We start from the raw sequence: 72,089 nt of genomic DNA, 5'->3' as shown, positions 1-72,089 counted from the left end.
TAAATAAATGTGTTTTGATACAACTTAAAGTACTCTGTGGAGGCTTTGTGAATATGATGAGATAATGTGAAATGTGATTGAGATATGAGATATGAAATGTGATAATGTCAAATGACCATGGGAAATGATAATGTGATATGAGAATGCATAGAGTCTTGATTGACATGCATCATTTGCATAAGTGTTTTAAGGGTACGATATGGAATACACCGCTAGAGAAGGCCCCCTAGTGTAAAAGCTTTGGGGATTAGTCCTTGGGGATAGCTCGGTTTGGAAGTCCCAGTCTCGCCCATTGTGTGCATGGGATGTATCTTGCGCGGCTTAGCTATCCCGACGAGACTCTGGTAGTATATCCTTCTAGTGAGAGTGCGCAGAGGGTGTGACTCGGCATGTACTCCTAGACTACTCTTCGTGTATTGCTAGCGGCAATATGCCATGTGATGTTTTACTGGCGCCACATGCATGATAATATGTAGTCCGTGTCCATACTTATGCATTTTTAATGTTATATGATAAAGTGATGGTTTATGTCTTGGATGAGTGTGATGTTATTATTAACTTATCTATGTTATACTTGTTTTATTTGTGTTTTGTAACACCCTATTATTTTAATATTATTATTGAGTCTTTTCGTAAATTTATTAAGTTTTAGGGGTATTTTTTGTAAATATTAATGGCATTTTTGCAGTTTTATTAAAGTTTGAGGGGTAAATGGGTAACTTGGAACGGGCTGTTCCAAAGTTGGAACGGGCCGTTCCAAGCAATAAAAGGATGCTGAAATTTTAAGTTGGGAACGGGCCCAGAACGGGCCGTTCCGGAAGGAGAACGGGCCGTTCCGGAGGGAGAACGGGCCGTTCTGCTGAGAGTGAGAACGGGCCGTTCTGGTTTTAGAACGGGCCGTTCTGCTTTTTGGAAACGGGCCGTTCCAATTTTAGAACGGGCCGTTCCAGTTGAAAATTTTGCACAGATTCGAAGGTTCCAGAACGGGCCGTTCCGAAATCGGTACGGGCCGTTCCGGGTAACCCAGATTGCCTATAAATAGGAGGCATGGGGGGTGAAAAATTATAACTGTGAAGGGTGAAAAATTTTAGAGAGAGAGAGAGAGAGAAAGAGGAGGGAGAGAAAGAGGAATCTTGAGGAGGAGATTCTGTCCTAGTTCCAGTTACTGTTTAAGGAAAGAGAGGAGGAGGTTCTGCCCTAGTTCCAGTTACTGTTTAAGGAAAGAGAGGAGGAGGTTCTGCCCAAGTTCCTATCTATTCAGGTACGGGGGAAAAGGGGATTATTTATATGTATAGTACATGAGGGAATTGGGTAGAGGAAGAATTCCTTAGGATTATGATTGATTTTACAATTATTTGATTTGGAGAATTATTGGTTCTATTAAAATTATCTGTGTTGAGGTTTATAAATATGCCTAAGTGTGGGAATGATGATCTGTGAAGAAGAATGAATTGTAAGGAAAATGCGGTGAGCTAGATTTTGGAATAATGAGGGGTTTTACTGTTTATATTAATTATTCTATTGATTATTATATTAATGAAAGTTATTGTTATATTACTTGTTAAGAATTAATGATATTGATGTGAATTGCTTGAGGGGTATGTAAACCCTATTTTATTGAGCTTATCTGTTATCTATGTGATATGGAATTGCGTACGTGATATGTATTTGAGTTATAAGATGAAAGGATGTATGAATGTGATTTTGATTGTGATTGTGGTGCCTCACATCGATGACTAGGGATGGCACGGCCCCTGGGTATGTGGTGCTACAGGGAGGGCGTGACCCTAGCATGGTGTGAGATGAGTAAGACAATTAACACACACCACTTATGTCGTTTATGGCAGCCCTGACATAGGGTTAATTGCAAGAGATTGTATTGATTGTAATGTGATTGTGTTTCCTCACACCAAATGACTAGGGATGGCATGGCCCCTGGGTAAGTGATGCTACAGGGAGGGCATGACCCTGGTCTGGTGTGGGTTGAGTGAGGCAATTAACCTGTATCACTTGTGTCAGATATGGCGAGGTCTTGGCATAGTGTTAATTGTGAAATTGGCATGAATTATAGATGTTGAGATAATTGTTATATTGATGTGAATGAGGAAAGGTAAAAATGATAGTGTTAATCATAAAATCTAAATGGATTGTGATGAATTGATAAATTATGATACATGCTCGTAAATATTTTATTAAATAAAGAAAATATGATGAGATTTTAACATGGTGTGTTTGGATGTACTTTGCATATAGATATCTTCTTTTCTCACCGTATAAATTGTGGATATTTTAGGTGGAGAGGATCCGGCTGCAAGTGGCATATAGGATGCCAACAGTTTTATTTTGGGAAATGCTCTGATATTGTGACATCGAGGCAAAGGATTTTTAGGACGAAATATTCGTGTGAATTTGGTACTGTAATATTATTTTGAAAACAATTTGTAAAAACTCTTGTCTGTTATGTTTTATATTTCTGCTAATGTGGTTGTTCGAAGTTTCTCATGTGAACCCTTTTACTGTAATTGAAAGATTTATTACAATATATGTGTTGGGGTAGTAAGGGTGTCACATGTTTGGCTATTCGACATACATTTCTAAACTGTGAGCCAGAGTGAGATGTTTCTCACTCCCTTTTCTCGTGAGGCTGAGGATGTTGGTGATGAAGCTTAGGCTTCTATGTTGGGTTTTGCTCTGATAGGACATGTGACATCAGGACATAGATAGGATTAGTTTAAGATGTTCTTATTAAATTATTTTGGAAAATTCAGTTTTATTTCTTTGTAATTTTACTGGCATGTTATTTGGATTAAGTTTATGAATGTGAACTCTTTACCCTTACGTGGTTGGAAATTTGATTTTTATTGATGAAAAATTTTATTTTTTTTATAATTACTATATATGTATGTTGGGGTAGAGGGTGTCACAACTAGCAGCTCTATCTTTAAAAATATTTGGATCTCCTACAAAATGTTGATTAATAGTGTAGATAAGAGTTGCTACAACATCTTCTTCATTTTCATTTTTCATGGCTCCTAATATTGTTTCTCTATCAGAGGGAGTGCAAAAATTATCCCACCATTCTTTCAATTGCCCTGTAAATCCTTGGACAAGAGTTATAGCTGTTGCTTTATCTTAATTTCCTCTCCTTTTATAAGCACTAGCTACCATAGTCATTTGACAAATAAAATCTAATATTCCTTGTTCACTCATACCATCTATATTCCATTCACATAAGTCACTGCCTGAATAACTATTTTGAACTAGATCTTCTCGTTCTTCATAAAGAACATCAGCAAGAGAAGGTCTCGGATAATATGTTTTAAGCTTGGGATAGGTTTTTATCTTTTTAAGGGAAAGGTCTTCTATGACATTTAAGGAAGATTTTTTTAAGGTTAATTGCTCTAAATTTTTTCTAATTTCTTCTATCTTTTTATCAGTACTACTTTCAAAGTTTATAGTTTCTATTTGAGTATTGTGCTGGTAAATAGGTTTAACTAAGGGTTTAGTGAGGACCATGGAAGTACTACTACTAGAATGCTCTTGATTTTCTATTCTAATTAACTGTTTTGACATAGTTTCTAACATAACATTAGAGTAATTAATCTGAGAATGTAATTTTTTAATATCTTTTTTATTCACTTCCTTTTTGGTTTCATTAATAATTTTATAAGGACTAGCTTCTATTTCTAAATTTTCTATTGTAAATTTTATTCCTAATGTAGGAGGATATTCTAATTTTATTGTTTTATTATCAATAGTCATCCAATTTGTAGTAGTATTTGAAAGAGGATTTATATGTTTTTCAAAAGGATAATCTATTTTATTATCTTTACAAAAATTTTCAAACCAATCAAAAAAGTAAACATTTATCTCTTGTTCTTCCATAAAATTATAATATAAGGTTCTAAACTCTATTATTTTTTCTGTTGTAAACGTTAAAAAATACCAATTTCTTTTTTCTTTATTGTAATCTGCCTTAAAATCTTCATTAATCCATATTTTATCAATTTTAAAAGGTTCTTCTCTAGTAATAGTATTTAATACCTGTGATGGAGTAGGATTATAATCTTAAGAATCTTTTATATCGTGATGATAAACAGGTTTCGCTATTTTTGAATTAATATCTAGTTTAGTAAGATCTATATTAATGGTTGACCCATCTACAGAACGTCTTACACCACTACCTTTATAAATCATTTGAGGTTTTCGTATTTTTAGTCATCTTGACCTATTCATTCTTAACCTAATATTGGTTCCTTCTTGAATAATATATCTAACCTGGGTGTTGTATATTTTAGGCTCTTCTACTATATCTTCTAAATACCAATCTTCAGGGATTTTACTAATGACTTCTTCATGACTAAGACGTCTTGGAACCTGTATGGAGGATTTTTTTAGATTGGCTTCAACTAAAATAGTTTCATTTTTAGGCGAAGACCTTAAAGCTTTATAATTATAATCAATCTTAGTTACCTTGTAATAAATTCTAAAGATTATTTGTATTGGTCCTGACTCTTCATCTAATATTTCATCTGGAATTTTGATATACAATTTTAAAGCGTTACCAGTTTTTTCATTTTTAATATTCATTGAAAAATTTGGATAACAATTAAAAAAACGGGACCATCATGCAAGTTGCTTTCTAATATTGCTATTATTGAATCAGAAAATTATTTCATTCTAACATCCCTAAGTAATAATAATATTGGACTATTAACTCCTAATTTATAATTAGGTTTTGCTGCTACTTGAATTAATCCTAGGTGTATAAAATTATACTCTTTTCTAATGTGCTCATTTAAAACTATTTGTTCTAATAAATTGATAATCTTGTTAGTCTTTGTACCTATATAACTATATTCTAATATATGAACTTCATCTTGATTAGTAGACCATATACTATGTTGTTTATAAACTTCACATTTTTTGACTAAGGGTATTGACCAATTATGGAGAGAGTTTTCTATTTCTGCTATTTTAAGCTCTTGTTCTACCATGTCTTGTGAACTTGATGAGGATGCATCTTATTGACTAGGATTCCTATTAACTACTTGCTTGTTTTTATTCTTTAATCCTAAATCAAATAACCTTGACATTTTTTACGCTACTTTTACAGGTGTAACAGCTTGGCCTCTATCCATGGCTAACCAACGGACTCACTACCTCACTTGGGTTTTACAGCCGGGACCACCAACAAGAGTGTATAACCTTAACTACTACTCCCCCCAAAGAAGGTTAAAATTGACAAGATTATAAGAAAACTATTGAGCAAAGTAGGATTAAGAATAAAAAATGATAAAATATCATAAATCAAGAGGAGTTAATAGTAACTGAAAAGGTAATAGCATATTGATGAATATTAATTGAATAACGAGGATATGGATCTTCATGATAAGTAATACGAATATATCCATGTTCTAATAATATCATTATCATTTTAAACACAATATAAATTGATTCAAGTAAAGGTGGTCGAGCCTCCTAGTTATGATTCAATTTATATCAAAGGATACCAGAGTAAGGCTCTGATACCATTATTGATGGAAGCATACAGGAACTGGTGAGTATTGAACAAAATATAACAATAGGAACTGGTGAGTATTGAAAAAAATATAACAATAAAAGGAAAACAAGATCATGATATAACACTTACAGAAAATATAAAGATTGCAACAAGAAATGAAGAGAGAAAAGCAAGCGTTTTATTATCTTAGAAACACTCGATGATCTGATATACAACCAAGAGTCTTATTTATAGTTATCACTGCTTATCTAATTTACATATAAGGGTATTAAATACCCTGACTTATTAAGGGCAAAGTTGAAAAACGAGTTATAGTACAAACATTATTATAAAGAAGCCTAGTCTATTGCTATGAATGACAGAAACATCTTTTGAAATGGTAGAGGCATCATCTTTATGTCTTGTAACATCTTTTGAAATGGTAGAGGCATCATCTTTATGTCTTGTCTGTAGCAGAAAAATCTCGGGAAAATCTTGTCTTCAAAAGCATCTTATCTCTTGAGTATCTTTATCTTATCTCTTGAAATCTTTAATCGAACATGCTATAGGGATTAGTGGAAACGGAGTCAAACGACCAAGTTTCTTCTTTCTAAGAGGGATCTTGCTTTGGCTGAATTAATTTTAATCTTTCTTCAAATTCATCTTGTGATGTAGCTGATGCTAATTATTATAATAATAATAATAATAATAATAATAATAATAAAAATAATAATAATAACTAATAATAATAAAAATAAAAATAATTATTTTTATAATAATAATAATAATAATCATACTCATATTAATAATAATAATAATAATCATAATCATAATCATAATAAGCATAATAATAATAATAATAATAATAATAAATTATTATTATTATTATTATTATTATTAGAACATGGATATATTCATATTACTTATCATGAAGATTCATATCCTCGTTATTCAATTTATATTCATCAATATGAAAGTGCTATTACCTTTTCAGTAACTATTAACTCTTCTTGAGTCTTCTAATTATTTGATTTATCTTTGAATTTGTGTTCAAATTCTTTTATTTGTTGTCAAAATTATTGATATTTTGAGTTTTCTTTGGGGGGAAGTAGAGGCCAAGTTTATACACTCTTTTGGTGTTCCCTGTAGTAAAGCCTTAGTGAGAGGTTGTAAATCTGTTGGTAAGCCATGGATAGAGGCCACACCTTTACCACCGTCAAAGAACCCTCAAAATTGTCAAGAATTTTTGAAACAATTAGCAGTCTAAGAACCAAAAATAAAAATAAACAAATAGTTATTATGAGAACTCCCAATACTTTAGAAGATACTCCAAGTACTTCTCAAAATCATTCCTAAACCGAATTCCAGATAGCAGAGATAGAAAATTCTCTTCATAATTGGTCAATACCTATAGTTAAAAAATGTGAAGTTTATAAACAACACAGTGTTTGGTCAACAATTCAAGATGAAATTCATATCTCAGAATTTTGTTACCCTGACACTAAAACTAATAAAATCATTAATTTATTACAACAAAATATATTAGATGAGCATATTAAAAAAGGATATAATTATATGCATTTAGGATTAAAAGTAGCTGCTAAACCTAATTATAGATTAGGTATAAACAGTCCCATATTATTATTATTACGTGATATTCGTATGAAACAATTTCAAGATTCTATTATAGCCATATTAGAAAGTAATTTGCATGATGGCCCTGCCATCTTTAACTGTTATCCAAATTTTTCTATGAATATTAGAAATACGAAAACCAGTAATGCTTTAAAATTATATGTTAAAATCCCTGATGAAATCCTGGATGAGGATTCTGGTCCTATTCAACTCATTTTTAGAATTTATTACAAATTTACTAAAATAGATTATAACTATAAAGCTCTTAGATCTTCACCTAAAAATGAAACTGTTTTAGTTGAATCAAATCTTAGAAAATCCTCAATACAAATACCAAGGCGTCTTAGTCACACTGAAGTTATTTCTAAAATTCCAGAAGATTGGTTATTAGAAAATATTATAGAAGAGCCAAAAATATACAATACTCAAATTAGAGAAATAATCCAAGATAGAACAGATATTAGATTAAGAATGAATAGATCAAATTCTTTAAGAAATCCTTTACCTCAAATGATTTATTAAGGATCTAATTCTAGACATTCCGTAGACGGATCTACTATTAACATAGACTTAACAAAATTAGATATTAATTCAAAAATAGCTAGACCTATTTATGAAAATAATTCCAATATAGAACTAGAAGAAGATTTTGATCCTACTCGATCACAAATACTCAATACTCTTACTAGACAAGAAACTTTTAATATTGATAAAAAATGGATTAATGAAGACTTTAATGTTAATTACAATAAACCTTTAAGAGAATGGTATTTTTCTACTTTTACAACAGAAGAAGTTATTAATTTTAGAACTCTCTATTATTCATTTTTGGAAGAAAATGAAATAAATATTTATTTCTTTGACTGGTTTGAAAAATATAGTAGAGAAAATAATATTGTTAAAACCATTAACCCATTAACAAGAACTACAAAAACTTGGAAAACAATAGACAATAAGATTCATATTTCTGAATATCCTCCCACTTTAACGATTAAGATAGCCGTAGAAGATATAGAAATAGAAGCCTGTCCTTTCAAAACTATTAATGAAAAAGAACATGATATTAATAAAAGAGATATTAAAAAATTACATTCTCAATTAAACTTTTCCAAGTTTATGTTAGAAACTATGTCAAAACAATTAACTCGCATAGAAGATAAAGATGTACCTTCTAGTAGTATGATTACCAACATACCAAAACCATTAGTTAAACCAATATATCAACTTAATACTAAATTAGATACAAAAAATTTAGGAAACGAAAGTGATACAAAAATAGAAGAGATTAAAGAATTATTATCCAAATTAACATTAGGAAAATCGTTTATTAACACAATAGATGATCTTTCTCTCAATAAAATAAAGACTACCTATCCCAAAACTAGAACCTATTATCCAAGACCTTCTCCTACTGACGTTCTTTATGAAGAAAGAGGAGAATTAGTTCAAAATAGTTATTCAGGAAGTGACATCTGTGAATGGAACATAGATGGAATGAGTGAACAAAATATATTAGATTTTATTTGTCAAATGTCTATGGCAGCTAGTGCCTATAAAAGACGTGGAAATTCTGATAAAGCCACAGCTATGACCTTAATACAAGGTTTCACTAGTCAGCTCAAAGGATGGTGGGATAATTTATGGAGTCCTGCTGATAGAGAAGCCATATTAAATGCATTAAAACAAGAAACTAGAGAAGAGGATGCAGTTGCAACTCTTATCTATACAATAATTCAACATTTTATAGGAGACCCCAATACCTTTAAAGAAAGAGCAGCTAGTCAGCTAGCTAATCTTTACTATCCAACAATGTATGATTATAGATGGTATAAGGATGTTTTTATGTCAAAAATTACCTTAAGAGAAGATGGATTTTAGGGATTCTGGAAAGAAAGATTCCTTGCAGGATTACCTAAATTATTCTCTGAAAAGGTAAAAATGAAACTTGAAAATCATTTTGGAAATCCCATACCATATCATAGTCTTACATACAAATTTATAGCATTATTATTGAAATTGGAATACAAGTTTGTAATGATTTTAAACTGCAAAATAAGCTAAGAAAAGAAGTGGCTACCAATAGAAAAGAAATAGGAAATTTCTGTGAACAATATGGAGTAGAACCTATTAGAACACCTAGTGAAGTCCGTAGAAAAACTCAAAAAGACAAACCTATGACCAAAAACCCTATAAAAAACAAACTTATAAAAAGTATAAAAAGCCCTATAAAAAGCCTTATAGAACAAATAAAACTTATTCAGAAAAGTCCAATACTGTTTCAAAACACAATAGAAAAACCTCTCAAAAGAAAAATATTATTTGTTGGAAATATGGACGTACTGGTCACTTTGCCAACAAATGTAAAGTACAAAATAAAATTAATGAACTAGAAATAGATGAATCGTTAAAGAAAACCCTTATAACTATAATGATTAACTCTGAATTAGAAGAAAGTGATTCTACCTCTGATGAAGAAAGCAATATCAAAATTATTTATCAACTAGAAGAAGAAGACTCTAATGCTAGTCAAGAAGATGAATGTTGTTTAGGTCCAGCACTTTGTACCTGTACAGATTGCAAAACTATTAATATGTTAACCTCTGAACAAACTCATACTCTTATTGATCTTATATCACAATTAGAAAATGGTCCTATAAGAACAAAATTTATAGAAAAATTAGAACAATTATTAAAAAAGGATGAAAAAGAGCAAGAAAAAAAATAAAGAAATAAATTTAAAAGAAATATATGCTAGATTTAGGCAACCTTCACCTATAAACGTTAAAGATTTACAAGAAGAAGTAAAATCCTTAAAAAATGAAATTACAAATTTAAAACAAAATAATATTTCAATAGAATATAGGTTATTAGAATTAGAAGGAATTGAAAAACTTAGAACCCAACAATCAATTAGAAATAATCAAACCTCTACATCTAATATATATATATATATATATATATATATATATATATATATATATATATATATATATAAGAAAGACTTATTTACTTTAAGAGTAAGTCTATTCACACTTATTTTATTTAATAATTCATGTTTTACATCAAATTTTAACAATTTAATCATAATTAAAAGTTCTCAATGTATAAATCAAGTCTGCAAAATGTTAAAAAATTTAAAAATTATTTGATATTTCATTTCATTAATTCAAATCAACATATAAAATATTTTTATAATTATCTGTTCATTTGAATTAATGAAATAGAGTCTCAAATAGTTTTTAATTTTTTTTTAAAACTTTGCATACTTGATCTATACATTAAAATTTTTTAAGCTAATAGTCAGATTGTTACAATTTGATGTAAGTTATTGAGTGTGAAGTAAGTCTAAGTAGACTTACTCTCAAAATAACTAGATGCCTCCTCATATATAAGGAGGGATTCACTTACTCATGTTTTATATCGAATTTCAATGATTCTAACTATTAAATTAAAATTTCTTAGTGTGACACCCTCTACCCCAACATACATATACAGTAATTATAAAAAAAATAGAATTTTTCATCAATAAAAATCAAATTTCCAACCACGTAAGGGTAAAGAGTTCACATTCATAAACTTAATCCAAATAACATGCTAGTAAAATTACAAAGAAATAAAAATGAATTTTCCAAAATAATTTAATAAGAACATTTTAAACTAATCCTATCTATGTCCCGATTTCACGTGTCCTATCAGAGCAAAACCCAACATAGAAGCCTAAGCTTCATCACCAACATCCTCAGCCTCACGCTGATGATCACCTGTATATCAAACAAGAGAAACAACACAAAAGAAGGGAGTGAGAAACATCTCACTCTGGCTCACGGTGTAGGAACGCACACCGGATAGCCAAACACAAACAATACAGTTACCTCATAGATCAATCAACAACAATAGTTTATTCAATCATCCAAGTCATACAAATAGTAATTTATCATCATTTAATAATAAGGATGCACATGCATGGACACGAACTTCACATTATCATGCATGTGGCGCCAGTAAAACATCACATGGCATATTGCCGCTAGCAATACACGAAGAGTAGTCTAGGAGTACATGCCGGGTCACACCCTCTGCGCACTCTCACTAGAAGGATATACTACTAGAGTCTCGTCAGGATAGCTAAGTTGCGCAAGATACATCCCATGCACACAATGGGCGAGACTGAGACTTCCAAACCGAGTTATCCCCAAGGACTAACCCCAAAGCTTTTACACTAGGAGGCGCGGTGTATTCCATATCGTACCCTTAAAACACTTATGCAAATGATGCATGTCAATCAAGACTCTATGCATTCTCATATCACATTATCATTTCCCATGGTCATATCACATCATCGCATTTCGTCATCATATTTCATTATCACATTTCATATCCCATGTCTCAATCACATTTCACTTTACATCATCATATTCACAAAGCCTCCATAGAGCACTTTAATTTATATCAAAACTCGTTTATTTATAAAATTAAATACATATTTTTACATCTCATCAAACAAGGAATATAACAGAAAAATCAGAAATCAAAACAGAAAATATTTCATATTTTGCCTATTTCTCATAGGGTTTCCCGCAGGAACCCATAGAGCACTCTAAATCATATTAAAACATATTTATTTTCAAAATTAATCACATACTCATGCATCACATCCAACAAAGAACACAACAAAGTAATCAGAAGGAAAAATAGAAAACATTCATATTTTGCCCGTTTTCTTATAGGGTTTCCCATAGGAACCCATAGAGATCTCAAGTCATACAATTAATTGCATATAAGAAAAATAATAAGAAAAACAGATACAATTGGGAGAAATCCCTCATACATGAGCATACATAAAAATACAGCAAACACAGGATTGGGGGCCAATCCCACTACCCAGCATACAATCACACACCCAGAGCTAGGTTTCTCACTCCCCCCTTACTTGGATGAGCAGAAGACAAAGGTGTGATCTAAGGTCGTTCCTGAGTACTCTTCCTTAGAGCTCTTTGTTTCTCCTTTTTTTTTCCTAACCCTTCAGAACGAAAATGAGGTAGATAGGGTTAACGCTACCTGACTCCTTAAAATTAATCCATTAGGCTGGGTCAACCCAACCCATTTTCCTTCTCTTCTAACCCACTTCTCTTTTTCTTCAAAATAATTAAATAAAATAAATACATGTATATTATAAAATATTTTTTCTCTATAATAATAATATATTTCTGACCCAAAATATAATAATATAATTTCAATAACAAAATATCATATAAAATCAACCTTCTCTTAAAACATATAAATATTTATTTAAATATGCTAATAAAAAATACTTATTTAATACGTACAAAATAATTGTCCAAAACAATAATTATTTAAAACGTACAAAATAATATTCTTCTATAATTATTAAAATAATCATGACCAAACACCATATAATAATAATTATTATTATTATAATAATAATAATAACTTTATTGAAAACTGAGGTGTTACACTTAGTGCATAGATCAAGTTTACATTTAAGAAAAATGAAAATTATTTTATGTTTCATTTCATTAAATCAAATTAATAAATATTCATAAAAATATTTTATACATTGATTTGAATCCATATAGTAAACTATCATATGATTTTCAATCTTTTTAAAATTTGTAAACTTGACCTATAGTATTAATTCAACAATTAAATTATTAAAATTTAATATAAAATACGAGTTATTAAGTAGAGTAAGTCTACTAGAACTTACTCTTAGAGTAAATGAATTCCTCTCTATGTATATAAGATTTTAGTTTGTCATGGTGATCATAATTTTGTAGTAATTTTTATATTATAAAAAAAGTTATAACTATTTTATACGTACGAAGAATTAATACTCTCGACTAATTATATTCTAACGAGGTATCTTGTAGTGATATTTCATTAAAAAGTTGCTACTTTCCATTTCTTAATGAACTGACAAATAAAAATTAAATCAATATAAATCAAGCAATCATTACAAGAAAATTGTCATATAGTGACACATACCCTATAGTGACACTATACATGTCACTAAAAATTACTTTTATCCACACAATAACTACAATATATGTTAGTATATTATTAAAATTAAAGTGTGAGTTTAGGCTATAGTAACACACAAAATATGTTGTTAAATCTCATTCAAAATCAACACTAATTAAAATTGTGTGTAACTATATGTTAAATAGACATATACCTACATATATTGTACCTATAGTGACATTTTTTATATGTTACTATATGATATTGTACCTATAGTGACATTTTTTATATGTTACTATATGTAACATTTCTTGTAGTGAATCTATTTAAAGGAAACCATTTGTTGAATAATAAGTTCAACCTAGGCCATGACTAATTTAATGAACAAAAACCAAGAGAAATCATTAACAAAAATGTTTTGAAGCGTTAAATGTTGGCTATTCTTATTTCTCAGAGTTTCATGAGTTGTGTGTGTTTTGATGATTATGAAGGTTTAGCTAAAACAAAAAGAGATACACTAGGTTGTTTTAATCAAATTTTTCTTTCTTCTGTTATCTCAAAAGTTGAATGGTGTTGTCCCAATTCAAGACTTCTGCACATTCATGAAATTGATCATGTTCACTTTACTGAAAAAATCCATCACACATTCATGCCTTAAACGCACATGTAAAATCACAATCATAATTTATAAAGACTTAAATATGTTTTTAGTCCTTCAAATTTTAGAAAAATTTGTTTTTAGTCCTTCAAATTTAAAACTGTTGTTTTTAGTCCCTATAATTTTTAAAAATCTTGTTTTAGTCCCTTAGGTCACCAATAACATATTTGAAAATGACTAATTAAGACAGTTATACAATATTAATCAAATTTAATGTGATATTTTCACTAATAAAAATATCAATAGGTAAATTTTATGCAATAATGTTTGATAAATTTCTTAACAAAATTTGAATATAAGGACTAAAATAGTTTTTTTAAAATTACAGGGACTAAAAATAATAATTTTAAATTTGAAGGACCAAAAACAGATTTACCCTAAATTTGAGGGACTAAAAACATATTTAAGCCATTTATAAACATATCAAACATTGTAAAAATTTAGTTATTACTATACTTTACAAGATACAATATTGAAGTAACCATTAAAAGTAAAACAACCCATTAACATATCTCCAAAATACCTATACTTTAACACATCAAAAGTTCCCAATGGAATAACAAATAACAATTATTTTAACAAGTAGGCCACGACAATGCAAGTTCAAATGTCGTGATTAAGAGAAGTTTTAACCCGTTAAAATAAAGCAATCAAAAACCTATATCTTACATATCTACATTGTAACCTTCACCACCAACAGAAGTTATACTCTGTATTTTGACTTATTTTGTGTCTCCTTCAAAGGCTCTCTTACTTCCTTTGTGACTCCTCCGCATTTTCGACCTTACACACTCTTTCAAACACCAATTTCCATTGGTTTTTACGAGAAACAAAAACTTTTTTTACCAATTTCTTTCTCATATTTTTATCCACATACAACAAAACTTATTATTATTGATAATTTTTTAATGGTAATATATTGATTGCCTCTATTTTATTATTTAATAAAATATTAATGACTAATATATAATGGCTACTAAAAATATATTTACATCACAGCAAAATTTATTATTAACGATAATTATTTATTAGTAAAAACTTAAGTCTCACGTCGACTAGAAATAAGATAATTAAAGAGTATATAAGTGAATGATAACTCTTACCTTACAAGTTTGTTTTATAAGGTTGAGTTAGACCTATAATTTACTATTTTAAGTTGATATCAGATTACTCACCATTACTAAACTCGATAGTTCTAATTAAAAAGAATAAAATTAAAATATATATAAGTAGAAGACAATCTTTATCTTACAAGCCTCACATCGACTAAAAATAAGACAATTAAAGAATATTGTGAATCACTTCCTAAACTTTTAGTGGCAATAGCAAAAGATATTAAATGTCCGTATAAAATGCCACAAAAACTTTTACATTTTTGCCGAGAAAATTAAAAAATATATAAGTAGAAGACAATCTTCATCTTACAAGTCTCACATCAACTAAAAATAATATAATTAAAGAGTATTGTGAATCACTTCTTAAACTTTTAGTGACAATAGCAAAAGATATTAAATGCCCGTATAAAATGTCACAAAAACTTTTACATTTTTACCGACCATTATAAGGGTCTTTACCAGCAGCATATAGAATAATTACCGTTAAATGTTTTAGCAACACTGCATATAATAGCTAATGGAAAAATGCCAGTAAAAGATTTTGTAACAATTTTTATTGCCACTAAAAATCATATTATATACCACTAAAAGTTTATTTTGTTGTAGTAACATAGACAAGGCTTGTAAGAAAGGAAAAAAAAAAAAAAAAGGAATGTGACAGATGTTTTTGTCGTTAGTCGATGTAGAAATAACATTTTCGATTAATTTTATATCTTTTCATAATATTTTGTTTTTTGAAAAATTATCCTACCTATACAATGCATATAAAAAAATTATTAGTTATAATGAAAATAAATTAAAACAATGTCTATTACTAATATTCTTCAAAACATGGCTCATATTTTATACAAAAATATGACGCATCTAATAAAGATCATCATATCAACGCTATCTACAGTAAAACCTATTAAATATCCCAACAATAAAGCTATTTCACGCATGGTAAAGTTGAAAAGGTTTAGGCATGTGAATTATTTACCGTATTAAGCATACTTTTAAAAAACATTGTATAACATAATAATTATACTTTATTTAATACGTTTTATTTTTAATTTTTCAAACATTGACTTTCTGGTTGGTATAACAATAAAAGAAAAAGAGAAAGCAGCACCTCTTTTAGTTTAATATAAGAAAATAAATAAATAAAGAATTTTTTTATTTTAAAAATCAACTTGTCTCCATTTTCTTTTCATCTCTATTCAATAAGATAGAAGAAATAAGAAAATCATTATTTACTACTAGAATTTCTCTTATTACATGTGACTTTTTTGAGAATTTTTCATAAAAATTTGCAGGAAACGTTGTTCCTACAAATTTTTCTGCGAAATTTTATATGCAGGTAATATCTTCGTGGATAATATATTTTTGCGAATTTTAAAATTTGTAGAGAATTTTCTTGCAAAATTTCTTGCGAAAAATTCTTGCAGGAAAGTTTCTTGCAAAAAAAAAAATTTACAGGAAAGTTTCCTATAAAAAAAAATTGCAGGAAAGTTTCCTGCAATTTTTTTTCGCAAGAAATTCAGCAGAAATATTTTTTACGACTAAAATTAAAGAAATTACTATAAATTCTAGAAATAATTCTTCAACTTTCAAATGTTCACAATGAATTCATCCGAAACATTTGTTTCCAAGCCTTTAACATGTGATAGATAATTTTTTAAATTCTAAGATTGTAAATTATAAGCCTAACATTCAACCATACAAATCAACTTATAAGATAAGTGTTGCCCTAACTTATATACTCTTTAATTATTTTATTTTCAATCAATGTGAGACTTGAAATTTTTTTAAAATATTAAACTTACAAATTTAAATATTTTTTATTTTTTCTGTGGACTAAAATTTGCAGGAAAATTCGCAGGAAAAATTACCTGCAAATTTTTTTTACCATTTAGTAACCATTACTTGCGAATTTATTTTTGCAAGAAAATATGCAAGAAACAAAATAAAATTCTTACAATATTTTCTGCAAATTTTTATCATGGAAAAAAATTCTATGATTATTAAAATTGTAGCAAAATTTGTAAGAAATATCTATAAATTATTTTTCGCAAATAAATTTGCAAAAAATTTATTCGAATACTTTTTTACAAGAAAATCTGCAAAAAAATTCTGTAAATATTCTTTTACAAGAAAATTCATTAAAAAATGATATTTTTTTAGTAGTGATTTTTGTTTTCTGTAATACTATAACCCAACTTTAAATTATTCAATCATACATAGATAATTGTTTGAGTCAGCTACCAAACAAAAGCAGCCCTCATAATTTAAATAAAGTGGCATGAAGTCTTCGTCAGTCATACTTTTGGCCAACATAAAAGCACTCCCACACACAACACATACCAAGCACATACATAGAGAAAGGTGGCAGCTATTATTGAAGACGAACCTGAAACTCACCAATCAATTTTTCCTCGACGATCAGGTTCTGATCTGAATCCATTCTCATCTAGTTTTCCAAAAATTTATTTATCTTTTTGGTGTTTTAGCCATAGTATCTACTAATTTCTTATTTTTTGATGATTTATTGCATGTTCTGTAATTGCAAGTTCTCTAAGCAAAGTATATAATTGATTAACTATTTGTTGGGACAAGCTATTCACTCTCTAGTGTATTCTTTGACACTAATTGGGTGTTAAAGCCTTCTAACATGCTTTCTTTTTCAATTTTTATCCTAAGAAGTTGAATCTAGGCCATTCGGAAACTGATACCTGTTTCCAGAATGGTTAGCATGCACAAAGGATTTTCTTTTATATATTTTCAACTTCTTAAGGTGTGAAAAGCTGAATTGCAGATAGTAAAGAAAACGGTTCTACATTCAAAGTTTTGTTATAAGAAACAATCTAAATCAAGTCTATCCTAAATTTTTAAAGATGGATAATTATCAAATCATATCCCAAGGTAATAAGTATTGAAAAAATTCAAACATCACACTAATTAGAGATAAGATCAACAAATAATATATAAATAGAAAATAATATATAAATAGGAAATAGTCATTATTTTACAAATTAATTTTATAAGATTGAATTAAATTTATAATTCTTTTTTTAAATAATTTTTTTATCATAATATAATAATTAAACTGTCCTCTTTCTTTGGTAAAAAGCATTTCTCGTAAACATAAATTGTTTTCTTTTCATGCTTTCTATTATATAACCAAGTCAGTACTATCGTCAAAAAGCCTTACATATTGGCTTCCAGTGCTGCATGCGTTGCAATAACCTCTTTCTTTATATATATATATATATATATATATATATATATATATATATATATATATATATATATATATATGAAAGACTTATTTACTTTAAGTGTAAGTCTATTCACACTTATTTTATTCAATAATTTATGTTTTACATCAAATTTTAATAATTTAATCATAATTAAAAGTTTTCAATGTATAAATCAAGTCTACAAAATTTTAAAAAACTTAAAAATTATTTGATATTTCATTTCATTAATTCAAATCAACGTATAGAATATTTTTATAATTATCTGTTCATTTGAATTAATGAAATAGAATCTCAAATAATTTTTAATTTTTTTTAAAACTTTGTAGATTTGATCTATATATTAAATTTTTTTAAGTAGACTTACTCTACCTAATATATATATAAGATTATAAGATTTTAGAGTAAATGAATTTCTCTCTATATATATAAGATTTTAGTTTATCATGGTGATCATAATTTTGTAGTAATTTTTATATTATAAAAAAAGTTATAACTATTTATACGTACGAAGAATTGATATTCTAGACTAATTATATTCTAATGAGGTATCTTTTCTTAATTATGATTTTTCTATTTACAAAATTTGAATATAATAGTATGAAAATCGAGTCTAATAATCTATGACATAGATATATTAAAATATTACACTCAAGTTTGGTCGCAATTAACTATGCTAGCGAATATCCCCCAAAATCATAACATATAGTGGTTCAAATTATAGTCACACGAACTTTTTTTCAAAAGAGAAATTGCATGATATCTTTGAATATTTAAGGATTTTGGTATTATAGCTAAGAAGCTTTATTTCCCTTTATCTCTGTCTCTTTTTGGTGAGCCAAACTCATTTAATATTAATTAACATAATAGTACTAAAATTTGTATATATCTCTTCCCTACCATAACAACCCTCTTTTTAAATTAAAGTGTATAGAGAATTATGACTTAGTTTGATTTTGGTATATAGCCATATACTAAAGTGAAGTGTTTGCTAGGAAGTTGAAGTTGGTTGCTGCAACAATGGCGAATGCTAGCAACACTTATGGTTGTTCATTATCTGAAACTGAATTTGAGATGGTGAAACACATCATCGACATTCCCGAGCTAGAAGAGCTATGCCTCTCAGAGTGTTGCATCTACAAGGTTCCTTTCAATCTCCGAAAGGTGAACGAGGATGCCTACACCCCTCAATGGATCTCAATAGGCCCAATTCACCTTTCCAAAGAGGAACTCAAGCCAATGCAAGAGCACAAGAAAAGGTACTTCCACTGCTTCTGGGAGCGAGTCTCAAACGAACAAGACATGAAGAACTACAAGCTCTACCTCGAGACCAAGGAAGAAGCGATTCGGAACTGCTACGCTGAGAAATTCCCTCACATGGCCAAAGAGAAATTCGTGGACATGGTGCTGTTGGATGCTGTGTTCATCATGGAACTCTTGTTGAGAAACTGCAGGTGGAAATCGGAAAGCTCCAAGCACGAGCAAGAGTATAAGCAAACCAAATCGTTTCGTCTGAAACACAGTGATGATCTCATCTTGACACAGTCCTGGCTCAGCAGGAACATCACTAGGGACTTGATCCTTCTGGAGAATCAAATCCCTTTCTTTGTTCTCCACAAACTCTATGAAGACGTTGTCCCTTGTCAAGACAAGAAGAAAGAGCACACTGCAGGGTTTGTTGATCTTGCCATCGAGTACTTTGCTTTCTATGACACCCAAATGTCTTCTTCTGATGAAACCAAACTTGTTCTCCACAAGAACCAATCCAGGAAAAACTACTTCAGTGGCTCCCTCCGAAGTCCCAAGAAACCTGACAATAAGTCAAAGAACAAAGATAGGTGTAGCAAGAGTACAAGACACTTCACGGATCTGATAAGGTACTCAGACATCATATAATCACCTTTATAAATCAAAAACATTATGTTAACAACCTTTATTTCTTTTCTTTTTTCTCTTTGGTATAACATCATATAACTATAAACATACTACAAACACACTCTTTTACGCACTTTTTTGAATACACTCTTTTTAACTAGTTGGAATTTATTGAAAAAGATAAAACTAAAGTTGATTGGTTTCATATTTTATTTAATGATAATGTCACTATTGATTTTATAATTTTTAATAAATTTTAACCAATAAAAATAAATGTATTAAAGGGAATATATTAAAAAAGTGTACTACTCATATATTTTTTACTTACTATATTTACATTTCTCATTTTTCTGTCTTTTGAAAAAAATTATTAAATAATTCGGAATCATTAACCATAATGAATAACATATGTAATGGAATAGAAAATTAGAGAAGAAACTATAAAATAACTTTTTTGATGAATTAAAATTTTTATATGCATGTCATGAACATGTTTAAATATAAGTTAAAACTATTTTTGAAATAGAAGAAATTTTAATTTCTTCTAAATTTAGATCTAAACAGACTTCATGCATGCATGTAGTGATTAGTTGAGTTAATAGACACTTGGATTATTTCATAATTTCTTCTCTTTCAAGTTCTATATCTAAGTGTTAACTACAATTTGGTGTTCACCAAACTTTTTCAGGTACTTTTACCTTCCCACTGATTTGGGTCGCGACAGTGGTTGTGCCCATCATGTTTTAAGAACTGCAACAAAGTTGCAAGACTCGGGAGTGAGCTTTGAGAAAGATGTGAAGAGAAGGTTACTAGACATAACCTTCGAGAAGAAGCGAATCCTGAGTTCATTTCTTTGCTTTGGTTGCTTGCCATACCTGAACCACTTCAAGGCACGTTTCATAATCCCCCAATTGAAGGTGGACCACACGACCGAATGCGTGTTGAGGAACCTCATTGCCTTGGAGCAGTGTCACTATCCCGAGAAGCCTTACATCTGCAACTACGTTTCTCTCATCGACTCTCTCATTCACACAACACATGATGTGGAGATGCTGGTTGAGAAGGAAGTGATCGTGCATGAGTTAGGAAGTGATAAGGAAGTGGCCACCCTTGTGAATGCCCTAAGCAAACACGTTGTGACAAACTCAACATGTTACTATGAAACTATAAATGAGCTGAACAAGCATTACCAGAACGCGTGGAACCGCACCATGGCAGCGTTGTGGTTGGTTTACTTCAGAGACCCTTGGAGGGCAAGTTCCACTGTGGTGGGGATTGCTGTGCTCGTTTTCGCTGTGTTCCAATTCCTACGTGCTGTGCGTGCTATCTTCTAGAATGTTATGTCCAGAGTGCAACTTGGATTGGAGTTTGGAATATCATGTATGCATGGCTTCAATGCTTCTTCGTGTCACTAATGTTATGTATATTCTTATATATGGTGGTTGTTTACTGCATTTGCAATTATGCATGGGTGAATGACTAACGAGTGTGTCTATATAGCGAATGTAATAATCTCATCGAAGATGATAATAATGCAATGAATTATGAATCGTACGTTATGATGCTACTATGGTTAGCAGAGTATATGCCCTAAGATTGACAGATAAATACAGTATGTCTTAAATATGTAATTACTAATTCGATCTCAGAACCCCAAGCGTGTGGTTCAGCGGTAGGGGTTGATCCACGCTTAAGCAAGGTCAGGGGTTCGAATCCTGCCTTGTGTATGCAGCCGCGTTAAATCTTGGGGCCAGCTATCCCACCCTTTGAGGTGCCTCCAACGTAGCGAGGAGATTAGTCACTGCTGTCGGCGGTGGATACTCCAGGGACGAACCAAAAAAAAAAAAAAAAAAACTAATTCGATCTCAGAGTCGGTATGTATAAAAAAACTTTGTTGAAATTCTCAATTTTTTAAATACGTCTGAATATTTCTAAGAATTAATTTATTTTTTAATAAATGATAATAAAACTCAGTATCAAAATATTTACAAGAGTCCTTGTATATGGAGACACACTACTTATTAATCTTAGTAGTCCGAAGTAGGGGATGTTTGTAAAAGACTCTGACGCTCAAGTTAATAAAAGGTGTACTTATTAAATGCAGTTGTTATTTGTCTTACATACTGTCACGATGACTTAACTTATTTTGTTTTTCATTTGTATTTTTTAATTCAATTAGGAAGTTAGGAGGTTAGTTAGTCTGTTTTTCTTATTATAGTTTGTTTTCTCTTGTATTATAGCAACTATATATACTTGTAATTGATCATTGTTGATCAGAATATAATATACAATTCTTGATTCCACATTCTTTGTACTTCTCTTTCAATGAAGTTCTCTTTCATAACATTTTCATGGTGATTTCTTTATCAGAATTGTAATATGGTATTAGCCTGTGTTGGGGTTTTGTGTTTTTTGCTCCACCTTCTTCCGTTTTCCATCATTGAAAATTTGATTTCTTGATTTGTTCCTATTTTTTTTTCATCAAAATTTTGATCATTTATCTTGTTCCTTTTCTTCTCTATTTCTTCCATTCATTCTTTTTTTTTAATCATACTCAATCATGACTATTCAAACAAATCCTCTCCTCGATCCTCTCAGTCCATATTTTCTTCCTTCCAATGAAAATCCTTCGATAAGTTTTGGTTTCTGCACCTCTAAATGATAACAATTATCTTTCTTGGTCGCAATCTATGTTGCTAGTTCTCAGAACCAAGAACAAACTCGCATTCATCAATGGATCTCTTACTCGACTTGCGAGTGAATCAAACAACTTGGGATCGTTGCAACAAGTTGGTTATTTCCTAGATCGTACAATCGTTGGATGCATCCCTAATTCTGAGTGTAATTTGGATGCCAACATCTTCTCAAATATGGAATGATCTCAAGAAACAGTACTACCAAGGTGATGTCTTTAGAATCTCTGAATTGCTTGAGGAAATTTACTCACTGAAACAAGGTAATATATCCATTACTCATTACTTCACAACCTTACAAGGACTATGGTAAGAATTAGATCATTTATGTCCTATACCTTCATGCACTTGCACTGTTACTTGTTCTTGTGATCTCATCCCTACTATTCAGTCATACAGGGAAAGAGATTGTGTCATAAGATTTCTTAAAAGACTAGATGAGCAATATTCCAATGTAACATATCAAGTAATGCTGATGGATCCTTTGCCATTTGTGCAAAAAGTTTTCTCAATGCTATTACACCAAGAAAGAGAATTCCATGGTACCAATGATTATTAGGTGTTGGTAGTAACTTCTAATAATGAAAGGAACAATTATAAAGGATCCAAAACAATTAAAAGAAACAAAGATTACAACACAAATGTATGTTCCCATTATGGGAGGATTGGTTATCTAGTTGATTCATGTTATAAGAAACATGGTCCTCCATCACACCACAAGCATGACAAAGTTGTGAACCAATATCAATTTGTCTCTGATGATGATCAATTTGTCCAATCTCAGAAGGTAGTCTCCCATAATTCAAGGAATATGTTTACTCCAGAATAGCATCAAGCCCTTCTAGCCCTTCTTCAATAATCAAGTAGCACACCCAGTCACTCTGTGAATCAACTTGCAGGTCCTTCTACCCTTTCTTCTCCTAAACCATCGGGTATAATTCTATTTTTCCCTTATTCTCATAATAGTGATTGCTAGATCATAGATACTAGAGCTAGCCATAGATCACGTTTGTAAAAAAACATCAATTTTTTTCAATCCTATAAAAGAATCAAGCCTATACTGATCCAACTTCCAACATTACAAGGAAAATGATGAATTGCCACGGAAAAATTGCGATGATTATCCTAAAACCGTTGTCGCTATGATATTGTGACCCTTCATATGACAGTTTCTCCCAACCGTCGCAAAATTTTCCAACATTGCGACAGTTTGTAGTAAATCGTCGCAATCTACATCTAGAAATTTATCTATATTGAGGTAGTTTGTAGTAAACCGTCACAATCTACAACACAAAAATTGAAATAAAAATTCACACAAAGTCATGCACACTCCAAAATTCTATAATTTTACTTTCAATAAAAAATATAAAAATAAAATCATAATAACATGTAATTACATTTAGAAATGTTAAAAAGGAAAAAATACTTTAATATACTATATTCATTTTATTTCTCTATCTTTTAAATTATTTTAGAATAAAAAAGTATAATGTTAATCTCAGGAAGCTAAAAGTTATATATATATATATATATATATATATATATATATATGTTACATTTTTTTATGTGTTAGTGAAATTAATAATACATCTTAATTGTGGATTAAATCGAGAATATTGAACAACTAATAAATAATTTATGAAATTTATTATTTTAATGGATAATTAAATATGAGATATTTAAATAAAATTATCTTTTCACACATATTAACTTAATTAAATATGAGATATTTGAGATATTTTAATGGTTTGAATATAATACACGCACATATATATAACCCCTATTTAATTAGAATTTAAAAGTTATTTTTAGTACAAACTAAATTTTATTTTGTTCAAAATTTACGGTAAGATTTGATAAAGTTTAGGATTAAGAACACATTTAATAGTAGACTAGACCAAAACTAATATTTTTCTTTTGGAAGTATTATATTATCTTAATAAACTTATATTTTATTAATAATTTTATATATTTTTTGTTTAATATGAGATACACAATTATCATCAACAAAATTATATATATATATATATATATATATATATAGAGAGAGAGAGAGAGAGAGAGAGGAGAAATCAAATGACTCACAAAGTAATTCTTTATAAAGTTACTTCGCTCAATAACTTATGGTGTAAGTTGAATTTTATTGATCCAATTATTAAATTAAAAGTTATTAAATTTTACTAATAATTAATATAGAAAAAATTGATTAGAAAATAAAACAAGGATAAATACATTTTTGAATTTGATATCTTAGATTTAAGATGAATAAATAAATTAAGTTAATTAATATTTTATTTAAAATGTTAAAATTTAATTTATAAAAATAATATTTTAAAAGAGAAAGGTTATAATAACACTAGTGTAACTTTTACTAAGTATTATACCGCTCAATAACTTTATATTAAATGTGAATTTTATAAATTCAACAGTTAGATTGAAAATTTTTACTTTTAGATCATATGTACAAAATTTTATATTAATTCAAGATGATTTGATACTTCATTCTTGTAAAATAAAATTGACGTAATATATACATTTCAAAATATACTAAAGTATGAACACTTTGATTACCTTCAAGTTGTTCAATTTAAACAAAATTTGATATAAATATATAAAGTGATATGAACTTTTAATCCAACGATTGGATTTATAAAATTCACATTTAATATAAAATTATTAAGTGGTGTAATACTTAGTAAAAGTTACACAGGTGTTATTATAACCTTTCTCATTTTAAAATATATAAATTATTATTTAAACTTTTAAATTTATAATAAATAATTTAATATGTATCATAATATTAATTTTACATAGAAATAAGTAGATTGTTAATTATAAAAGTAAGTACATATATAAATAAAGATTAATTAAATATAATATAATTATTATTAGTAATATAATTATTATATATTTATAACGGTTCAGACACACCGGAATGAAAGGAATCCAAAGATAGTATAAGTATGAGATTGTATAGTTGAAAATGACTTAAATGAATTAATTTGTACTACTTATATTGCAACATGTATCTGCTTTTCTATAGCTTATCTCATCAGAACTCCACAGTTAAGTGTGCTTGACTTGGAGTAATATAGGGATGGGTGTGATGGCATCCTTACTTGCATTGATGGAGAAATGTGATCAATGAGAAGGAAGCCTTGACTCTCCTTTGATCAAAGCTCTTCAAGGGACGTCTTTGATGGAGGAAATGGACGAAAATGGAGGTTGAGTAGAAGGTGTTTGATGGAATGCTTGAAAGGTACTCTAGGGTTTGGCTCACTCTAAGGTAGATGAAGGCCCACTCCTAGGGTTTTTACTCAAGGTAGAGATAGGTAGGGTTCTTGGCCAAAAATGACCAAGAGAGACTAAGGAAAATATAAAGGTACAAAAGGTTCACTCTATATTAATTTTCAAAGTATTTACAAGGAGGCTAGCCTAGGGTATTTATAGAAGGGAGGATGCATTTAGGGTTACATTTGAGAGTTTATGGCCAACTAATGCAATCCAAATGCACTTCAAATGAAACCTAAATTAACCCTAGATGCTACTTGGTGGCCAAGGATGAAATCTTTGGGTTTGGTTAAGCTACATCTAGGTGCATGATAAGACCATGCAACCTAGGTGCCCTCCACTTGGGCCTAAGCCTTGCCAAGTCCAAAAATAAATCTAATGCCACCAAAAAAACATGTCTAGGCCTAGTTTCCAACCTTAATAAAATACCCTAGCTTAATAGGTAGGGTTTTTGTCTCATCTCAATAATGACATGTCAACACTTCCAACACTAAGCATGAGTTTTCACACTTATCGTGAGATAAAGATCAACCAGCACAAAGTCCCTAGGATTTTGGCGCTGAGTGAGGAACTCAAATTCTCCTCTAGAAGGCTAACATTGAGTAAGTACCTAGGCTCAACGTGGGACTTGAAATTTCTCAAATGATTCTCTGTCAGGCTGAGGCTAAGCACGAGACTGAGATTGAGTGTTGAGACTTAGCCAAAAGTTTCTTCTTTCTTGAATCTTCACCAATTATCACTTGTTTTTCTCAATGTTTTCCAACCTTTTTCTCAACTACAAAATAACAACAAAAAGTTTGTAAGTTACCTACTAATGTGAGTTAAAGACTAAAGTTAACTTTCTCTAAATTTAAGTTAAATCTTAGACAAATCAAGGTCTCAAGTCAAGAAAAATTAGATAAGTGCTTTAAAATGTACTGCAAGATAAAAGAAATTATAGCACTTATCAGTTAACCATCATTATTAGGATGAGATCTCTTTTGTTGTTTTGTGAGAAGAAAGAGAGAAAAACCTTATATTTTGTATAAGATTTGAAACTAATTAAGAGTTATACTCAACTTTGTAGCTTGTTTCCATGAACAAGGTCATGGTAAAATTGAAGAGAATGATAAAGATACCTTATATAACTTATTCCACACTAATAAATGGTAAGGGTAGTGAAAAAATTTGGTACTTTACCCCTAACTAAGTAAAACATGAAAAATTCATTTCTTGTTTGATTTTTTTGAATGCAAAACATGAAAATAGAAGTGTATGGCTAAGCTAAAATATAACAAGTTGAAATGAAAAATCTACAACTTCACATATACAAAAGGGAGAAAAACTGATATGATATATTTGATTTATGAACTTAATTTTGTGCACATTAAAAGTGTTACAGAAAGTGTTTAAATACTAAAACTAATTAACTCCTAATTGAGTAAAATAAATAACAAATTATGACTAACCTAATAAGTAAAGATTTTTTTCCTACAGCTACATTTTGCTTTTTTTTTTTACATAAACAATCTTTAATCAAACTTATAAGTAAAATAAAAAACTGTAAAAACTCGAAAGTATTTAATTATGATAGTGGAAAAATCTCAACTATCAATAGTTTTGACATTCCCGATGAATACTTCAAACCTCCATGTCTCTTGTCTAGATCCAAACTGACTTGTCAAAATGAAGCCTGGAATGTAAAGGTAATCAAGTTCCTCTTGTGAAAGTTTGACTTTTGTTTCTACTGATGAAATCATTCCCTCCACTTTGATCTTAAAGAATAAAAAGCTTTGTGAATTGATGATTCCCTTTCTTCCAATTCATTTTTGTTTTGAGCATTGATATCGAGATGAGAGAAAATAGTAAACTGTAATTGAATTCATTGCCTATACAGTATACACACTACAGTCTCCCAAGCCAGAGACCATTAACTTTTTTGTTTCCTGCAACAAATATTCAAGAAAATGGTAAATATTTTAATGTGTAGTAATAAAAATTTATAACAAGTAATAATTAAAGGCAAGGAATCATTTTTCAATTGTGTCAGCATACCTAGGTGACATGCCCAATAAGAGTTGTAAACAGAAGTTGTGACACCCTCTACCCCAACATTAATACACAATACATGTAAACAATAATTTTTTTTTCTTTTTGAGTAAATAAAATCTTTCATAGTTGACAATATCTTTCATGGATAAAACAATTGTCTCAAATATCATAAGGTAGAAGATTCACATTCATAACTCATAATCATAAAAAGTCGACATGTAAGTATCAAAACTCAAGAAATCATATAAAAATAATAATAATAAAGGAAAATATAAATTAACTCCAGTAAAGGTGACAATGCCTCCTGTAGACCCCTAAAATTGTCCGGGTCGGAAATAAAACTCGAAGACCCTCAAAGATCGAAGGAAAGTCAGCCAGAAGGACTCCTAGAAGACCATAGGATGGCTATCTGTAGGTTTAGAGGTCTTAGAGTAGTTTAAAATAAGGAAGTGGAGGGAATGAAGCCCAATACGGCCGTACTAAACTTAATACGGCCGTATTGAAGCTTCAACACGGCCTCAGTGAACTCAATACGGCGTATTGAAGTTTCTGAAACTTCAATACGGCCGTACTGAAATCAATACGATCGTATTGAAGCTTCAATACAGCCGCAGTGAACTCAATACGGGCGCATTGAAATTTTTGAATTTCAATACGACCGTATTGAATTCAATACGACCGTATTGAAGTTCAAAAATTTCAATACGGCCGTATTGATTCTGTAGCCCGTATTGCGCCTATTCCCTATAAATATGACGTCAATTGGACGTCATTCCACACTTTGGAACATAGTTTCAACCCTCTCCTTGAGTATTCTGGGGTTTTTGAGCAGTGTTCTGCCCTAGAAATCACTCGGAGAGTTGATCCGACGAAGTTCTTGACCCCCGAGCTATTTTGCTTGAGGATCGAACCTAGTCGAAGGGAAATCCTCCGGATTTCCATAGTCAAAATTTTATAGGAGGGAGCGAGCGGGCTTGTAGAGCGAGGGAACGCCAAAAAGCTTCCCAGTTTTACGAAATATATATAAAAGCACGCTTCAAAGGTTTCTTCTTAAAGTCCTTCCTTTTACTGCTTTCTGTGTGCATATTTAAACTGTCATCATGTAGATAGTTAATTTATAATTGCTTAGAATAAATAGGGGTAATTTAGTAATTTTACACTGTTATTTTAGAAATAATCTGTCATAGGGAACCCGAAAGGGGCGCTGTGGGGTGCTAACACCTTCCCCACGCGTAACCGACTCCCTTACCCAACTCTGGTTGTAATGGCCAAAGTTGATTTATAAAATCAATTGCCTTATCCCTTTTTCCAATGTTTTGAGTAAAACATTGGTGGCGACTCCATGAACCCTCCTTTTGCGAAAACCACTAATCCATGGAGGGTCCCGCTTGGGATTAATATGGATTGGTGAGACATTTAATAAATAAATTGGATAAGATCGACAAGGTCTCAGTTTGAGAACAAGTCGTTCTAATAATCCAATGCATTTTCAAAACTAAAATAAAAGCGAGCTCGACAGTCTTCGCGACCGCCGAGGCCCGTTTGGGCCGGTGGCGATAGATGGCGACTCCACTGGGGATGCTTCGAGAGTCAGTCCCATTTAGTGACAGATTATTTTTAACAAATAATAGTTAAAATTACTTTATTACCCCTCACTTGTATAATAACATGTTTATCTATTTGGCTTAAATAACTGTTGTATGTTTAAATTCCGCAATTGTTTGAAATACAAACTGTACACAAACCTTTGCACACAACAGTTCCCTCTATACCCGGGGGCATGAGTGATTAACCATAGGGAGTGGATGTTAGTACGGCCGGTTGTCGAATGGGTCTATAGGTGCCCGTAGACCGTTGTCGGAAAACATCACTCAAGGTGATAACCATGAACTTAAGTCCGACGGTGCGTTGGAGCTTTCCATCGACCTACGATGAGAGGAATTGGGTCCCTATAATGGGGGCACCTTGGGGGCCTTGGACTGGTGAGAACAGTTAGAACTACCTTGAATATGCACCATTTCTGCAGGATACCCCTACCTCGTGATTCGCTCGTGACTGTTCGTGGATGAGTGAATTGTTTGTGCATTGATTATGTGAAATTGTTTGAGCATACATTGCACCTTTTAAACATACAACATTCCTTTTTAAAATAAGAATAAATAGGAATAAGAATCTTCCATTGCATGGTGTTAACATCTACCTTCATCACATTCATATAGGTAGTTTCCCTTTTCACCCAAAAAAATACAAAAAACAAAATACCCAAAAAAAAGAGGAAAAAAGGGTTATTTATCCAAACCAAGCAATATCATGCATCATCTTAGGGACATCCTAAAAACATGATAATGCTTAGTTGAATAAACACAATGCATGCATATTCAACGTCATCATCTCATATCATGCATATAAATCATGGAGAGATCTAGGAGTCATTCATACATCTCTCCTAGTAATCCATTAATAAACATTAATAAAAAGAAAGAAATAATCGATGCGTATGTTCAAGATGGATCGCACGCCATTTGTTATTAAGCGTAAGCCAACAACCGCGCCAAGCGAGCGCACATCAACTCCGTTGTTGGTAATCAAGACAGACAAAGGGGAAGGTCCGACACCATTAAGGATCATCGCTCCAAGGCCTTTCCCCTACGAATCAAATAAGGCTGTGCCATGGATATACGACATCCATTCTTCTGCCGACAGCGATATCTCCAACATCGCTGGACTTGGGGGCATGACTAGGAGTGGCAGGATCTACACTCCCGAAGATCTTCATGATAAAGCCCCCAAGAATAAAGAAAAAGAAGAAAAGAAAACCGAGGAAAAAGAATCCGAGGAGGAGACTGACAAGCTGTTAAAATTTATCCGACAGAGCGAGTACTCCATCGTGGATCAACTTCATAGGACGCCAGCAAAGATTACGCTGTTGTCGTTGATCCTATGCTCCGAACCGCATCGGCAAGCTCTGTTGAAAGTCTTGAACGAGGCATACGTGTCGCACACTATCTCCCAAGACGAGTTTGAGGGGATTGTTAGTCACATCAAGGCTAATGATCACCTCACCTTCATCGATGAAGAAATCCCCGCCGAGGGATCAAACCACAACAAGCCCTTGCACATCTCTATAAAGTGCAAGGAGTATCACATCGCTAAAGTCTTGGTAGATAATGGATCTTCCTTGAACGTAATGCCAAAAAGAGCGCTCGAGCAAGTGGCAATCAAGGGAATCCAAATGCGCCCGAGCAACATGATCGTTCGAGCCTTCGATGGATCTAAAAGAGAAGTGGTGGGAGAGATCAATCTTCCAATCCAAATTGGACCCACTATCTTCAACGTCGAATTTCAAGTGATGGACATCACTCCCGCATACGGCTGTCTCCTCGGCCGACCTTGGATTCATGATGCGAAAGCTGTTCCTTCTACGCTCCACCAGAAAGTCAAGTTCATAATGGGTGACAAGTTGGTGACCGTGCAAGCTGAAGATGACATACTCATCAGCAAGCCATCCACCATACCTTATGTGGATGCAGCAGAGGAAGCTTTGGAAACCGCCTTCCAAGCATTGGAAATTGCCAATGATGAAACGTTTCCCCGAGAAATGAAGAAGGTAGCTCATATGCTCACAAAGAACGGATACTTGCCAGGACAAGGATTAGGCAAGGACTCCCAAGGAATCCCGGAGCTACCCATTATCAAGGACAATCCGGGAAAACAAGGGTTAGGATACAACCCTGTTAAAGATCAAAGAACGAAGAGGAATCAAGATCCTTCTCGACGTTCTTTAAGCCAGATCTTTAGGAAGGCCGGTTCACAAGCATCAAGGCCGGTCGTTGTCGTCAAAATGTTTTTCTCCTTCCGATAGGGATGTATAGACTCAGTGACTATTAGAGATCACTCCTCGGGGACAGCCCGACCCCCGAGCCTCGATAGGGCACATGTTTCCACTATGATTATAATAAAATCATTCTTCATTAATTCTTTATTGCTTCTTTTCTTGCTTGCAATAAAATTCTAGACCACATTATTTTAACCCTGTTTGAATAAGCATAAATGAGGTTAAAATCATCTTGATAACAATAAACCCGCATCATTTTTATGTGGAAATGTGCATGACAGCTTGGAGCACCTTTTCTTGGCATCAATAAGTGCCATCATGGATAAAAGAAATCCTAAAGATAATAAGCTCGGCAGGAAACCCAAAAAGGGGACTGCGCAAAAATAAGAGCAAAAGACCCGCTAGGAATCCCACAAAAGGGTGACCTAGGCAAAAGTTAGGGTTACAAAATGAAGACAAAAACCCGCTAGGAATCCCACGAAAAGGGTGACCTAGGCAAAAGTTAGGGTTACAAAATAATGAACAAAAACAAAAGCCCGCTAAGACATCACAAATGGGTGTTTTAGGCAAAAGTTAGGGCCGTCAAAAAAAGAAAAACAAAATAAATCCATGATGGTACCATCAATTGAATTCAACAAGGGGCTCAAGAAAAGCTATCCAAGTTGTCAAAGCACAATCATTAATAACAAAGATGTGCTTAACTTCATAAGTGTTTAATCGAACAAACCTAAACACAATAAGCCTACCTTGGCCAGCCATTCTTACAAAATCCATTTTTCAAAAATAAAACAATCCCCTCTAAAACACAAACTTTTGAAAATATATCTTTTCCTTCTTTTCTCTCTTGTCCCAACGATTTTTGAATAATCTAGTGGAAACATGGAGATATAGTGGTCAATAGGAGGGTTGACACATCTTCTAAAGGAAAGGAAAATCATTTGGTTGATGACACCAAATCTCAATATAACATGCATCATTCCTCGGTTACAGAAATCGGCAGCACACAGCCCGTCTAGAGGAATGGCAAAAATCCAAACAGAGAAACGCATCGGTTAATTCTTTTGAAAAGTAAATCAAATAGAATTAGGTGCATCATACTGCATACATGCATACAGATGATAGGTGTACTGGAAGATCACTTATTCTCTGTTTATTGAAAAAACAAAAAAATATAAACTTCAGAAAAACAATACGCCCGTATCATGTTCAGTACGCCCGTACCAAAATTAGGGTTATGAACAAATTTTCAATTCAATACGGGCATACTGAAATGGATGCGGCCGTATTGGCCATAAAGAAATTTTCAAAGACCTCGTCATGAGGCAACCACATAAAATAGAAAAATAGAAAAATTGCTTGTGTATGACAGCAGCAAACAAAATGCAAAGATTCAGAAAATCAACAGCGTCATACAGAATAACTGAGCCTGGAGAGGCTTGCCGAAAGAATACTCGCAGAATAACTGAGCCTGGAGAGGCTTGCCGAAAGAATACTCTCAAAATAACTGAGCCTGGAGAGGCTTGCCGAAACAATACTCATACAGAATAATTGAGCCTGGAGAGGCTCGCCGAAATAATACTCTCAGAATAATTGAGCCTGGAGAGGCTCGCCGAAATAATACTCTCTCAGAATAACTGAGACATTTCTGTACAGAAAAAGCCAAAACCAACAAAAAAGGCAAAATCAACAAAAATACAGAAAAAGCCAAAATCAACAAAAAAGGCAAAAACACAGAAAAAGCCAAAATCGAAAAAAGGGCAAAATACAGAAAATCCAACAAATCATACAGAATAACTGAGCCTGGAGAGGCTTGCCGAAAAAATACTCGTACAGAATAATTGAGCCTGGAGAGGCTCGCCGAAATAATACTCTCAGAATAACTGAGCCTGGAGAGGCTCGCCGAAATAATACTCTCAGAATAATTGAGCCTGGAGAGGCTTGCTGAAATAATACTCTTTCAGAATAATTGAGCCTGGAGAGGCTTGCAGAAATAATACTTCCTCAGAATAACTAAAGCCTGGAGAGGCTTGCAGAAATAATACTCCCCCAACTGTACAGAATAATTGAGCCTGGAGAGGCTTGCTGAAATAATACTCTCATCAGAATAACTGAGCCTAGAGAGGCTTACTGAAATAATACTCTCTCAGAAATAACTGAGCCTGGAGAGGCTTGCCGAAACAATACTCATTCAGAATAATTGAGCCTGGAGAGGCTCGCCAAAATAATACTCCACATCAAAGAATAATTGAGCCTGGAGAGGCTCGCAGAAATAATACTCCCCAGAGAAACCTCAACTCAAGCTCACGGAACGAATCCCCAGCGAGAGCTATCAAAGCAAGATCGACGACATTCCCAATGGAAGCACGATCACCCAAGCAGTATATCTAGTCAAAGGACTTAAAACTTCCTCAGTGGAAGATAGCTCTCTGACTCAAGCGCTGAGTGAGGCTAAGCCTGCAGAGGCTTCCTAAATAATACTCTGGGATACATAAGATCCCACATTCCCCAGTCGCCTACTCAGAGGCATCCCTGCAAAAGGAGAAAAATCAAAAAAACATCAATAACCATTCCCCAAGCGGAATTTGGCACTCAGCCGAACACTGAACTTCAAATCCCCAGTCGCCTACTCAAGAGGCACCCCTTCAAAAAAAAAAGAAAAAAATCAAAAAGATCAATAACCATTCCCCAAGAGGAATTCGGCATTCAGCCAATCATCAAACATCAAGATAATTCGCCTATTCAGAGGCACTCTTTCAAAAAAGAGAAAAAATCAAAAAGATCAATAATCATTCCCCAAGCGGAATCCGGCTCTCAGCCTATCATTGAACATCAAGATGATCTGCCTAACAGAAGAGGCCAATCACAACCAATGACAAAATCCCCCGGCGGATAACAGCCTACACAGAGGCAACAAAATCCAAAAATTAAAAAGAGTTACCCGAATAAGGATAACCGGGATACTCCACCAACGTCCAAAGGACGTCAGCCAATCATAAGGCACTGCTCATCTCAGAAAGAGCATATTCGTGTCTACACCCCAAGGAAACAGAAATTCCTCAATGGGCGCCAACTACTCAATAGAAAGTTGGGACACAAGAACCTATGAGTAACTGCACATCCCCTAGACGGATCCCTGCGTTATCCAGCCCTCAGTGGCACAAAAATAAAAAACAATCGTCGAAGCAGCATCGTGGACTGTGGAGACAAAATCAACATCCAGAATCCCTAGCGGATAACAGCCTACACAGAGGCAGCAAAAAATCAGAAAATCAAAAAGAGATACCCGAATAAGGATAAACCGGGATACTCCACCAACGTCAAAGGACGTCAGCCAAACATAAGGCATCGCTCAACTCAGAGAGAAAGAGCATCTGTGTCTACACCCCAAGGAGTCAGAAATTCCCCATGGGTACCAACAATGCAACGCAAGTTGGGGCACAGGAACCTGTGAATGACTGCACATCCCGTAGACGGATCCCTGCATTATCCAGCCCTCAGTGGCACCAAAATCAAAATCAACGACAAAATCCCCCAGTGGATAACAGCCTACACAGAGGCAGCAAAATCAGAAAACCAAAAGAGACACCCGAATAAGGATAAACCGGGATACTCCACCAACATCAAAGGACGTCAGCCAAACATAAGGCATCGCTCAACTCAGAGAGAAAGAGCATCTGTGTCTATACCCCAAGGAGTCAGAAATTCCCCAAGGGTACCAACAATGCAATGCAAGTTGGGGCACAGGAACCTGTGAATGACTGCACATCCCCTAGACGGATCCCTGCGTTATCCAGCCCTCAGTGGCACAAAAATCAAAAAAACAACCGTCGAAGCAGCATCGTGGACTGTGGAGACAAAATCATCACAAATCCCTGGAAAGGAGATATTCACGCTACCCCGTCGTCACAAACACGGAGGTATGCAGCTTCCGGCTCGAGCAATGAGCGAAGCTATCTCTGGAAAGGAGGTACACACTGCTCACCGTCGTCACAAAGGTGCTTAGTTTCTGGCTCGAACAAAGAGCGAGATTAAGCCTGGAGAGGCGAAACTCACACTGCTCACCGTCGTCACAAAGGTGCTTAGTTTCCGGCTCGAACAAAGAGCGAGACTAAGCCTGGAGAGGCGAAACTCACACTGCTCACCGTCGTCACAAAGGTGCTTAGTTTCCGGCTCGAACAAAGAGCGAGACTAAGCCTGGAGAGGCGAAACTCACACTGCTACCGTTGTCACAAGGGTACTTAGCTTCCGGCTCGAACAAAGAGTGAAGCTAAGCCTGGAGAGGCGGGTACTCACAGCTTCCAGCTTGGGCAGCAAGCAAAGCAAAACCTGGAGAGGCTACTCGACAATTTTCCACCGGAAGACGCTACAAGTCAGAAGGTCGGCGCATCACCCGGACAATTGGGTCAACTCCTTTACTTGTCAGCCGGTACACCAAAAGGCCGTCCGACTAAGTAAAGGGGGGGCAGCTGTAGACCCCTAAAATTGTCCGGGTCGGAAATAAAACTCGAAGACCCTCAAAGATCGAAGGAAAGTCAGCCAGAAGGACTCCTAGAAGACCATAGGATGGCTATCTGTAGGTTTAGAGGTCTTAGAGTAGTTTAAAATAAGGAAGTGGAGGGAATGAAGCCCAATACGGCCGTACTAAACTTAATACGGCCGTATTGAAGCTTCAACACGGCCGCAGTGAACTCAATACGGCGTATTGAAGTTTCTGAAACTTCAATACGGCCGTACTGAAATCAATACGACCGTATTGAAGCTTCAATACAGCCGCAGTGAACTCAATACGGGCGCATTGAAATTTTTGAATTTCAATACGACCGTATTGAATTCAATACGACCGTATTGAAGTTCAAAAATTTCAATACGGCCGTATTGATTCTGTAGCCCGTATTGCGCCTATTCCCTATAAATATGACGTCAATTGGACGTCATTCCACACTTTGGAACATAGTTTCAACCCTCTCCTTGAGTATTCTGGGGTTTTTGAGCAGTGTTCTGCCCTAGAAATCACTCGGAGAGTTGATCCGACGAAGTTCTTGACCCCCGAGCCATTTTGCTTGAGGATCGAACCTAGTCGAAGGGAAATCCTCCGGATTTCCATAGTCAAAATTTTATAGGAGGGAGCGAGCGGGCTTGTAGAGCGAGGGAACGCCAAAAAGCTTCCCAGTTTTACGAAATATATATAAAAGCACGCTTCAAAGGTTTCTTCTTAAAGTCCTTCCTTTTACTGCTTTCTGTGTGCATATTTAAACTGTCATCATGTAGATAGTTAATTTATAATTGCTTAGAATAAATAGGGGTAATTTAGTAATTTTACACTGTTATTTTAGAAATAATCTGTCAAAGGGAACCCGAAAGGGGCGCTGTGGGGTGCTAACACCTTCCCCACGCGTAACCGACTCCCTTACCCAACTCTGGTTGTAATGGCCAAAGTTGATTTATAAAATCAATTGCCTTATCCCTTTTTCCAATGTTTTGAGTAAAACATTGGTGGCGACTTCATGAACCCTCCTTTTGCGAAAACCACTAATCCATGGAGGGTCCCGCTTGGGATTAATATGGATTGGTGAATCATTTAATAAAATTGCTCGTTTGACAAGGTCTCAGTTTGAGAATACGTCATTCTAGCAATCCATATTTTTAAACAAATAAAAGAGTCCAACCATCCTTCGCGAATGCCGAAAGCCCGTTTCGGGCCGGTGGCGACACCTCCTAGTTAGGAAATAATTTATAACTTCCAAATCATGTAATAAAAATATAACAAAGATGCGCACTTTGACCTTTCATCAAAAACATTCAAAATTATAATTCTCAACATACACTTTCCTTGGATTCTATCGCTATTATACCATCACTAGAAATTACAAAAGAAAAAAAACTAAGGTTTTTAAAACAATAACATCCTAAATAAGCCTAGCTATGCGCCGATGTCAGATCCTATCAGAGCATGCCCAACTGAAGCCTTAAGCCTTATCAACAACATCATCATGATGATGATCACCTGCAACATAATTTAAACACATATACAAGAGCAACAAGGGAGTGAGAAACATCTCACTCTAATTCAGATCTAGAAATAAGTGTTAGGCAACACATACACAATCATAATAAATACCACACAAGTTATACATAACCAATCATAAATCTCAAGTTATAAATACATTATAATATATATACATTCAATTATCATGCAATAATGCCATGGACTCGACTCATAAATGCTTGCATGTGGCGCTATACGGAAGTTCACATTTCTCATCACTGGTATGCTGCACAGCAACATACCTGGGCACTTTCATTCATGAATACATTACTGGTGACCAAAGGTACACCTTGTAACGACCCGACTGGTCACTACACACACACCACTGTACACCGGAAACGCCAGACAGAAGGACAAGTATATAAATATAGGGTCTAGAATATAAATATATACAAAGTCTCTATCCGACTAGAGTTAGAGTGTACAACACAAAGTACAATCAATGCTACTATCCCAAGTAGCTACATAACAAAATAGTCACAAAAATGATCAGCTCTACTGGTCTGCCGAAGACTCATCCTTAGATGCCCACATATCCCTGCTCTGCTCCCATACAAAGTATGATCATCGCAGTCCAACATCATGGAGACAACAAAAGGGTAAGCTAGTGTAATTAAAATTCAACATACAAATATATATATATCAATATAAATAAACAGCAGATACAATTATCAGCACACTTATACAGCTTATACCACTCAACAATATCAGCACCGCAATGCGGCAATATCAGCACTGCCTTAGCGGTTAGAATCAGCACCACATATGTGGCTAACAACGGCACCGACTTAGCGGCTATAATATCCCCCAACTCAGCACAACCCAGCACAGCACAGCACAATACTTCAACACATCAATCAACTTAACAAAATTCATTTAAAGTACCACATTATTTAGCCATAACAGCACACATCTTCAGCATACAACTCATCGATCTTACAGCATAATCAGCAATCAGCACACAATGCGTCGTCACGCATATCAACTCGGAGATCTCCTACAACAACTCAACCATTATGGCCTACAACAACTCAGCCATTATGGCCTACAGCAACTCAGCCATTTTGGCCTACAGCAACTCAGCCATTATGGCCTACAGCAACTCAGCCATTATGGCCTACAACAACTCAGCCATTATGGCCTACAACAACTCATATCAACATTCAACACAACACAACGTTTGCAACTCAACATATCAACTTGCAACACAACACAACTGTACAACTCAACATCAACTTTCAACACAACTCAACTGTACAACTCAACATGTCAACTTGCAGCACAACACAAATATACAACTCAACATCAATCAACCAACATCATCCATTAGTCATCACATTATATTCATCTACAACTCAACTAAGCATAAAACAACATTAACCAACATATATAAATTTCTCATCTCCGCGCCCGGCGTACTCATGGTCGCGCCCAGCGCGGTACAACTAGAGAGCACCAGGGGCTAGCGCGCCAAGCGCAGGTATGCCTGCGCCTGGCGGGGCTCAGCCAGAGAGCCCAAGGCTCACACGCGCCCAGTGCATGCCAGGCAGAGACTCCCAGGAGTCTCGCGCGCCCGGCGTGCCCATACCCGCGCCCAGTGCGGGGAAGGCAGAGACCTCCCCTAGGTCTCGCGCCCAGCGCCATTCAAATTGCGCCCAGTGCCCACAGGGCAGAGACTCCCAAGGAGTCTCACACCCAGCGCGACAAGGGTCGCGCTCAGCACAGCACACCAATATCAACATATACATATGTATCCATTACAGCGTAGCATTTCATCATCAACAGCATAAAATAGCATGATCAACAATTTCACAATGTACGACATGTTCAACACATACTACGACCCAATCCTCTTATTTACAACTCATCTATCTTGTCAAATTACCCACCCAAACAACACCAATCAACCTAAGCACCTAAAACAACTTTAAACTTAACCAAATCACTAAATGGAAAATGGCAACCTTCACAGAAAATAGCACATCATGAGTTATACTACTCCTACCATGCTCATCCTTATCTTATATGAAAGATAATCAAATTTCCTACAACTCTCATGAATACACCAAGTCTTAATTCATTCATCTACCTTGTTAAATATTCTAAAAACCGCAACAGTAATAGGTAAAGCTGGCAGCCTGACCCCTCTTCACTAAAACGGCCATATCTGGAGTTCTAAAACTCCTTTTTGAGTTATTCCAGTGCCATTTGAAAGATAACATCCAAGGCTACAACTTTCATGAATACTATGAAGTCAATTTCGGAACTTCAAATGCGCGCTCAGCGCGTTCAAGTGAGCGCTCAGCGCGTCTCAACCAGAGACCTACAGAGGTCTGTTGCGCCCAGCGCGGTTCTCCCCGCGCTCAGCGCGATTCACCCAGTGAGTCCCCATTTCAAGTCGCACTCAGCGCGAAGAACTGCGCTCAGCGCGAATTCAAACAGGAACCCTCACCTACTTCGAAAATTCCATCAAAACCTGCGAAAATCAACATGCAACCCAGCCAAAAGTTCCCATTCTCGCCACGTATCAACAAAAACGTCTCATTTTCGACATGCAAACACAAATCAAGATTTACTCAAAATTTTCGCAAGGACCTCGAAAACCCGAAGAACCCCAATTCATCAATTTCAGCAGTTTTCAGCTCAAATGTAGCAAACATTATACCACAAAAGAGTTCTTAGAACTCGTTTTCAGCCAAACAAATCAAAGGACTAGCTTCCCTTACCTTGATGCGAAAATCCGAGTTTCGGGACCACGGAGATCGGAGAAGAAGAGGAAACTTGAAAACAAACGGAGAAGAGAGACAATCTTCAGCTAGCTCTGCCTAAGCTTGGTCAACACCTTCAGTCCAAGGTCACCCCAAAGAAGAAAATCAGCAACAAGAAAAAGGAGAGGGTGAGAGTGAGAGTGAGTTGAGAAGAAGAAAATGAGTAAGGGGTTCACGGGTCTCACAACCTCCCCAACAACAAGAGTTTTCGTCCCCGAAAACAGACTTACTTGGGAAAAGAAATGGATACCGCTCCCTACACTGCTGCTCCACCTCCCAAGTAGCCTCACCAGTAGCTGCATCCCACAACACCTTCACCAGAGCAATAGACTTGCCTCTCAACTCCTTCAGCTTATCATCCACCACTACTACCGATATCTTCTCAAACGTTAGGTTCTCCTTTACCCACACATCATCTAGCTCAACCACATGACTAGGGTCATGAACATACCTTCTCAGCAGTCTGTAAGATCAGCTCTGGTCCCACAACCACTGATTCACCATTTTGATACCAACACAGAGGAGTCCTACATCTTCTGCCATACAAGGCTTCAAACAGTGCCATCCCCGTACTAGCATGAAAGCTATTATTATACGTGAACTCAACCAGCGATAGGATCTCCTCCCCAGCTTCCCAAGTGGTCCAACACACCAGCCCTTAGCAAATCCTCCAACACAGCTTTCTTCAGCTCAGCATCATGAGGTAGGTTAATCCTGCCCTTGCACCTCAAGATTCCATCTCCGCCCAGCTCAAAACCAACAGCCTTCTCGGTATTCAGCAACCCAAGAAGTTTCACCAACTCGACATCTTGCAACTATCTCTGTCTAACCTGCCTCAAGAACTCACTAGTTATGGTAATCATCCCACAACTAATGTGATCCTGAGCTAACTCCGCATAGAGATTCAAATCTCTTAACTTCTCCACCAGCTCCAGCTCTTTCACTATCATACCAGACATGTGGATGGATTTCCTACTCAGCACATCCGCCACAACATTGGCCTTACCAGGATGATACATCAACTAGAAGTCATAATCCTTCAGAAACTCCATCCACCGCCTCTACCTCATGTTCAGCTTCTTCTGATCAATCAAGTACTGCAAATTCTTGTGATCACTGAAGACGCTGAACCAAGCACCATACAACTAATGTCTTCATATCTCCAAGGCAAACACAACAACTGCTAACTCCAAGTCATGAGTGGGATAATTCCTCTCATGATTCTTCAATTGCCTTGAAGCATATGCCACTACTTTCATGTTTTGCATCAGCACGCACCCCAGACCCTGGTGAGAAACATCACAATACACATAATAAGGATCACCAAAATCTGGCAATACCAGCACAAGAAAGTAGTCAACCTCCTCTTCGGCTCATCAAAGCTCCGCTCACAAGCATTGATCCAAATGAACGGTTGCTCCTTTCTCATCAGCTGGATTAGAGGCGCTACTATCTTGGAGAATCCCTCAATGAACCTCCTATAGTAACCCACTAAACAAACAAAACTCCGAACATCCGTGATAGTTATGGGACACTCCCACTGCAACACCGACTCCACTTTAGCCAGATCAACAGCAATCCCCTCAGCTGAGACTACATGTCCCAAGAACTTTACCTCTTCCAACTAGAACTCACATTTTGAAAGCTTAGCATACAGCTGCTTCGCCTTCAAAATCTCCAGCACCAACTGCAAGTGCTCTCCATTCTCCTCCAGGGTCCTTGAATAAATCAAGATGTCATCAATAAAACACCACCACAAATTTATCCAAGAACAGCTGGAAGATCCTGTTCATCTAATCCATGAACACTACAGGGGCGTTGGTCACACCAAACGACATCACAACATACTCATAGTGACCATACCTAGTCTTGAAAGCAGTCTTCGGTATGTCATCCTCCTTCACCCTAATCTGGTGATACCCCGACCTCAAATCGATCTTAGAAAACACTGATGCTCATCTCAGCTGATCCATCAAGTCATCTATCCGGGGGAGAGGATATTTGTTCTTGATGGTCAACTTATTCAACTGCCGGTAATCCACACAAAGACGACTGCCCACATCTTTCTTCTTCACCAACAACACAGGAGCACCCCACGGCGATACACTCGGCCGCACCAACTGTTTTCTCCAACAGGTCCTCCAACTGACCTTTCAGTCCAACCAACTCAGCAGGAGCCATCCATTAGGAAACCACCGACACTGGCCCTGCACCTGGAACCAAGTCAATGATAAACTCCATCTCACTCACAAGAGGCAACTCGGGCACCTCATCAAGGAACACCTCAGCAAAATCCCTCGCCACATCAATCTCAGCAATGACCCTCTCGGTCTCCACACTCATAGCAGCAAGCATAAGACAGCACTCTACTCCATCCCTCAACAATGATTCAGCTTGACCAGCTGAATCAACAGCTCCTCCTCTAGCAGTAAGCATATGGTGAGTATCTCTTCACCAATGCTCAGCCTCCCCAACCAGCATATAGACAACATATGCCAGCCTCCTCCCCTGAGAAGATCCCAACACAGCGAAGATCTTTTCTAGTTCACAGATCCAGTGGTCAACTACCTCTGGGTCTGCATCTCCTTTGAACTGTGGAGGACGACATTTCTGGAACTCGGCTAGATCCCGGCTCTCCTACGACCCCAAGGGCCTTGCTGCACCAGCTGTAGCTCTATCAGCGTCCATCCTAGAAAAATAGGCATTTTGCTGCTATATAGCCATAGCCATCATCTCCATGGCACAGGCTACCTACTAATTGGTTCTAGTCATTGTCTACCGAAGTAACAACATCTTCAGTATACAATAACTAAACCAATCAACCATCACCAGCACAACAAAACACCACAACAACCAATACAACAAACAACACAACAAGACAGCACAACACAGAGTTCAGCACAACAAAAGCCTAAAGGAACCACCCCCAAAGAGTGTCCACTAGACTCTAACTGCTCTGATACCACTAAAGTGTAACGACCCGGCTGGTCACTACACACACACCACTGTACACCGGAAACGCCAGACAGAAGGACAAGTATATAAATATAGGGTCTAGAATATAAATATATACAAAGTCTCTATTCGACTAGAGTTAGAGTGTACAACACAAAGTACAATCAATGCTACTATCCCAAGTAGCTACATAACAAAATAGTCACAAAAATAATCAGCTCTACTGGTCCGTCGAAGACTCATCCTTAGATGCCCACCTATCCCTGCTCTGCTCCCATACATAGTATGATCATCGCAGTCCAACATCATGGAGACAACAAAAGGGTAAGCTAGTGTAATTAAAATTCAACATACAAATATATATATATATATATATCAATATAAATAAACAGCAGATACAATTATCAGCACACTTATACAGCTTATACCACTCAACAATATCAGCACCGCAATGCGGCAATATCAGCACTGCCTTAGCGGTTAGAATCAGCACCACATATGTGGCTAACAACGGCACCGACTTAGCGGCTATAATATCCCCCAACTCAGCACAACCCAGCACAGCACAGCACAATACTTCAACACATCAATCAACTTAACAAAATTCATTTAAAGTACCACATTATTTAGCCATAACAGCACACATCTTCAGCATACAACTCATCGATCTTACAGCATAATCAGCAATCAGCACACAATGCGTCGTCACGCATATCAACTCGGAGATCTCCTACAGCAACTCAGCCATTATGGCCTACAACAACTCAGCCATTATGGCCTACAGCAACTCAGCCATTTTGGCCTACAACAACTCAGTCATTATGGCCTACAGCAACTCAACCATTATGGCCTACAACAACTCAGCCATTATGGCCTACAACAACTCATATCAACATTCAACACAACACATCATTTGCTACTCAACATATCAACTTGCAACACAACACAACTGTACAACTCAACATCAACTTTCAACACAACTCAATTGTACAACTCAACATGTCAACTTGCAGCACAACACAAATATACAACTCAACATCAATCAACCAACATCATCCATTAGTCATCACATTATATTCGTCTACAACTCAACTAAACATAAAACAACATTAACGAACATATATAAATTTCTCATCTCCGCGCCCGGCGCACTCATGGTCGCGCCCAGCGCGGTACAACCAGAGAGCACCAGGGGCTAGTGCGCCTAGTGCAGGTATGCCTGCGCCTGGCGGGGCTCAGCCAGAGAGCCCAAGGCTCACACGCGCCCAGCGCATGCCAGGCAGAGACTCCCAGGAGTCTCGCGCGCCCAGCATGCTCATACCCGCGCCTAGTGCGGGGAAGGCAGAGACTTCCCCTAGGTCTCGCGCCCAGCGCAATTCAAATTGCGCCCAACGCCCACAGGGCAGAGACTCCCAAGGAGTCTCACGCCCAGCGCGACAAGGGCCGCGCTCAGCGCAGCACACCAATATCAACATATACATATGTATCCATTACAGCGTAGCATTTCATCATCAACAGCATAAAATAGCATGATCAACAATTTCACAACGTACGACATGTTCAACACATACTACGACCCAATCCTCTTATTTACAACTCATCTATCTTGTCAAATTACCCACCCAAACAACACCAATCAACCTAAGCACCTAAAACAACTTTAAACTTAACCAAATCACTAAATGGAAAATGGCAACCTTCACAGAAAATAGCACATCATGAGTTATACTACTCCTACCATGCTCATCCTTATCTCATATGAAATATAATCAAATTTCCTACAACTCTCATGAATACACCAAGTCTTAATTCATTCATCTACCTTGTTAAATATTCTAAAAACCGCAACAGCTATAGGTAAAGCTGGCAGCCTGACCCCTCTTCACTAAAACGGCCATATCTAGAGTTCTAAAACTCCTTTTTGAGTGATTCCAGTGCCATTTGAAAGCTAACATCCAAGGCTACGACTTTCATGAAGACTATGAAGTCAATTTCGGAACTTCAAATGCGCGCTCAGCGCGTTCAAGTGCGCGCTCAGCGCGTCTCAACCAGAGACCTACAGAGGTCTGTTGCGCCCAGCACGGTTCTCCCCGCGCTCAACGCGATTCACCCAGTGAGTCCCCATTTCAAGTCGCGCTCAGCGCGAAGAACTGCGCTCAGCGCGAATTCAAACAAGAACCCTCACCTACTTCGAAAATTCCATCAAAACCTGCGAAAATCAACATGCAACCCAGCCAAAAGTTCCCATTCTCGCCACGTATCAACAAAAACGTCTCATTTTCGACATGCAAACACAAATCAAGATTTACTCAAAATTTCCACAAGGACCTCGAAAACCCGTAGAACCCCAATTCATCAATTTCAGCAGTTTTCAGCTCAAATGTAGCAAACATTATACCACAAAAGAGTTCTTAGAACTCGTTTTCAGCCAAACAAATCAAAGGACTAGCTTCTTTTACCTTGATGCGAAAATCCGAGTTTCGGGACCACGGAGATCGGAGAAGAAGAGGAAACTTGAAAACAAACGGAGAAGAGAGACAATCTTCAGCTAGCTCTGCCTAAGCTTGGTCAACACCTTCAGTCCAAGGTCACCCCAAAGAAGAAAATCAGCAACAAGAAAAAGGAGAGGGTGAGAGTGAGAGTGAGTTGAGAAGAAGAAAATGAGTAAGGGGTTCACGGGTCTCACACACCTAAAATATATAATTACATCACTGGTATGTAGCCTAAGCGGCACACACCTAGAATAAGTCATTTCATCACATAGCTTGTTACATCACTAGTGATCTTAAGGCACACCTTGTTAGCTTGTTACATCACTGGTGACCCTAAGGTACACCTTGTTAATTAGCTTGTTACATCACTGGTATGCGGCCTAAGCGACACACCTGGAATAAATTATTTTATCACTGGTGAAGATACACCTGGAATACATCATTTCATCACTAGTATGCGGCCTAAGCGGCACACCTGCAGTTATATATGTATATGATGCATGTCAAACATTCACTATTTCATTGACTCAACATTTCACTTATCACGAAATTTTATTTACTGTCTCATGTCATCATTTTTCATATTCTCATAGTCATAGCTTATCTCAATAGTTCATTCTCATGTCTCATGTCATTTGTTCATATTTCACATAGTCATGTTATAATTATTCCTCATAGGGTCCGCACAGGAATTGACAGAGCACTCTTACTCATATTAAAACTTATTTATTTTCAAAATTAATTACATATTCATTCATCACTTCCAACAAGGAACATAGAAGAGTAATCAGAAAGTAAAATAAAAAACATTCATGCTTTGCATGTTCCTAGAAACATGCATCAAGCAAGGGATTGGGGATCAATCCTGACTACCCAACAATTATTCCCACACTTTCGAGCGAGGTTTTTCACTCCCCTCTTACCTCGATAAGCAGGAGCTGAAACTAGAGCAGAACCTTGCTAATCTTCTCATGTAGATTCCCTCTTTCTTTCTTTCTCTCTCTCTCTCTCTTTCTTTCTTTCTCTCTCTCTCTCTTTCTCTTTTTCTCTCTAAGTTTTCACGTTATTCAGTTATAATTTTTTCACAGCCCCTCCCTCCTATTTATAGGCATTCAAGGGTGGCCAGAACGGCCCGTTTTGGACCATCTATTATATGCAAATTTTACAATCAGAACGGCCCGTTCTGGGATTTATTTTAACACACATTGACCATAATTGGAACGACCCATTTTCAACTAAGGTTTTTAGGCATTTTTAGAATATTGGAACGACTCGTTTCACTTTGCGAACGATCCGTTCTAGAATAACCAAAATTGGACTCTTTACTAATTTGGAACGACTCGTTCCACCATTTGGAACGGCCCGTTATGGGCCTCCAAATCACCAAAATAATATTTATTATTTAATTATAAACCCCTTTAATAATCTCTATAAATATTAGAAATAAGTAATAATCAATTCTTAAAATCTCTAAAATGTTCTAAAAAAAACCCTTTTTATTAATTAATAACTATAAGAAAATAATTTTCATAAATATAAAAATAATAATTAACTATTGTATAAAATTTGGGATGTTACAATTGTCCCCTCCTTTTAGAAATTTCGTCCTCGAAATTTTCTTGAAAATAGAAATAGGTAAGCTCCTCGCATCTTGCTTTCTATTTCCCATGTAACATCACTGCCTTATTAATGTACCACTCTATCAATCTCTTCTAGGAATGTCTAATGTTAATAAGTACAAGGTGAGCAAACTTGGTGAGCCTATCCATTAACCAAATAAGATCAAATTTCCTAAGTATATCAGACATAACTACAACTAAGTTCATAGATACAGAATCTTACTTCCAAATTAGGACGTCTAAAGGTTGCATTAGACCTGAAGGTTTTGGTGTTCTACATTAGCTTTCTGACATACTAAGTAGGCATACACAAATTCCTCCACTTCCCTCTTCATCTTAGGCCACCAAAACACCTTTTTAAGGTCTTGGTACATCTTAGTGGCTCCTGGATGGATACTAAGGCTACTCCTCTGACCTTCTTCTAGGATTGCTCTCTTAAGCTCTGGCACACTAGGAATGCACAACCTATCCTTAAATCTCAACACTCCATCCACTCCAAATCTAAATTCACTCTCCACACCTTGATTCAACTTCTCTACTTGACTCAATAAGAAATGATCTACCTTCTGACCTTCTCTAATCTCATCTATCAAGCTATTAGTTACTCTCAAAGCTCCCAACTTAATACTCTTAGAGGTCAATTTACACCCTAAGCTCATATCCCTAAACTCCTCAATCATATGAAATTCCCTAATCATCAAAGAAGACATTCTCAAAGATTTTCTACTTTAAGCGTCAGCTACAACATTAGCCTTACAGGGGTGATAATTCAATTGGAAGTCATAATCCTTAAGGAACTCTAACCATCTCCTCTATTTCTCTTTTCACCTTAGACCACCACGCTTCTGCTATGCCACTCTGATACATTTTAGTAACTCCTAAATGAATGCTAAGAGTACTCTTATGTCCTTTCTCTAAGATCATCTTCCTTAATTCGAGTTTACTAGGCACATAGATTCTATCTTTGAACCCCAAAACACCATTAACTTCCACTCGTGAAGGGCTATTTATATCCCTACCAATCTTTTTCACTTGGGTCACTAAGAAAGGATCTAACTCCTGGGTCCTCTAATCTCATCCATTAATCTATTAGTCCTTTCAACATATTCAATTCAATGTTCCTAAGGGTGAGCTCACATATTACGATTAAGTCTTTAACATCCTCAATCAAATCCAACCCTTATATCATCAAAAATGATAGATGAATGCTCATCCTACTCAGGACATTTGTCACTATATTAGTTTTACTTTTGTAACCCTCTCCATGGATTAGGCGCCTAAGTGTAAGTTCACTATGTACTCATACTCAGTCTTCAAGTCTTAACACTTCATTTATACCCCAGTCAAACTCTTATCCACTACCTTGTCCTATAGCCTCATGCCTTGCCACCAAAATGAATCGACTAATTATGCTTATCTAATACCCTTCAACAATCCACTCGTTTCTCGAGTCATACCTAGTTTCCCACTACTAGGAGTAATTTCACAAGTCAAACTTAATTTCCTAATTTGAGCCAAAAGATACATCTCTTTAACCATAAAGAAAGATAAATATAGAGGTTTCCTACTCAAAGCATCGACCACTACTTTAGATTTACCCAGATAACAACTAAGATTAAAATCCTAATCCTTACAATTTCTAACTATCTCTTCTGTCTCATATTCAACTCCTTCGGATCAAACAAATATTTAAGATCCTTATGATCACTAAATACCTCAACCTTAGAATTATACCAGTAATGTCTCCAAAATCTCAAGCGTAAATATTACAACCTCTAATTCAAGGTCATGGGTAAGGTAATTTCACTCATGAATTTTCCATTGATGCTCAGGGAGTTGTCGGTGCTTGCTCCAGGCAGCCATGGATCAATCTTTGCTATTGTGAACACTATGATTATGAGAATGTGAAACGTGATGAAATGAGATAAGACATGAAATTTCGTGACAAGTAAAGTAATGAGTCCATGAGTTTGTGAATGTGTGACATGCATCATATGCATTTATGTGACGAGGTATGATATGAAGTATATCGTTAGGGAAGGCCCTCCAAGTGTGAAACATCTTGGAGGAGTCCTAGGGAATAATGCGGTTTGGAAGGCCTAGTTCTGCCCGTTTGTGTGCATGGGACGTATCTTGCGCGACTTTGCTATCCCGATGAGACCCTAGTAGTACATCCTTCTAGTTGAGAGTGCACGATTGAGCCGACATGTACTCCTAGACTACTCCAGGTATGTTGCTTCAATAGCATACCACGTGATATGTGATTATGAGACACGTGACTGGCGCCACATGCATGCATTTATGAGTTGAGTCCATGACATTATTGCATGATGAATGACCATGCATGTGTTACCGTTGTATGTATAATTTGAATTTTGCACCTGATTAATGTGTAGCTATGGATGTGCTTGTTATGATTTGTGTGCGTGTTGCCTAACTGTTATTTTTACACCTGAAACTCCCTTGTTTTTTGTATGTGTTTAAATTATGTTGCAGGTGATCATCAGCATGAAGATGTTGGTGATGAGGCTTAGGCTTCAATTGGGCATGCTCTGATAGGATACGTGACATTGGGGCATAGCTAGGCTTAGTTTAGGATTTCATTATTGTTATTTTGTTTTGGAAAAAAAACTCATGTTTCATTTTTATATAAATTCCGCATTCGACCTTGTTTTAAGTTTAGGAATGTGAATTCTCTACTCTTATGTTAATGGAACCATTGTTTTAATTTTAAAGATTTTATTTAATCCAAAAATATGTTTTTATAATTATTGTATATGTATGTTGGGGTAGAGAAAAAAAAAGAAAAAAAGAAGGTATAGAAAAACAAAAAATTACACAATACAAAAGAAGATCAATTCACTTACCATTGAAAAGTTTTCCTTAAAAAATAAAAAATAAAGTTGAGAGTAATTTTTCAAGTCTTTAAACTGCTAAAAAAATCATTCATCACAATTTTATAATTAAGTTAATTTAAAATTTTATTATTTTTTCTGAATTCATTCATTATTTGAAGAATATTATCGACTATACTTATAATAATTGTGATTATTAAAATTAGTTTATGAAAATAAAAATATTTAATTAAACACCTGTATTTTAAAGCATAAAAATATCTGGATAAAGATGTTTTTGCTGAAACGAAATTCAAATTTAAAAATTAAAAATTAAAAACAAAACCCTTTATTTTAAAAAAATTAATAAAACATTTATTATTTTTTAAAAAATATTATTTTTTACAGATAAAAGAATGATCTATTCCGAAATAAATATACTACATTCATAGTGTGAATTAATAGATTTTATTTTGATTTTGATTTTAAAAATTTTAATTAATACTTGTAGCGGTAGCAATGAATTAATAGATTTTATTTTTGATTTTAATTTTAAAAATTTTAATTAATATTTGTGGCGGTAATTATTAATAATTGATAGCTCGAAAAGAAATAAATTCCCGCGTTCGAACCCTATAAATGTAAGAAGGTGAAGAAGGCAAAGTCACCGCACTGTCTCTATTCTTTGCTATTGTTCACGATGAAGACACTACTAAATGCCGGAAAGCAACCGGAGTCATTGCAAAAGAGAAAGATGAGCCTCAATCTAGTCTCTATCATCGTTGATCGTTTTCTCCTCGATAACAACTTTTCCCTCACGCGTTCCACCTTTCTCAACGAGGCTTCCTCGCTTATTGCCAACCAACACGTACGTATGCTACCTTCTTTTGCATTTTTTCTTATTAGAATCGGTCCAATGGTTTCCTCATTCTAATTCTTATCAATGAAGAAAGAAGAGCTATCAGCAATATTCAAATTTTAATTTTAATTTTATTATTTTTTTAGGTGTCAAAGAGTTTGCTGAGTTTGGAAAATATGCTGGATGAGTATATATGCTTGAAGGAAGAGAAGGCGTCGCTGCATCGAGAAAGGGTTGCGCTGATGCAAGAGAAAATCAGGATTCAGATGCTGTTGCGAGACATGCAAAATGCTGTCAACACATTCGATACTTTTCAGGGGCCACCCCCACCCAATGTTGCAGAGATGAACGCAAATCCTGCAATGCTTCCTCAATCCAGAGTTTCTCCTTCGGGTACATGTTTTTCCTCTTATGCATGAAATTTTTTTGTTTCAATGTGGTAGGCAGCCTTATTTGCTGATTTTGATTATTAAAACTGCAACAGCTATTTAAAACTTTTCAAGTTGTGGTACGATTAATTCAAATTGAGTTGTGGTATTAGTTTGTGTATGCATTGTCATCATTTAAGTCGATGATAATTGCATGAAAGGGTTCCTGCCATGTAGTTCCAGTTTCAAACCGGAATTTAAAACATTTACAAGTTTGATGAAATAAATATCTTGCCTATTTTAAGAACAAAGATTAGGTACGATGTGGGGTTTTGGTTATGTGTTATTCGTAAATGATAAGTAAAAACTCATATTAGGATGAGGAGGTTGAGGTTTATTTGGGGGTCACTTACAATTTTTTTTTATCCCTTATGCAACAATTAACTGTATATGTTATTTCTGTCATATATTCATGTGATATTCGTTTAAAATTTCTGTATTGCAATGGAGTAAAATGAAAATAATGTTAAGCTTCTTTATCATGAGTCAGTGATCAAATAAATTATCACATAGAATTTGTTTATCACTCATCAGCTCTTGAAAGCCAAAAAAGTCAAAAGGATGACTTAAAATTGGGCAATCAATTAATATTATATCAGAGTTATTGCAAGAACTTAGTCTCTCTTAGCTGAAAGCTCTGCAAGATCATGAACAATGTCTAAAATGGAAATCAAGGAATAACTATTACTAGTAATCTCCACTAAAACATGATTCACTTTTGAAATGGTGAAACCTGCAAGAAACTCCAACTAAATATTCTAAATTTTTTACCTCTGATATGCACTTGATAGCAAGATGACACTCAAGGCAAACCTGCAATTTTTCCATCACCCTTATTGGCACTCTCTCTGGGTTGCTCTTTAAAGTTAAAACGATTGCCCATTTCTCACTACGGTGCCTCACTTTATGTTCTTTTTCCTCATTGTCCCTGTCATGCAAAATAAAGCTAGTATCACGTACATAGCCTCGCTGCACTTATACCCAACTTACAACTAATCTGAGACCTGCCATTTTTATCATATAGTATTAATCCACAACTCCCTCAATGTACCCATTTTGAGCTTTTCCGATCATAATTGATTGCATTCAAAGAAACGACATTACAATTTGGCATCCAATTGATAATTTTTTTTCCATATACATAACCCCGCTTCCCAAATTGATTAGTGGTGGTATGGCCAAATAGTATAAGGTGATCTAACAAAACTTTTAGGGTGAGATTGCTCATCACCTTACAAGTTTTGTGAGGTGAGGATTGTTCACCTTACATTATTTTGACTAATTGATTTGGGATTTCCAATACTAAATGAAAAGAGTTGGATGCTTCATGTTTGAAATCTGTATTAGTTAGATATAATCTATGTTTCTAGTCTTCATTTTTGGGTAGTTTCAATAAATCAGTCTTTGCCTAATATTCTGTTTTGCTAATAGAATTGAATAACTCACTTGAATGTTTGAATTTTCCAAAGAGAAGTCCTATATTTGGGAATTCTGATTGATAAATTTAGGAGTGTAATCGTTAAATTGTATTTCCTTAGTCACTGTTTACTGTTGTATTTTTGGATATGTGTAAGCTAAGTTTATCAATTAATGGTTGAGTTAATCCTAATGTATTTAAGTCACAATTTGGAATTAAGTTTTTCAATTAAATTGAATGGTGTTCAACTTTTTAGGTTGTCTTAATGATGTTTTGACATTGCTTTGCTTTCTTAGGTGTTGCTCCTGTTAATACTACTCCTCTACCTCCGCAAAACATGTCTCATATACAGTCACTGCCTATGCGTATGAATACCAATGTGGAAGCAGGAAACTTCTCTGCACCCATGATTAGTGCATCTGACAGAAAGAGAAGAGATAGTCAAGCAATGGATGTTCCTACAGTTTCAAAGAAGCGTCGTGGTAGACCACCTGGTAGAAAAAATAATGTTCAAGGTATTTTTGTCCCCTAGCTGATAAATCTATCAAGTATATGCTAAGCTTTCATAATGTCATTAATTACATTTTTACTCTACTATTCTCAGGTCAAAACATACTGCCATCATCAAATAATACAGTCAATAACCAAGTAATTTCTACACCTTGTTCTGCAACTCAATCATCGGCTTGGAACTGTGCACTTGGTGGATCACAGGTTCAAGGATCTAATGCAGTCAATAACCAAGTAGTTTTTACGCCTTGCTCTGCAACTCAACCATCGGCTGAGAACTGTGCACTTGGTGGATCACAAGTTCAAAGATCTAGTGTTGCCAAAAGCTTATTCAATCCTCCTTCATTTCCTATTCCAACTAATTCTCCAGTTTTAAATACACCTTGCAAAACAAATCCTTCTCACAGTGATACATGTGTATTCCCTCTCGAGATTTCTCCGATTACGACATGCAATGGGAAGACTGCAGAACAATTGACTTGTTTAGGGAGAAGTGAATGCATTTCTCCAATCAATGTTGATTTGGACAAGACAAGTGAGAAGGATCTCGTAAGTAGCAGGTTGGATGCTTCTGATATGCATGAGAGCTTAGACAAATCATTGCCTGATGATGATGATGCTGCATACAACTTTGACATGGAGACATATCGTCACACAATGCTTCGGATTTGGATATGGACAAGTTTGACAAGGAAGACTTATCTGAATTCTGCGAATTCGAATGTGGAGCCTTCATTTCATGATGACACTGTCTGAACTCTGAAATGGAAACATGGATTCTTCTGTTTTTTTAGCTTTGTATTCATTATTCAGTGATAAAACCCACATAGGAATTTGGAAATGATGCTGCGAGTGCAACATTGGCTATATCTTATTTGATCTTATATCACCTTATTGTTTAGTTTGGTCTAGTGAAAACCTTGGGACTTTTGAAGCCAACTTCACGGTATATGTACATTAGAGTGTTGAAGGAAGGTCCTGCTTTTTATTCTCGTGTTAAACTTACATAGCTTATTTAAAATAAAAAAAAATAGATCGTTCTCATATTTTTGTTCATTATTTCCTGGGTTACTGAGTAGCATGTGCAGGTTAAGGATTATGAGAGTCAGGTGCAACTCTGCGTTTGTTTGTTTATTATAAGAATATATAACGTAAAACCATTTTTTTAATGGGCGTTGGATGGAATAACTCAGTTAGTTAGAGTGATATCGTTAATCACATTGTTGGAGGTTCAAGGCTTCCTTTTAGTGATTTATAGTTATTTTTTTATTTTTTCTATTTTTATTTTTTTCTTCATTCTTTGTACTAGCATATAAAAAGTTTTACTATATGTCTGTAAAACTTTTTAAAATAAAAAATAATAAAAAAATTATATAATAATAAATGGTTAACAAAAAATATGAACTATTATGAATTGACATTTATAAAAATAAAAAAAAAAATGGGAATTATAAAAGAGGAATTAAAAACAAAAAATTAGACAAAAATTGTGTACAAAAAAATTTCAATCTACTTTGACAAGGAATTTTTTTATTATTATTTTGATGAATTTTTTTCTTCTTAGTTAGTTTATAGTGAAGTAACTTTAGTTAATAACTTATTCAAGATTTTATCCATGTATCACTATTATGTTAAATTTTCCTTAGTTTTTCTTGGTCATTTTTGGCCAAGAACCCTACCTATCTCTACCTTGAGTAAAAAGCCTAGGAGTGGCCTTCATCTACCTTGGAGTGAGCCAAATCCTAGAGTACCTCTCAAGCATTCCATCAAACACCTTCTACTCAACCTCCATTTTCGTCCATTTCCTCCATCAAAGACGTCCCTTGAAGAGCTTTGATCCAAGGAGTCAAGGCTTCCTTCTCATTGATCACATTTCTCCATCAATGCAAGCAAGGATGCTATCTTGTGGTATCTAGAGCCTTAGTTCTTCAAGGGTAACATTTTTGTCTCTTATAAATTCGGTCATGTCTAATTTGAGTCTTCTTTCTTATCTTCTAAGTTGTGCTTAAATGAATCATCATATAGCCATATTTTGATGATCCATAAACCTCATTTCATGTGTTTATTCATACCATATCTTCCTTGTGAATCATCTTGACATTTTTAGGCTTTCTGATTTTTTTTAGTATTTCCATGAGTAAACATAAAGTAATAGTATATGACTTGATTCAAATAAGAGTTTTCAAGGTAACATTATTAATCAATTACCATTCAGGGTAATAGATTACCAAACTTGTTACTGCAAAAGGATATTCAAATATCCTCTATGTTAATAGATTACCACGTCTACTACTAGAAAATGTTTTTCAAGTACTTTCTGAGGTAATAGATTACCAAAGTTGGTAATAGATTAAAACAAACTCTCGCTTGAAAAAAGCTAAAGAATCAAAGTTTTCATCGTGTTAATCGATTACCACTAGAGATAATCGATTACCATAGAATGAAAGGCAATCTAGATCTTAAAAGGCTTAGGATAATCGATTACCATATCCCGTAATCGATTACATTGGTGATTTAATGTTTCTGGTTCAATTTTAAAAGGCTAGTAATAGATTACCATATCAAGTATTAGATTACCTCTGTTATTACTCTTTATAATTGAATCACGTCTTGCACTCTATAAAATCAATCCTTTTGGAATTAAAAAATATAAGAAAAGAATCTTTTAGAGAACTCTTTGAAAATCTTTTGAAAGAAAAAAATTTGAGAAAAATATTACTTTCAAAAACAAGATTCAAGGCTTATCAAAGAATTTTTCTGAAATTTCAAGAAGTGCAAAGATAGAACATGAATTCTTGAAGGAAGAAATTCAAGAAATGTATTCATGAGTGAAAGATAAATATATACATGAAATTAGGTGATATCTTTCTAATCTTTAATCTTGTATTTTCATTTTGACTGGTGTATCTCTTGAGATAGGGTGTCTCAACAAGAGATTTTGAAATCTTGAGTAGGGTTTCTCAAGTAATTTCTGTGGGGTACATAAATTTTGTATGTTTTCAATCTTGGGGTGTCAAGATTAATTAATGTTTGTTTGAATTCTTGAAATATTGTGTGTGCAAGGTGTTTGAAAAACAATATTACAATGAATGATATTTGATTTAGTGGGGTGCTATATCAGGGAAAATTGGATGTAGGCCAAGTGGATGGCTAAACCAGTATAAATTTATGTGTTCTTTATCTTCTTACCCTTATCTTTAAAGAATCTTGCTAATCTATTAGTTAAAGATTTCAAAATATTTGTGAAATACGAAATTTCAATTGCAGTACCAACTCTGATCTTTATTCATGTAATTGAAATTGATTAAGAAGAAGGTAATCTAAAATCAACCTTGGTTACAAGTGATTGTTTCGCTGCATTAACTTTGATATTCTGATATATTGGTAATAAACCTTGTAATCTACTGTTCTTTGTTAATACAAATTGAGCAAAGGTTGAATTTTAGATATCTTGATAGGTCTTTATCAAGAATTGGTCTAAAAGAGAGTCATCTTTGGATAGAATCTATTCAACTTTCCCTTTTAGATTATTGTAAACTGGGACCAACAATTGGTATCAAGAGCTTAGAATTTGAAAATTAGTCAAGTTAGATCCATTAATTCCTTAAGATGACTAGTAATCAATTATCATTTGCTGAAGGTACCTCTATAAATAGACCTTCTCTCTTTTGTGGGGGATAATTACCCTTTTTGGAAAGTTAGAATGAAAATCTTTATGGAATCTGTTCATAGAAGCATACGGCATGCCGTGATTACTAAATACTAAACTCCTACTAAAACTAAAAATGGAAAAGAAATAGAGATACCTTTTGATACTTGGGATAAAGATGAAATTAAAAGGGCTGAAAATGATGCAAAGACATTAAACATAATACATTCTGCATTAAACTATGATGAATTTTTTAGAATATCAGCTTGTACAACAACGAAAGAAGCGTGGGACTTGATTCAAGTGACACATGAAGGAACTCCTAAAGTTAGACGTGCTAGAAAGAATACTCTCATCCAAGAATATGAGACTTTCAGAATGACACAAGGAGAGACCATCATGGATATTAAAAAGAGGTTTACACACATTATCAACCACTTTAAAGGCTTAGGAAAGATCTTCGATGAAGAAGAAGAAAATGTCAAGGTCCTAAAGTCACTAAATAGAAGATGGCAACCTACGGTTACAACAATTATTGAATTTAAGAATCTGGCTCAAATGAAAAGTGTGGAAGAACATATGCATAAAGTTTTGATGATGCCAAAATATTGAAGAAAATACAAGTTCAAGTTAAAGCAAGTTGATCAAGAAGCAAAATCTTAAGAAATAACTAGATAAGTCTTAACTACTTAGCTTGATATGTAAAATGAACTTTTAGAAATTGCAAACTTCACTTGACCATTAAATAAGGATTTCAAGAAAATTAAATTTAGTCTTTTTGAATATAAGAATAAGTTTTTGAAAAAGAAGGTAAAAAGAGCATTCAAAAAGATTTTACAAAAATATTTATGACTGATAATTAGAAATTTCCTATAATCAAAAGTTTATGTAAAAAATATAGTAATATTTGCCTGGTAATCGATTAATTACTAGCTTATGTAATCGATTACCAGAGCAAGGAAACTTCAAAGTTTAAATTTTGAATACAAAATGTGTTCTGGTAATCGATTACCAGACCTTGTAATCGATTACCAGAAGAGAGAACTTCAAAATTTTGAATTTAAAAGATACAAAGCTTCAAAGTTTTTGAACTTAAAATTGTTGTATTCGATTGCCAAGTCTTTTAATCGATTACCAGAGGATCTTTTCTAAAAAATTATAAAGAGTTACAACTCTTCATGAAGAGACACATCTTAAGAAATAATTGTCTATAAATACTTATAATTTTTCAGAAGAAGGTTATGAACTCAAATGTAAAATCTATTACAAAAACTCATTGGCCAAAAGTCATTTGCAAAAATATCTAAAAAGTTCTTTAAGATCATCAAAGTGTAATATCTACTCTTCAAAGAGAGTCATTCTGTAATACCCAATTGATCAGTTGATCTCTAAAGGAGAAAGGGTTTTTCTCCTTGTTGGTTATTGAATCTTAACACAAGGAAAGAGAGTTCCAAGATGTTGGAGGATTCAAGTCTTGTAAGAGTTACAAGAATAGTGGAAATCTCAAGTGGGACACTTGAGGAATGGATGTAGGCAGGATTGGCCGAACCAGTACAAATTGAGTTTGCAATTCTTCTTTCCCTATACTTTTAATTATTTGTTTTTAATTGTGTTTAAGTAGTTTGCATCATCATTACATACAAATTTGTCTAAGAATTTGAATATATGAGAAAACATTTATGAAAACTCACAAAAGAGAAAAATTTGGATAACTTAATTCACCCTCTCTTAAGTTATACAAGGCTATTTGACTAACAAGTGGTATCAAGAGCAGGTTTCTTGTATAAAGCTTAAAAGATTCAAGAATTGAAATGGCCTCATCAAATTTTTTATTTCCTAAAGGAAACTCTATTAATAGACCTCCTATATTCAATGGTGAAGGATATTACTATTGGAAATCCCGTATGCAAATTTTTATTGAATCAATTAACTTAAATATATGGGATGCAGTTGAAAATGGTCCATATGTCCCTTCAATTAAGGTAGGAAAAGAAGCTAGGATTTTACCCAAAGATCAATGGAGTGAAGATGATAGAAGAAAGGTTCAATACAACTTAAAAGCCAAAAATATAATCACTCTACTTTAGGAATTGATGAATATTTTAGAATTTCAAATTGTAAAAATGCTAAAGAAATGTGGGATACACTTGAAGTAACACATGAAGGCACTAATGATGTTAAAAGATTTAGGATAAATACTCTCACTCATGAAGATGAATTGTTTAGAATGAATCCTAATGAAAATATAAAAGACATGCAAAAGAGATTTACACATATAATTAATCATCTTACATCTTTAGGAAAAGTATTTTCAAATGAAGATCTTATTAACAAAGTTTTGAAATGCTTAAGTAAGGAATGACAACCAAAAGTGACTGCTATTGTAGAATAAAGGATCTGTCTACCATGTCTCTTACATCTCTAGTTGGAAAAATTCAAGAGCATGAAATGGAATTGAAGAGACTAAGTCAAGATGAAGATAGTGAGAAAAAGAAGAAAAGTATAACACTTAAAGCATCTTCATTCTCTTATGAAGAAAATGATATGGACTCTACAAGTGATTTAGATAATGAAGTTATGAATTTGGGACTAATGGCTAAAGACTATGAAAGTGATGAAGAGGTAACTTCTTTAAACAATGATATCTCTATTACCTTTGATGAATTGCAAGATGCATTCAATGATTTATATAAAGAATCATTTAAACTTGCAAAATTAGTATCATCATATAAGAAAACAATTTCAAACTTAGAAAATGAGATTTTGAAATTAAATAATGAATTAGAAAATCTTAAAACTGAAATTAAGATAATTAATTCTAAAGAGGAAATTAGTAATTAGATACTAATAAGACAATTCATCCATGTTCAACTTGCAATAAATTTAAAGAGGAAATTAGTAACTTAAGAAACACTCTTGCAAAATTTAGTAGTGGAAGAAATAATTTAGATATAATATTAGGAAAACAAAAATGTGTATTTGATAAGGTAGGATTAGGATATAATCCTCAAAAACAACAAAAGAAGTACAAAATTTTTTTTGTTCCCACACAAGTTACTAGTTCTCCATTCATAACATGTTTTTATTGTGGAAAGAAAGGTCATAATTCTTCAAATTGCTATATTAGAAAGAATTTTAACAATCTCAAGAATATGAACATTAAGGACCCAAAGAAAACTTGGGTATCAAAATCAATCCATTCTTTGTTTTGAAGGATTCCAAAGACCAAACTTGGTACATTGATAGCGGATGTTCCAAGCACATGATAGGAGATGCTTCAAAATTCATTAACATTACTCCTAAGAAAAGTGGACATGTAATCTATGGAGACAACAACAAAGGAAAAATACTTGGTAATAGGTACAAACTTCTCAAACTCCATAAAAAATGTCTTACTTATGGATGGTCCTAAACATAGTTTATTAAGTGTGATTCAATTATGTGATAAAGGTTTTTCTATATACTTTAATTTACAAAAATGTCTTATTAAACATAAAAATGATGAAAATGCTAAGATAATAGGATTTAAAGTTAACAATGTATATAAGATAAACTTAGAGAAAAATATGAGTAATTCTCAATGTCATGTGAGTAAATATGATGAATCATGGTTATGGCATAAAAAAATTGCTCACACAAACATGGAACACTTAAATAAATTAATCTCAAAAGATTTAATAATAGGATTACCAAAAATTAAATTTGAGAAAAATAAACTTTGTGATGCATGCTAAAAAAGGGAAAAAAGTAAAAGTCTCTTTCAAACCAAAGAATAAAGTTGCAACCTCTAGACCTTTAGAACTCTTGCATATGGACTTGTTTGGACCTTCTAAAACTATGAGTTTTGGTGGAAGATACAATGGTCTTGTCTCAATAGATGATTTCTTTAGATATTTCTTGGATATTCTTTAAATAACAAATCCTATAGAATATTCAACAAAAGAACCATGACAATAGAGGAATCAATTCATGTTGTATTTGATGAAACTAACCTTGTTTGTCCAAGAAAAGATATTATTGATGATATTATAGAAATCTTTGAATATACTCATATTAATGAGCAAACTCAAAAGGACAAGAAAGATGAAGAAAAAGAGGATTCAATAATCCAAGAAGATCAAACAAACATGAATCTTCAAAGAGAGTGGAGAATCTCAAGAAATCACCCTCTTGAAAATATCGTTGGAGATATAACAAAAATGGTAACTTCTAGACACTCTCTAAAAGAAGCCTGCAATAATATGGCTTTTGTTTTTGAGATAGAAGTTAAAAACATTGATGAAGCCTTAAATGATGAACATTGGATTAATGCTATGCAAGAAAAGTTAAATCAGTTTAAGAGAAATCAAGTATGGGAACTTGTTGATGGACCAAGTAATCATCCAAGTATAGGAACAAAATGGATTTTTAGGAATAAATTAGACGAACATGGCATAGTAATAAGAAACAAAGCTAGACTAGTTGTTAAAGGATATAATCAACAAGAAGGCATAGATTATGAAGAAACATATGCACCTATAGCTAGATTAGAAGCCATTAGAATGTTACTTGCCTATGCATCTATAATGGATTTCAAACTATATCAAATGGATGTCAAAAGTGCATTTCTAAATGGTTTTATTCAAGAAATGTATGTTGAACAACCTCCTAGATTTGAAAACTAGATTTTCCAAATCATGTTTATAAACTTATAAAAGCTCTTTATGGTTTAAAATAAGCTACTAAGGCTTGGTATAAAAGATTGAGAAAATTTCTTAATGAAAGGATTTACAAGAGGAAAAGTTGATACTACACTCTATCAAAAGAAAAATGAATAACATTTTTTTATTACAAATCCATATTGATGATATTATTTTTGGAGCTACTAATGACTACTTGTGCAAGGAATTTTTGAATGATATGCAAAGTGAATTTGAAATGTCCACGATGGGAGAACTAAATTTTTTTTCCTTGGACTACAAATAAGACAAACCAAAAATGGAATTTTTATAAATCAAAGCAAATATTGTAAGAAATTACTCAAAAGATTTCGAATGGAAAATGCTACTTGGACAAAGATGAAGGTGGTAAATCCATAGATATAAAAAAATACAGAGGTATGATCGGATTCCTTCTCTATTTATCTGCAAATAGGCCTGAAATCATGTTTAGCTTGGTTGACATTGGTTAATATTTTAGCTTGCTCTTTACCTTTGGATAATTTTGTTATTATATTTTTTTTTTATGTTGCCAAAGGGGGAGAGAAAGGATCACAAAAGGAAAAAGATAAATAACAAGATAAATAAAATTTATCTTAATACTCTACTTGACTTTTTGATGTTGCCAAAGGGGGATAGATAGATAAGACTACAAATATTGAAAAGAAAATGATAAGACCGCAAAGGAAAAAAATGTTTATTTTTGTCTAACATTACTTTGGGCTAAGTTTGATGCTCAACTTGGCACTTATGTTTTATAATATAAACATTGATCTCTACAATCTTTTTCAAAACATAAGTACAACTCCTTTTATAAAAATAAAAGTAACATCAATCAATGCTTTACTAAAGGGAGTTTAAGGGGGAGTGATTGGAATATACTATTTCATTCTCCTTCCCTTTACAGTGAATTGTCATCATCAAAAATGGGGAGAATGTGGAAGAACATATGCATAAATTTTTGATGATGACAAAATATTGAAGAAAATAAAAGGTCAAGTTAAAGCAAGTTGATCAAGAAGCAAAATCTCAAGAAATAACTAGATAAGTCTTGACTACTTAGCTTGATATGTAAAATGAACTTTTAGAAATTGCAAACTTCACTTGGCCATTAAATGAGGATTTCAAGAAAATCTAAATTTAGTCTTTTTGAATATAAGAATAAGTTTTTGAAAAAGAAGGTAAAAAAAGTATTCAAAAAGATTTACAAAAATATTTTTGACTAAAAATTAGAAGTTTCCTATAATCAAAAGTTTGTGTAACAAATATAGTAATATTTGTCTGGTAATCGATTACCAGCTTATGTAATCGATTACCAGAGCAAGGAAACTTTAAAGTTCAAATTTTGAAAACAAAATTTGTTCTGGTAATTGATTACTAGACCTTGTAATCAATTACTAGAAGAGAGAACTTCAAAATTCTGAATTTAAAAGATACAACGCTTCAAAGTTTTTGAACTTAAAATTGTTGTAATCGATTACCAAACTTTTTAATCGATTACCAGAGGATCTTTTGTAAAAAATTATAAAGAGTTACAACTCTTCATGAAGAGACACATCTTAAAAAATAATTGCATATAAATACTTATAATTTTTTTGAATAAGGTTGCGAACTCAAATGTAAAATTTATTACAAAAACTCATTGGCCAAAAGTCATTTGCAAAAATCTCTAAAGAGTTCTTTAAGATCATCAAAGTGTAATATCTACTCTTCAAAGAGAGTCATTCTGTAATACCCAATTGATCAGTTGATCTATAAAGGAGAAAGGGTTTTTCTCCTTGTTGGTTATTGAATCTCAACACAAGGAAAGGGAATTCCAAGGTGTTGGAAGATTCAAGTCTTGTAAGAGTTACAAGAATAGTGGAAATCTCAAGTGGGAGACTTGAGGACTGGATGTAGGAAGGATTGGCCGAACCAGTATAAATTGAGTTTCCAATTCTTCTTTCCCTGCTCTTTTAATTATTTTTTTTAATTGTGTTTTTGAGTAGTTTGCATCATCATTCTTTACATACAAATTTGTCTAAGAATTTGAATATATGAGAAAGCATTTATAAAAACTCACAAAGGAGCAAAAATTGGATAACTTAATTCACCCCCCTCTTAAGTTATACAAGGCTATTTCACTAACAACAAGTGTTAAGTTATTTGGAAAACTTAGAGAATATGAGATGAACATGACAAGAATGGCTGAAGAAGAACAAAAGGATAAGAAATTCAAAGGTTTTGCACTAAAGCTGGAAAACTCTTCAAGTGAAGAAGATCAATAGCAATGAGGACAAATTTGAACAAGTAGAATTGAATCTAATGGTAAGGAAATTCCGGAAGTTCATGAAAAGGAAGAACAACAAAAAGAACTCCTCAAAACAAAAGAAATTCTTTAGAAAAAATGACAACTTCTCTCCTAAATACACATGCTTTGAATGTGGCAAAGTTGGACACATGAAGGCTGACTACCCCAACATAAAGAAACAAGGACATGAGGAAAAGAAACCTAAATTCAGATCATTGAAAAAGAAAGCTTATATAGCTTGGGAGGAAAATGACTCAACAACTTATATTGAGACGGGCAGTGAAGAAAAAGTAAATCTATGTCTAATGGTTAATCATGAAGTTGACTATTAGGTAAGTGATTCAGACTCTTCCATATATTCATATGATCAAATATATGATGCTTTATGTGATTTGTATAAAGAAGCTAAGAAGTTAAGCTCTTCAAACAGGAAATTGAAGGGCAATATTAAAGAAATGGAATCGAAAATCCCTTCTCTTGAAAAAGACATTCATTTTCTTAAATCTGAAAATAAGAAATTGAAATTGCGATGTTTAAAATGGAAGAACTTATATGCCTTTTAGAAAAATGAAGCATCAAAGAATAAAAGCAAACCCATTACTTCTCACATTTCATGTAATTATTGCATGAAACCTGGACATAGCTCTTATAAATGCATGATAAGAAAATTTGGTATTCCAAGTGAAAAGTTTGTATGGATTAAGAAATTGAATGATGATTGAGGGATGGTGTCACGATGACTTAACTTATTATGTTTTTCATTTGTATTTTTTAATTCAATTAGGAAGTTAGGAGGTTAGTTTGTCTGTTTTTCTTATTATAGTTTGTTTTCTCTTGTATTACAACAACTATATATACTTGTAATTGATCATTGTTGATCAGAATATAATATACAATTCTTGATTCTACATTCTTCGTGCTTCTCCTTCAATGAAATTCTCTTTCATAACATTTTCATGGTAATTTCTTTATCATAATTGTAATACATACCTCATATTCAAACTTTATTTATACTAATTGTAATTGTGCTTAGGAAAGTAGACCCTGAAAAATTAAGAGATAAAACTGGTACATTAAGAAAATTAACCTTGTTTTAACATGTAGTAGTTTAACACTCAGAATAGCTGAATATTCCGACCCGTTCGGCTGGACAGACCAACAACTAACCGGCCAACCTGACCGACTAGATTAATTGGGATGATTTAGGAGACCTTCGGTATAACAACACAAACATTAATTCGGTTTAATCAACTAAGTTTCACCTCTTCATAACCTAAACTTTTAACCCTTAATCACAAAACTGTGAATAAAAAAAAAAATGAACGCTGAAACCTTTATGTAGTACAAGAGAAAATTGTCGGTACGTAATATTAAAGAATTGGAAGTACTATATTATTCTTATAAAAACATATGCGGTAAGACGAAGTTAATTATGCCTCTTTATTTAAAAAAAAAAAAAAAAAACATTGTTATATTTGTTGATTTGATTCACTGTGGTGTATAAAACCAAACACGTACAATGATTAGTTAGACGGGATCCTGTAGTTTCGACTTTTGCCGAGCTGATGGCAATGATTTTTTATTTGGTAACATTTAATATATGGAGAGCAAGGAAGCATTTTAATTAATAATATTCCTAAAACAATAAATTAAAAATATTTTTTTTCTAAGAATTTATATTGCGAATAAATAATATATACACTTATAACGTAAAATTATTTTATACCAACATCTAATCATAAATAGTTATGTACAATAAATTTATTTATTTATATTATAACTATATTGAAAGCTATATAAACTTTTTAATTACTTAACTGTTTAAAAGTCTTTTTTTATTACTTTTCCACTATAATCATATTTAATTTTATATGTAGAGCATGTTAACTTTTCTAAGTATTTAAATTATTATTTCATAAATATAATAAAATTGTAAAATGTTGGCATAATTATATTTTTATTATGACTCTTGTAACATCTCGGTATAATTCTGATACGGTCCCGGGGAGTAATTCCTTAAAGCCCTTTCGCCTATAAAACTCATGACTGGAAGGTAAGTGTACCATATCGGCACACCAAGGGGGGAGTCAAAAAAGGGCCGACCTGATTTTGGCCCAAGCATGGAAACAATCGGAATCTGACCTGATCCCCTCCCACGAGGGTGATCTCAGGGGAGTTCGGTCGGAATCCGATCTGGACTCGATCTCAGGGACAGTTAAGCCCTTACGCCTTATAGGCTTAGGGCTGGAAGGCAAGTGTACCGTCCCAGTCAGATCCCGATCTGATACCCTTTACAGGTTTTGATCCGATGAATCTTGAATATGGGTTTTCTCGGTCGGCAGGCGATCTAACCTCTCACATGGGTAAGATCAATCAAACAGCGATCTCACCCACGCCCTGGACGAACTCGGCCTGGGTATGGTCGGCCAGGGTGCGCTTGGCCATGGTGAGATCGGCCAGGCTGTGCTCGGCCATGGTGAGATCGGCCAGGCTGTGCTCGGCCATGATGAGCTCAGCCAGGGTATGGTCGGCCAAAGTTCGAGTGGGTCTCACCCTTTGTACTAGTCCGAGAATCAAGGATGAAAAACCTATCTTTGATAATCAAATATTCCCAAGGAAAACCGTTATGGAAATCCTCGCGCTCACAAGGCCCAGGTGGCCCATGAACAGAAATGTATAAAACCTAAAACCCTAGAGTTAAGACGGCAGATTACACTCTTGAATGCTCTGGCTTTGGAGGCCTGACCTAGGAGAAGAACCCTAGACGCTCCCTTGGCTGGAACATTTTGGTGCCCACCGTGGGGCTACGGTGAAACTTTTCCTACGCCCCAAGTCATATAGAAGAACCTGCATTTTACTATGGCGAGAGGCGGCACATCAAACAGCGACTCACAACACCCTACCATGGAGGAGATGATGGCATTGATCAACGACTTAAGAGAGGAGAATGCGCGATCCAGGGAAAGGGAGGAGGCCATTCAGCAGGAGAATGAGGAAATCAGACCACGAGTCGATAAGATGCAAGCCATGATGGCAACTAATATCAGAATGGCGGAGGAAGACGTGATGACGCAAGTCCCAAGGGACTTTAGACCTTTCTCGGAGGTTATAGAGGCCGAAATCATTCTGAGAGACCATCGAGTCCCCCAGGTGGAACCTTTTGATGGGACATAGGATCCTATTCAACACCTAATAGATTTTCGCGCTCAGATGTTGATACGTGGGGGGAGTATGGAAGTCCGATGCAAACTATTCATGGGAACGCTCAAAAAGGCAGCCCTCGATTGGTTCAACGGTCTTCCTGACCGATCGATCACTGACTTTGAAGTTTTCAGTCGGCTTTTCATGGCACATTTTGTGGAAAATAAGAGGAAACCACCGATCACGTCGGATTTGTTCGATCTCAAGCAGCAACGTGAGGAGTCGTTGAAGGACTTTTTGCAAAGGTTTAATAAAGTGGCTTTGAGGATAGCATCCTTGGACGAGAAGATGGCGGTCATCGCCTTTCAAAAGGGACTAAGGTCAGGTGATTTTGACGTCGCACTAGAAAGAGAAAATTGTCAAACGATGTCGAAGGTAAGAGCTTTCACCTTGAGCCATATAAGGACGGAGGAAGGACAAATCAATAAAAGAGCAGCAGAAAATCGAGAAGGTTTTTTTATCAAGTGTACTCTTTTCCTAGCTTAGTATTTTATCCCTATAAAAGTGTGAAAGGGTTTTTTGCCGAGAAGGTTTTTAACGAGGCACAAGTAAGCAATAAATATCAATTTTTCAATTTGACATATATAGTTCATGGTTCAGACCAAACTCGTGATTGATCGGTAAAAATCTGACTGGGCGAGTATAAATAACTCGAAGACCAAACTCGTGATTGATCGGTAAAAATCCGACTGGGCGAGTATAAATAAATCGAAGACCAAACTCGTGATTGATCGGTTAAATTCCGACTGCGCGAGTATAAATAACTCGAAGACCAAACTTGTGATTGATCGGTAAAAATCCGACTGGGCGAGTATAAATAACTCGAAGATCAAACTCCTGATTGATCAGTAAAAATCCAACTGGGCGAGTATAAATAACTCGAAGACCAAACTCGTGATTGATCGGTTAAATTCTGACTGGGAGAGTATAAATAACTCGAAGACCAAACTCGTGATTGATCGGTAAAATTTCGACTGGGAAATAACTCGAAGACCAAACTCGTGATTGATCGGTAAAAATCCGACTGGGCGAGTATAAATAACTCGAAGACCAAACTGGTGATTGATCGATTAAATTTTGACTGGGCGAGTATAAATAACTCGAAGAGCAAACTCGTGATTGATCGGTTAAATTTCGACTGGGCGAGTATAAATAACTCGAAGACACCAGAATTTGAATGGTATGTTTCTATCAATCAACTTAAAATTTGACTTAGTTCATTTTCCCATTTTCCTAAGATTGGAATTTGGGCGATCACGCTTTACAAAAACATAGATTATAACTTAGTTTATTTCTTCCAATCGGAATTTGGATGACATGGTATACCAAAACAAAATTTTTTAACTTATTTTATTTTCTTCTAATCGGAATTTGGATGACATGGTATACCAAAACAAAATTTTTTAACTTAGTTTATTTTCTTCCAATCGAAATTTGGATGACATGGTATACCAAAAATGGAGTTTTTGACTTATAAGTTTATTTTCTTCCAATCGGAATTTGGATGACATGGTATACCAAAAATGGAATTTTTAACTTAGTTTATTTTCTCCAAATCGGAATTTGGATGACATATATGGTATACCAAAACGAAATTTGTTAACTTAGTTTATTTTCTTCCAATCAGAATTTAGATGACATGGTATACCAAAACAAAAATTTTTAACTTAGTTTATTTTCTTCCAATCGGAATTTGGATATGGTATACCAAAATGAAATTTGTTAACATAGTTTATTTTCTCCATTATTCATGATATCAACGAATGTCTCGGTTATTCTCTCCCACATAATGCATAATGATGATCAGTGAACCGAAATCTAGTAATACGCTTAATAAAATAATCACAGTTTTGCGTCAATACAACGTAAAGTCAGGGCTTGAAGGGAGGTGTACCGTCTCGATCAGAATTTGATCTAACCTTCCCACGTAGGCATTGATCTAATATCATGGCTAGTTAAGCCCCTACGCCTTATAAGGCTCAGGGCTGGAAGGCAAGTGTACCATCTCGGTATAATTCTGATACGGTCCCGGGGAGTAATTCCTTAAAGCCCTTTCGCCTATAAGGCTCAGGGCTGGAAGGCAAGTGTACCGTATCGGCACACCAAGGGGGGAGTCGGAAAAAGGGCTGACCTGATTTTGGTCCAGGCATGGAAACAATCGGAATCTGACCTGATCTCCTCCCACGAGGGTGATCTCAGGGGAGTTCAGTCGGAATCCGATCTGGACTCGATCTCAGGGACAGTTAAGCCCTTGCGCCTTATAGGCTTAGGGCTGGAAGGCAAGTGTACCGTCCCAGTCGGATCCCTATCTGATACCCTTTACAGGTTTTGATCCGATGAATCTTGAATATGGGTCTTCTCGGTCGGTAGGCGATCTAACCTCTCACATGGGTAAGATCAATCGGACCGCGATCTCACCCACCCCTTGGACGAACTCGGCCTGGGTATGGTCGGCCAGGGTGCGCTCGGCCATGGTGAGATCGGCCAGGCTGTGCTCGACCATGGTGAGATTGGCCAGGCTGTGCTTGGCCATGATGAGCTCGGCCAGGGTATGGTCGGCCAAAGTCCGAGTGGGTCTCACCCTTTGTATTAGTCCGAGAATCAAGGATGAAAAACCTATCTTTGATAATCAAATATTCCCAAGGAAAACCGTTATGGAAATCCTCGCGCTCACAAGGCCCAGGTGGCCCATGAACAGAAAAGTATAAAACTTAAAACCCTAGAGTTAAGACGGCAGATTACACTCTTGAAAGCTCTAACTTTGGAGGCCTGACCTAGAAGAAGAACCCTAGACGCTCCCTTGGCCGGAACAACTCTCATAACCTTGCACCTGCGCATATTAATTAAATTTGGAGTGTAAAAATTTTAGTCCACGAATGTATTATATGTATTGAAATTAATATCATTTTAAGCCTTCAAAAAACGTAAGCTATCTGATACGATGAACTGATTTCACATGTAATATATTAGTTAAATTACTTAATCATATAGGTAAAATTTAGGTAGCTAGTGCTGCCAAACATTCAACGTATTCATTATTTTTTATCGATATTATTATACAATTTTTTTAATTAATAGAACATATTTTTTACACTGATCACATAATAGTAGATATTATTTTATTATTATATATTAGTTTTTTTTTTCATTACACCTCTTCATGATAGAATTATTAAATTTTTATCGTGAATAAATGAAAAGTGATCATATTTAAATGATTTAAAATAAATGATATTTGAATTTTTTCTAATATATTTTCCACTGATATTATGTTAATTAATTTAATTTCACAAACTAATTTTTAAGATAAAAGTTATCATATTGATATATTCGACGACATTGTTATATCTAGTCTATGTAAAACTTTAGTTTTCTTCATAAATTTATAATATGTAAAAGGTGATGTATTCTTCACAATCAATAAATTAGAGTTGTTAAGAGGAAATTATCATTCAGATTTCAAATTTGGCTAGTTAGTAGAATTTAAATATGAACTTAGAATTTGAAATATTCGGTCTTCATCTATTGATTCATTACCCCCAAAAAAAAATGGGTTTAGGGTTATTGGGTCTTTTTTCACTAAAGTATGTATCCAGGTCAAACTTTTTATTTATTTATGTATTTATCAAACATGTTACTTGAGTTCTAAAGGCATGTTAAGTGGTTAGGACAAAGTCTTATCAAGTTAAAATCAGCTGTTTAGTGTATCAATGAGATATATTTTCTTTATATATCTTCTATCACATCGTGTTATTGCAATGTATTTCTCATCTTAAACGAATAACTAATTCAGAAAATAATAAAATAAGATACTTTCTATTTATCTATCCATACATGTATGCGTGAGAGAGGGGTTTTTGACCATAATAACTAAAAATAAAATAAAAATTATTAAAATAAATTAAATAATTTTTTGTATCAAAATAAATTATTTTGGCCACGTGGATGGTTACACGGATGAATAAAAGAAAAACGTAAGGAGGATTGATGTTTTATGAGTTGGCAAAATTTACATAGAAGTCGTTATAGGGGTTGACGTCTTGTATATAAAATTTCCAATGACGTGTTCCATGCATGCTTTGGCTCTGAAGCTACTTCCTTCTCTTTAAATTTGGGTAGATGGATTTGAAGAATAAGAGATAGAACTGGTACTTATTTAAACATTTACAACTTGAGAAGTACTTAATGTTGAGTATGTGGAGTCTGAAGGGTTTATTGGGCTTGACCCATTTGTTCAATTTCTTTCTTTTTTATAAATACTCATGTAATTATAAACCTAATTATGAAATAGAAAATACCATCTAGTGCAGTCGTGAACGTAGCTTATTCTGACCGAACCACGTAAATCTTTGTGTCTTGTTAATTTACCTTCTCTCTTGCAATTGTGCGTGTGAGTGCGTTTGTGATTCCCAACAACTGGTATCAAGAGCCCAGGGTTTCACGCGAGTGGGACCAATGACAGAAGACGGG

General features: G+C 34.3%; 2 protein-coding genes across 3 annotated transcripts; both read left to right on the top strand.

Moving 5' to 3' along the window:
- The first annotated feature begins 17,162 nt into the window (after positions 1-17,162).
- LOC109792513 (UPF0481 protein At3g47200) lies at positions 17,163-21,571 on the top strand. Of its 2 annotated transcripts, none has more exons than XM_020351933.3 (3): positions 17,163-17,318; positions 19,125-20,006; positions 20,693-21,571. In XM_020351933.3, the coding sequence occupies exons 2-3, from the start codon at positions 19,150-19,152 to the stop codon at positions 21,336-21,338; spliced, it is 1,503 nt and encodes a 500-aa protein (XP_020207522.2). In that variant the 5' UTR covers positions 17,163-17,318; positions 19,125-19,149; the 3' UTR covers positions 21,339-21,571. The 2 variants fall into 2 exon arrangements, with proteins under 2 accessions (XP_020207522.2, XP_020207523.2); XM_020351934.3 differs by having other exon boundaries at positions 17,194-17,318; positions 19,129-20,006.
- Positions 21,572-50,975: 29,404 nt separating this feature from the next.
- Positions 50,976-55,441, top strand: LOC109793259 (uncharacterized). The gene is made up of 4 exons (XM_020352719.3): positions 50,976-51,436; positions 51,574-51,820; positions 53,569-53,787; positions 53,877-55,441. The coding sequence occupies exons 1-4, from the start codon at positions 51,269-51,271 to the stop codon at positions 54,536-54,538; spliced, it is 1,296 nt and encodes a 431-aa protein (XP_020208308.2). The 5' UTR covers positions 50,976-51,268; the 3' UTR covers positions 54,539-55,441.
- Positions 55,442-72,089: the final 16,648 nt, after the last annotated feature.

This window comes from Cajanus cajan, chromosome 3 (assembly GCF_000230855.2).
Source record: "Cajanus cajan strain Asha chromosome 3, NIPB_CcT2T_4, whole genome shotgun sequence".
NCBI classification, from domain to species: Eukaryota; Viridiplantae; Streptophyta; class Magnoliopsida; order Fabales; family Fabaceae; genus Cajanus; species Cajanus cajan.
This window is presented reverse-complemented; position numbering and strand designations above follow the sequence as displayed.

Excerpts from the sequence above, each read along its gene's own strand:
- LOC109792513 (XM_020351933.3), top strand. The coding sequence starts at position 19,150 with ATGGCGAATGCTAGCAACACTTATGGTTGTTCATTATCTGAAACTGAA. Across the intron at positions 20,007-20,692 it reads CACTTCACGGATCTGATAAG|GTACTTTTACCTTCCCACTG; the intron begins GTACTCAGACAT and ends AAACTTTTTCAG.
- LOC109793259 (XM_020352719.3), top strand. The coding sequence starts at position 51,269 with ATGAAGACACTACTAAATGCCGGAAAGCAACCGGAGTCATTGCAAAAG. Across the intron at positions 51,821-53,568 it reads ATCCAGAGTTTCTCCTTCGG|GTGTTGCTCCTGTTAATACT; the intron begins GTACATGTTTTT and ends TTGCTTTCTTAG. Across the intron at positions 53,788-53,876 it reads TAGAAAAAATAATGTTCAAG|GTCAAAACATACTGCCATCA; the intron begins GTATTTTTGTCC and ends TACTATTCTCAG.